Source organism: Diceros bicornis, chromosome 34 (genome assembly GCF_020826845.1).
Source record: "Diceros bicornis minor isolate mBicDic1 chromosome 34, mDicBic1.mat.cur, whole genome shotgun sequence".
NCBI classification, from domain to species: Eukaryota; Metazoa; Chordata; class Mammalia; order Perissodactyla; family Rhinocerotidae; genus Diceros; species Diceros bicornis.
In genome coordinates, this window is record NC_080773.1 from 6,135,893 (window position 1) to 6,196,840 (window position 60,948).

A 60,948-nucleotide genomic window follows, 5' to 3' on the forward strand; every position below is an offset into this window, starting at 1 on the left:
AGGGATGATGGAGTGGAGCTGAGACATTAAGTGTCCTTTCCTTGAGATTTGATCCAGGCCTTCTGACTCAAGAATCTGCTCCTGACCACTGCATGGCTCCACTTCTTAGTGCTAGGAGTAATTCCAAGGGGAGATGTCCGTAAGATTCCTTTCCACTTTGAGTCAGCAAATAATCAGAGGGCCATGCTAGAATGGACCTAACAGATGACCCAGTCCCTGAATAAGGTCAAAGTCACTTCTCTTCACTGTTCTCTGTGCTTTGGTTTCCTTCTGTCTAAGATGTTTGCCCCTTCTGTAGGAGTGTTGTACAAGAGACGGAGCAGCAGTCCATCACACTCTTCAGACAAAGGGCATTTTCTGAATGAGAATAAGAGGGAAGGAAAGGAACAAGTGCATGTGGTACGGCATGTGGATGAAGAGTGCCCGTGTAAAAATCTCAGCCCAGGGGGCCAGCCCTGTGACTGAGTGGTTAAAGTTCCGCACGCTCTGCCTTGGTGGCCCGGGTTCGTGGGTTCAGATCCCAGGTGTGGACCTACTCCACTCATCAACCATGCTGTGGAGGCATCTCACATATAAAAAATAGAGGAGGATTGGCACAGATGTTAGCTCAGGGCTAATCTTCCTCACTAAATAAATAAACAAATAAATAAATAAATATCCCAGCCCATCATCTATTAACTATGTGTTCCTGATAAGAGTCAATTCTCTATACCTCAGTTTTTTCATCATGGGGATGGTCGTAATTCCTCTGTAACATGGAGTTAGGGAGAGGGTCATAAGAAACGATCAATGTAAAGCACACACTAAAGCGCCTGGTACAGAGTAAGTGCTCAGTTCTATCATATGAGCTGTGATCACCTGCTGGGACCCTCACCACCACACCCTGCATGACTCCTGCTATGAGGCTTCATTTATACACCTTCCTTCTCCACTGTACTGCGGGTGCCTCACGGTTGTGTCTCATTCATCTCAGGATCCCAGCCCCCAACAGAGTTCCCAACCCATAGCTGGCACTCAGGAATGTCTGTTGAGTAAGTGAATGATTGCATATATGCGCTTACTCCAACACCAGCTCACTGTACAGATGAAGTAACCAAAGCTCAGAGGCCAAGCCACTACCTGAGGCCACGGAACGGGATGGTGGCAGAGCTAGAAGGGGGTCCAACCCTCTTGACTTCCACTCCAATGTCTGCACACCACAGCAGAGTGCCTCAACTTTGCATTTTGTTAAAAAGGTTATTCTAAGACCAAAGACCAAAGTGATACCCAGAACATTATTAATATTATTAAACTAGGGGAACATTCAGAATCTTTTTCCAACTTCTTATAACTTACGTCAGCAATCCATCACATAAAATGAAAAACAAAAGTTGCAAAAATACAGGCCTAAACATTTTTAGTGTCTTGCATCTTAAATAATTACAAAGTAATACTATGATAATCTAATAGCAATTGACAAGACAAAAATGCATAGTAATCATGTATTGTACCTGATATAAGCAGTATTATATCACATAATATCTTGCCTTTTATACAAGTATTTCGTTTCTTGGAAGCTCCTGGTAATGAATATGCTATTAAGCAGGTTTTTTTAATTTGCTTGTTTCTCTTACAGTGATTCTTCAATAAATTTTTCTGACTTCCTTCATAAATAAGTTTCATTATTCCTCATTATTAAAAAAAACAACCACATTCTCCTTTCCTGAAAGGATATCATATATTAGATGACCTTTCTATATAAAATCATAAATGAAAAAGAGCCAGACAACCTGCAGGAAAATAAGTAATCAGACAATAGGGCACTAAATACAGTCGGGTATACACAAGACATTATGGTATAGTTAAGTCTGAAAAAAGAATATTTTACAATGTGAAGAATGAAAAGAGAATTTAGTTTTACTACAGTATGAGACAAATTCCAGCTTTTGCACAATTTATCACCGATTTCTTCATTTTGTTGTTTTAAACATGCTTTTAAGACATACTGGATAACCAGTAAAAATTGTATACAATGCAAATGACATTTCAGATAAGTTTTATTGACTTAATGCTCTGATAATAAAATTATAACAATCAGTATTATTCTGATTTATTGCAATTTTTACTTTCACTTTGTAACGGACTTGGTGCATCACAGAGTTGAACGTAATGTTGCTGCCACCTCAAGGTCACTGACTGGAAATGAGATGCTCACTTCAGTCTAATGCACTAAAGCAAGCAAGCAACTGAGGGCTTTATGGATGAAAATATCACTGCGTGGTCATGTCACAGTAAATCTAAACTTTTATTTGAAATGAAACAATGGGTTTTATATGCAATTTGCAATGAAAACATACTCCAGTAATGCTAGAATGGCACTGTGAGTTCCAGGTCTGCAAGAGGAAAGGCTTTTCTATCACAGTCCAGGGGAGGAAATGTCAATTCATCAAAGTGAAGAGCCATCTGTGCATAACTGGCATATTGACAGGGCACAATCCAGATACAGTGGTTTCTTTAGAAAAAGAAATCGTTCTTGAGTTTATTTTTCTTTCATAAAACTCACTTGGCTCTTTTCCTCTCCTTCTTAAAATCTTTCCCAGTTGGTGACCTCTGTGAACCTGACTCTCTTCCAAATGGATTTATCAAAACTACCCTTAACACGAACAAACAGTTTACAGAGAAGGAAATGCCAATGAGCCGACTCACTCAGAGAGATACATGTTTTGCCTAACAGATTGTCAAAGATCAACTTTTGATCATGCTGGTTTGGCAAAGTGGTACTGTAAATTAGAAAAGAGGGAAATGTGGTGATATTTTTCAAATTTTAAAATGCATATACCCTCTGACCAGCAATCCGATTTCTAAAAATTTATTTTTCAGATATATACATACATGTGCACAAAGATGTCTGTACAAGGAAATTTATTACAGCAAAAGATTGGAAACAAACTAAATGTCCATCAACAGAAGCCTTGGAAAGAAAATGATAGTAAATCCGTGAAGTGGAATACTGTGCAGTCTTTGAAATCAACAAGGCAGCTCTATACGTACCAATATGGCACAGTTTCCAAGATCATATGGTTAAGTGGGAAAAAAAGTAATGTGCAAAACAGTGTGTATAGCATGCTTTGTGTGTATGTATTTGCATAGAATCTCTTTATAAAAAATATAATAAATCATTTGCAATGGTTCTTTCGTAGAAGAACTGGAGGACCGAGAACAGGGCAGGGAAGACTTAATTTTCACTGTACGCTCATTTTTGTCTTGAATTTTGTACTATATGTATGTATTAACTTCTTGAAATGTGTAAATGAAAATAAAATATTTTTGAAACTGCTTTAGATTGTAATTCAAAGGGAAAGTGAAAATTATGAAGAAAGGACAAAGGAGGTCCCGAGGGGAGGAGGGAGGCTGGCAGGGAGGAGGGATGGTGGTCAGGTGAAAGCCGTGCTTCGGGCCAGGGGCCTGCTGGAGGCACTGCCTCCCCCTTGATGGCTGCTCTGCTCTGATCTGGCCCAACCTGCACTTCTTCCCTGGTCTCCTCATTCCATTCATTCTCCTCTGACTCCTTCTAGTCTAGTCGACAATTCTCATTTCAGGAATTCTGCAATTCCTTGTCTTCTTCCTCTTTCTAGGGATCCTCTCTCCCAATAGGCCCCTCTATGAGGAGGACGAGAGCCAGCCAGCTTCTTCCTGCTGCCAGTATGTGGCCGGGCTCATCAGGTACACGCTGTGTGCACTCTGGACGCACAGAGCGTGAAGAAGTGGCATTAACAGCCCCATCAGCCATCTGCCCTCTACTGGAACTCAAAGTACTCAGCAGAGAGATGTGTGCATTTAGCTTCTTCTCTAAACCCAGATACCACAACGATGAACACTATATCTGCCCATTGAACGGCACTGGCCAGGATGCAGAAGAAACACATTTGGGAGGCAATCTAGAACCCTGGAGATATTCTGCAGATAGGGAGAAGGCAAGTAGGGTGGGGAGTCCACTCACCATCTCTCGGCTATGGACCAGGGTCACCCAGCACTAATTGGCTGCCTGTGTTGAATACCTCAGTAGAGGTAGAGAGGAGCCCCCAGTATAGAGAGAATAGAGATGTGAGGAAGGGGAGTGGGTGCCTCCCGCTGTTCAGCTTCATGCATTTACTGGATTTAATTTGCCTTTCCCTTTTTCCTCTTTTATTAAAACAAATCTCTTGCTATTTTTACAACTCCTTTCAATGACACATCATTAACGGTGAAGCCAAAATTCTATTTGACATTGCTTAATAATTCAAATTCCATCAAACACCCATCAAATACTTTTATAAGCCATTGATAGGTAGTATTTTAAAAGCAAGTGAAGGGCCGGCCCCGTGGCTTAGCGGTTAAGTGCGCGTGCTCCACTGCTGGCGGCCCGGGTTCGGATCCCAGGCGCGCACTGACGCACCGCTTCTCTGGCCATGCTGAGGCCGCATCCTGCATACAGCAGCTAGAAGGATGTGCAGCTATGACATACAACTATCTACTGGGGCTTTGGGGGGAAAAAATAAATAAATAAAATCTAAAAAAAATAAAAACAAAAAATAAATAAATAAAAGCAAGTGAATTTCCCATCTGAATTTCTACACAGGGACTAGCCAGTTTTCTTTTGTTATTATTTGAAATGTTACAGTTCAGAAGATTAGGACTATTCCCACAATGACCCAGAAAGTTTTACAAACTTTACCCATTTTGAAAACAGACACTGTCATTCTTATTATATTTGGAGGTTATTGAAAAAGTTAGAGGCAAAACAATAAATGGAGGTTATTTCATCTTAAAAGGATGCCTTTGTAGATTTCTGGCATATGGAAATTCCTCTCTTTTTTTCTCACAGACACGTGCTGAAGGAAGCTAAATGTGCTAAGCCCTGCCATATCGAGTGAGAGGGACCCTCAGAAAGGAAGGTGGTGCAGAAACGGAGCTCACGGCAGAGCCGCTGCGTGCTGGTCTTTACTCTGGGGGCCCCACAGTCCCACCACCTCCCCGCTCTTCCCATCCCTGAGGCCCTTCCACCCCTAAAATTCTATAACATTCATTCTGGGATAAACAGTGAAAGAAGAGAAGGAACGCAAAAATCGAGAGGAATGAAAATAAGAGTTTGGAAGCTGAAACCAAGCCTTGGGCCGAGCCAGAGTCAGGAAATGAGCCTCCATTGTCTTTCCTTTTTTTTTTTTTTTCTTTTTTTTAGAGGTTTTACACAGATATGAATTAAGAGAGACTATTTCACTGAGTATTTTTTGCCTCCAGATCTCTTCTTCCGCCTTCTGTGTAATTACATGCAATCGTCTCAAACATATAAATAGACACATTTACATATACCCCCACCACATTAGGTGTTCCAAACTTGGTTTTGAGGTGGCATTCTAGAAATCCAAGATCTCCTGAGGATACATGTGTGCCATGAGTTGAGGAGGCAAAGGGGCAGATCTGGTCTCTTAAGTAAAGGCTGCAGCCTCAGGAATCTGAGCCCTTACCGGAACAAGCCAGCATGGCAGCTGCAGAATAATGGCCCACAGGAGAGGAGAAAGGTTCCCGAAGACAGGGCTTGCGGCTGGGGGAAGGAACTCTCTAGAAGGGAGGAATTGAAGACAATGACTCCATGGCAAGGCACCGACCTCGTCAGCCGGGGACTCTGAGGGGAGGCCTGCTGTGAATAACACTGGGGATCGCCAGTCTGATGTGGGGTCTCTCTGCTGACTACACCCCAGCATTGTGCAAAAGTGGATGGGACAGGATTAATTACTACAACTGTGGACGTTACAAGGTTTCGAAGATTTTTCTTTAGCATTTAAGAGATTTACAGGAAATCTCCAGGCAGTTAAGGCAAGGGGCTGAGCTGGTCTTTCAGCTGGCTCAGGGCCAATCATTGGGAGGGTAACTTTAATTCCTGGGATATGGAGTCATACAGTCAGGAAGCAGGCCTGACCCCAGTAAGGTCAGTGTCATGGCCAACTACCCTGGGCTCAATTTAGAGACATAACTATGGCAACGACTGTGCCCAATCGGTTATTAGAGGAGATTTATTGACGGATATGCTTGAATAGCAGAGCCATTAATTGCAATTACCAGACAAGACACTTTGTTCATCTCGGGGAACTGGATGCCAAAATGCCCTAACAACTTTAAAATCCCATTTGCTCTGGGGCTCTCAGCTGGCGTCACTGCACCTGCTTCAGTTTCCCAATACTGAGAGGGAGAGGAGAGGGGTTTAGCTTGACATGGCACCAGCTGCAGACAATGGCCAGTGCCGGGTGCTGGGGATGAGCTGCAGGAACCTCACGCAGCACCCACAATGCCCTTCGCAAAAGTGAGGGAGGAATGAGCAGTCCCAGCCCTCCTGATGGCCCTTTTCTGGGGCCCACGAACAGAGTGGTGGAATGCCTCCCTCCTTCACTCTGCCAATCTTCTCCGGTCATTTTCTTCAAGACTCCCTGCGTCACTTCTTGGCCTTCCCGTGCTTGGTGTGGCTCAGCCCAGGCTGCTCACCTTGTGGTTCCCAAGTCCGCAACACTCAATTCCCGGATTTCCTCCTTCTGGTCTTCCTCAGGGCAGGCTCCCCTAAAGACCCCATTTCTCTAACACAATCCTGACTCCCATCTCCCCCTGTACCTTCTACGCTCTCACTCTGCTCCCATTTCTTCCTGGCACTGCCATCGCGAGATTTATCAGTCTGCCTGTTTATCTGTTCATTTCTCTCTCCTTCACTAGATTCTAAGGCCTGCAAGGGCAGAGACTTGTTCTGCCCTTTCCACCACCGTATTCCTCATGCCTAGCACAGCCCCCGGCACACAGCAGGTCCTCAGGAAATCTTTGTTGAATGAATGAATGATTCAGTGCATTCTGCACTTGTGCTTAGAGGGTCCCTCTCTCTCCAACTAGATCACAACTCCCCTGAAGCAAGGATGCTCCCCAAGGCACCTTATTCAGCCCCGCGCACACCTTAGGTGCTTTAAAACTTAAACAAGGGGATGAGAGAGGTTGCAAACCGCAAATCCTATCCGTGCATCAGAACAGGCAAAAACACATCTCCCACCACTTTTCAAGAAATAATACATTCACATGTCACTTAACGACAGGGATACGATCTGAGAAATGTATTGTTAGGCGATTTTGTCATTGCCCGAACATCATAGAGTGTACTTACACAAACCTAGATGGTATAGCCTATATATATGGTAACTATAGGTACTAATCATATATATATGATTAGTATACATAGCCTCTATGGTACTAATCTTATGGGACCACCATCATATACGCGGTCCAATGTTGACCGAAACCTCGCTATGTGATGCATGACTGCAACAGCTAACACTAAAATAGTGTTTTCTATAGGAGCACTGTTCGAAGCACTCTCCAGGGTGTTCATTCATAAACCCACATTATAGGATCTGAAATGTTAGGTCTGGAATGTTATTCTCTACGTGTTAAAGGTGAGGAATTGGGGCATAGAGAGGTAAACTAACGTGCCCAAGTTTACACAGCTAGTAAGTGATGGAGCCAGGAAACAGATCCAGGCAGTCCGGCTTAGAATCTGTGCTCTCAAGCTCTATGCTACGCTATTTCTCTTGACTTTGAAATCTAGGGTAAATATAAAAACAACTCAAAAAATACCTTGAGAGAGGTCTTTGGGCACTAACACTATATCCCTTGAGTTTACTCCTATTTTTTTCTTTCAAAGTAGACTACAAATTACAAATCTGTGCTCCAAATTGAGATGTCACTTGATAACCTTTCCCTTATCAATCAAACATCAAGGCTATACTTAACCTGAAGATAGTGAGGCAAATGATTTGTAAGAAATTCTTTCCATGAGAGAATGCAATGCAGTTCTCCCTAGAGCTGTGAGAATGTGACCCTGATTCTTGGACTCGGCCTGGGTTTGATTCCAAGAATTCTCAGCTAACATAGATGAACTTCTCCACTGACGCAAAATTGGCCATACCAGGCCAATTTATCCTACATCATTTCAGTGTTATTATGCAGGAGGACCTTTGTTTAATGAGACTACTCAAGTAACTGACATTTCTATACTCAACACTGAGACCCAATAATGTTAAATATAAATTTAAATCCAGATTTCCTCAGTGGGTCCTAAAACCCACATTGTCTATCATCTACGTCTCTATTTTATACAATGGAGTGCAACAGACTGAATGTTGTATCTCCCCAAAATTCATATGTTGAAACCTATCCCCATTATGATGGTATTTTTGGAGGTGGGATCCTTAGGAGGTGATTAGGGCATGAAGGTGGAACCCTCATAAGTGGGATTGGTGTCTTTATAAAAGAGATGCCAGAGACCTCCCTCACCCCTTCTGCCACGTGAGGATACAGCAAGAAGACAGCCATCTAGGAACCAGGAAACAGGCCCTCACCAGACATCAAATCTGCCAGAGCCTTGACCTTGGACCTCCCAGACTCCAGAACTGTGAGAGAGAAATTTCTGTCGTTTATAAGCCTCCCAGTCTATGGTTTTCTGTTATAGCAGCCAGAACAGAGTAAGGCACAGAGTGATTTGACATTGGGTTGGTGAACGTGAAGCACTGTAAGAATCTCAGTTACCTAAGACAAACCCCACTATACTCATCATTCATTCAGTCAGTCATTGTTTGTTTCTTCATTAGCATCTGCTAGTGCCGGGCACCATGCTGGCACATGTTGCCTGACCTCACTCACTATGCCATTTATGGAGGGGGGTTCACATTGATGCAATAACCACATAGATAAACTATAGCTATGGTAAGATCTGTGACCAAAGGGCGCCTTGTGACCAAAGGGCACAAGGATTTAAGTTGATCATAGAGGTCAGGGAAGGCTTCCCTGAGAAAATGGCTCTTTGCTGAGACCTGCGGAAGAGTAAGAGATAACCATGTGAAGGAAGTGGGAAGAGGTGGGGAGGACAAGAGGCTTGGCCCAGCTGGGAAACCAAAAAGCACACCTGAAGACCGGCAGGTATGATGGGGCTGAGGCTGGAGCAGCGGCCAGGGACATCAGGCTGGACCTTGAAGCCTGGATAGAGGTCTGGATCTTTATTAGAGGCCGTGGGAGACTTTTAGGCACTATCAGAAAGGGAAAAATTCAAGGACTACTCAGAAGGTGAAACTGATAGTCTGGTGATGCAATAGTTCTGTACACTCTACTTGCTGAGGCAGGAAACTGGAGGAGCACTCTAAAGAGAGAATCTAAAGAGAGAAAAGGAAAAGTCAATAGCAAGGGTTGAAACTAAAAGGATTTCCTGGTCGATCTTAATCAGAAAGTTAAATGATCAGGGCGTGCATCCCCAGAGTGGAACGGTTAGGCCAGGTCTCACCACCCTCAGTTCACTCTGCACAGTTCTGCAAACCAGAAACGACCCTCAGCCTGAAAACGCCGAGGGTCAACACATACCCACCCACGGAGAGGGGTTCTATTTTGCACTGCTCTCACTAGAACATAAAAAAAATCTATAATTCTTGTGCTGACACCAACATTATTATGCATCAGTATAACAGGGTACTAATTTTAATCTGCACAAAAATCATGGAATATTCACGCTGAGAGGAACCTTAAACATCATCTGAATATTTGTGAATTTTTCCAGTATGTTCATAGATGTTTTCATGTATAATTTATTTCCTATTAACATGTATGTTTGGTGTCCTCTAAATAAAGTATGTATTTCATGCGCTTAACCCACGTGTATTGTCTTTTGGGTCCCTCTCATTCCCACCCGAAACCCAGTGGGACACACACACACACAGACTCTTCCCAGAAGGTGCTCAATCAACACTGTTAGTTGACTGACTGACTGACAACAGACCAAAGTCTGCCTCTGAGTCTGACAGTCAAAGCCATCAAGTCAAGAGACTGATCCATTTAAAAGAATCTGGTAAAAATATAGGGTAGACATGAGGTGAACTGTCAGACTCCCTCCACTGGATCATCAAAGAATGGAAAAAGCTGGAAAGAGCTAGAAACTGCGGTGCCAGCCCCCCTCCACGCAGGGAAGGCAGTTCTGTCATCCACAGGAAGTGTGGTCGACGATCAAACAGAATTGCTGAGAAGGATGGCACATCTCCGGTTAAAAGGTCAGGGGAAAACGAATATTTTCAGCACACTGAGAGGTGTTGCAATTTTAGAAGGAAATTAGCTTTCTTAGCTGACGGCAGAAGCCACTTCCAGGTTTTTCTTCCTTTGATCCATCCCAGTTGCCCTGGCCACCAACCAAGTTCACAGGGTCCAGACATTTTGGATTGAATCAACGTGTTAACATCCCTGTTTTTCAAAATGTAGAGGATACATATCTAAGATTAAACCTGTAAAAACCAACCCCTAGATGTCATTGTTGCTGCTGAAATATCAAATCTTGAGTCTTTGAAATTTTAAATCTGAAGAGATAGCAGTGTTAATCTGAATAAGCCACTTAAATAATGCAAATTCAATTCACTTTCCATTTTTCAAAGCCAAGTCCAAAGTCTTCTGGACTTCTTAACCAAATGTAACGAAATCTTAGGGTGTTAGCACGCATTCAGTTGCCAACAAAATCCACATTTAGGAAAGATAGACTGAAAACCCATGTCGTCGTCTGAGACACGACTAACCGGCTCATCAAATTCCACGATGGAGGGGCTGAGCTGAGAGTGGCTGGATGATTCTGGCCTCTTCTTTTCCACGTGTCCTCTGACTTCTGCACTTGCCTCTGTCATTGCAGCCCAGAGCTTCCCACCAAGGGCACACTGAACGAACAGAGAGGCTCACTGGCCCTCCACGTCACACCCTATTTCCAATGAGCCTCAGTGTCTGTCATCTCCATCTCTTCTTTCCATTTCATATCATTCCAGTCTGAACCCTTGCGATAACAGTACTTATTGTTTATTGATCATTTACTATGAGTCATGCACATCAGCACTTCATGTATCTTATGTCCTTTAAACTTTTCAGCAGCCCTATAAGATAGGCATCACTACCCCCATTTTACAGAGTAGTAACAGAGGCACAGAGAGGTTAGGTAACATGCCTTAGATGACACAGGTAGTGCGTGCTAATAGGTTTTGAAGCTTAGGGTGAAACCCAGTCCAGGTCCCTAACTGGACACCATCTTTATCTCTCCTAAGGCCCCAGCTCTCAATGTGATGCATGATCTTCCCAAGAGACTACTTTCAAGTAGCTTCGCAAATAAAGTCCATGCCTGGGAGTGTGTCTGCTGAACGAAATCACTTTTTCATTCGATCAATGAGTGCTTACTTAGTGTAGCTACATTCCGGGCCCTATTCTAAGCCAGGGGGAATATCAATGAACAAGACTGACAAGCTCCCTGGGCTCTTGGAGCTCGTTCCCCACCAGTATAGACAGATGTTGAGGCAGGGATTACACATGTAATTAATGATCACAGAGCTAAGTCCACAAAGACACGTGAAATAAGACGAGCAGAGCCCCTACACAGTGCCCTACACCAGGAAGGCTCTCAACAGATGCTTGCTGCCTATCTCTGTCTGGGCCAGTCCCAGCCCCAACGTGCCTTTCTGGCCAAAGCTCTCCCTGCTCCCCAACCCAAGCCCTTTGTGCCAGACAGATGCCCTGGGTCCCCTCTCACCTCACACCTTCATTCATGTTGGTCCATTTTCTTCCACACCCCAAGCTGATCCATTCATTAACCTAGCTCAGGCTTTCCTGTCCCATCGGCTAGTCACAGAGGTGTGAGCTGAGGGAGAGATGCTGGTGCTAGAGGGGTGGATGACATGGGAGCCTGGCCACCCACTCATGAGGCTCACGTGTGCCCTACAGCCCTGCTCATGCCTGATTCTGGATGCGCTACTTCTGCCTCACAATAGATTTCTGCTGGGCCTCTCAACCTTACAGCTTGCTGGAGCTTGCAATGAGCAGTTCTGGCTTCACGGCCAGAAAGGGCACAAAAATTGCAGTGTGGACTATCTCCGGGTGCCATATGCAATTCCTCTTCCCTTTTCACTCATGTCTTTTTCTCAATGAAAGAAACATCCCACAAGATCAAATACGAAACATTGTTCCTGGCTTGGTCTTCCACTGTACATGAGGAGCTCAGAGCTGGAAGACCCTAGAGGGTAGACTACTTGATGTCTATGGTTATCCATTTACTGATGTCTCAAGGAAGCAAGAAGTGGAACTCCCAGAGAGATGATGATGATGCTTTAGTGGCTTCTCCTAGTCTACCAACGCAAGAGGAGCTGTCAAAGTAACAAACGATACATTTTTAGGTCACAGAATTACCCCTTAGCCAGGTCCTCTTGGTTTGATTAGCAGTTCCTTTTCCTTGGTGTCTTTATTCTTCTTCTTTTCCTTCTTCTTTTCATTTTCTTCCTCTGCCCCTCTCATCAATAAAGGTCACTGCGTAAAGGAAACTGCCTCTCCGAGAAGAATTTAACGGTACCCTATTATAATCACAGTCTTGTTCAGAGCAGGTGGTATTACCTGTCAACAGGGTTTGGACATAGCAAATAGCAGCCACCCAACTCAGCTGAGGCTCCTGGGCAGATAAAGTGGCAAGAGGAGACAGCCCCTTGGAGGCCTCGAAATCTCATTTTCATTCCCTTTGTGGAGAAGAGACTGACTTTATTGACAAAGATGACTGAAAATTGCTTGAGCGTTCCAATAACCAGTCTGCGTTGAAGCAGAGAGACAGTCTGGCGGAGGCGCGCTCCCTGCTCCACCACGCAGCTCCGCCGAGCCACGCTTTGCCGCAGCACAAGTCTGTGGCATATGCAGACCAGACTGCGAGGAGCCTCCCGCCATCCTCAAAAGCAGCCCCTCTCCACCTCCACTCCCAGCCTGCTGTTGCCTTTCCTGGATCCCAACCATAAATCAACGTGAACTCAGGGAATCTCTGCCAGAAACCAAACTCTCAGACTGGTTCAGGGGCCCAGGGGTCAGGCCTGGGTGAGCTGGACAAGGCAATGTCTTGCTTCCCACTGGAGGGCTCTGTGGCTTGACTGCACATTCCAGGTAAGCCACTAGATGTCACCACTATTGATTCTTGTCCTTACTCACAGGTCCTGGGGATAAGAGAGAGTCCCAGGGGGTAAGGGAATTCTATACAGAATTCCACCACAACCTGGACTGCCCGGCTGCTTTAGATGCTATGACAGTCTGAGCTCCTCAGTGGGCCTCTTCTCAACCAGTTAGCAGCTCAGAACCCAAAGCAGTGAGCTGCTTTTTTCAGCAGTGAGCTGAAAGTGAAGCAAGACCGAAATTCGCTAGAGCAAACCCCAACTCTCACCATAGGTGCCCCTGCTCTGTCTCTAATTCTTCCTAGTCATCATCAGTTGTTGTGTATCCTTCTAGTTTATTCAGGTCCTTGATAAGAAATAAATTAATATGTGTGCCTCATAGCACCAGAGATTTTAGATGTTGATCTGCTGCTGAAATAATGTAGGTCTGTGGCTTTTAGCAGTGAATGAATGACAGATGGATAATTTATGATGATTCTTAAGACCTGAACTATAATTATGAAGTATTTCTAGGTGTATATTCAAGATGCAAAGTGTAAGGAACCCAGAGCTAATGTTAATTTATTACTGACAGCTGTATATATAATAATATGTCCTTTAATCTTACATTCCTTCTGACTTACATCAAGCAATCTTTTCATTCATTAGTAAAATCAAGCCTTGCCATTATTCTTAATGATGAAGTCCCATTTTGAACCCAGAGGACTCCTATAATCAAACTCTGTACTTCCACATACCAGACATCTGAAGCTCAAAATAAAAGGAAAAATTGACTGCTCATTTTACAGGCAGGATGAAAACTTCAGAAAGATGGAGCCCACCGGCTCACAGTCCCACCAGAGCTAAACAGATAGTCAGGGAAAATGTTTCTCTCTCAGCTCACACCACCACATCCTTTTTTTTCCCCTTTTAGCCATCCTGCCTCTCACTCCTCCACAATCTTTCCTTTTTGGAGGCTGTATATCCAAAGTATATTTTTTAAAGGTCATAATTAAAATTACAACTAAAAGAAATAAAGGCTAACATGTCTCCTCCAATTTTCTGTGCTGTGCCAAAGACTTACATGATTAATCCCTTCGAAAGAAATCTAACCTAATCTTATTACACCAGAGACAAGGTGTCCTTCCTAAGTATCACGACTGGGAACAAGTTGGTCTTCTCCTCAAGTTTCATCTTGTTCCGAGTCTCATTCAGTTTACAACCAGTCATCACCTTGGCAACGTACTCACTGCACTGCCCTGAGTGGTTCCAAAATTTAAACAGTGCTCTGGTTTAAATTGTCCAGCACACACCTTGTATTATCAGACTCCCTAGTCACTTCAGAAGATACAGACCCCTGATAACTTGTAGAAGAAGCAAAACTTTTCACCTCATCAACTAATTAATGATCCCAAAGTGGAATAATGAGATGTGTGGAGATAGGGATTCAGTGATCTGGGTCATCTCTCATCTGCAGACAGAGTCAGACTCCACTGAGTAGGTGCTAGATAACCAAGTAAGCAAGTTTCCTATCTATAACACTAAATCTCACTATGATTGGTTAATTAAATCATGATGAATAACATTCTGCAGCAAGTGGAGGGTGCTTAGAAGAGTTTCAGTGAGATGTCCACAAGTTCAATGGCACTACATCTGAATGTCTTTGCATTCCTCTGACTTAAAAATGTTCACTGTAATCTGGAGAGCTCTTGTATAGGAAAGAGAAATACTGAGGTTTTGCTCTACTGGCTTTTTGAAGTTACCTCGGTTTTTCTTCGGGATTCTGCAACTTATACCTTCTCTGTATTCAGCAATGAAGGTCCTAGTTCTTTCAGTAACATTCCTATCTGCCTGTAATGGTTTCTTCCTACCGGTTCTGCCTCTTCCAGTAACTTCAGCGTACGGAGGAGGGGTATCAGTCAGTCACCGGTAGCTATGTCATGCTGTGGTAACAAACAGCTCCAAAACCTCAGTGACTTCCTCACTTTACGTATCCATCGTGGGTCAGCTAGGGGCTCAGCTCCTCACTGTCACTCTAAAATGTAGGCTGATAGGGTGGCTACCATTTCAAACATTGCCGGTCATCAAGCCAGCAAGGAAAGATGACTCTGGAGGGAACCGCACTGGCAACTAAATGCTCCAGGATGGGGGGGACAGCCCTCACACCCACACACAATCCATTAGCCAACACCAGTCACAGGCCACACCTCTGAGCCAGGAAGAGGGCCAGGAAGTTCCATCTAACCTTGTGCTGGAAGAGAGACGTTGGGTAGTAACTGATGAATACCAGAAAAGACGACCACAGGAACTTCAGACAAAGATAACACTTACCTTCTTTCACTTGTTTTAGAACTCCCTTATCTTCCCTAGATTATACTTCCCCACTTTCAGATTCATGGACATTACCGTTGACATTACTAAAGAAAAGCTTCTCTTCAGATGGTTATAAATGAGGATTGCTTGTGTTGGTAGTTCAAGGAAAGGAAAGAAATTTGTGCATTGTTTGTTCTCACTTTATGTATTTCTGGGTTTCCTTGATTTTTTTCCTTTCACCCTTCCATGCTAGTCTCCTGCTCAATCTCTTTTATTGAAAAAAATTACTCAACACTTTATTTTTCCTTCTTCTTAGTTATTTGGTCCAATTGGCAAAGGATTCTGTGGAATAGCAGAATTCTAATTTTACTGGTTTCCCAACCCCCAAATTCAAGTCAATTTGTATCTTGAGATACAGTAAGGGGAATTACTGACCTGTCTGAACAGTGACTTTAAGTTTTGCTGGAACTTTCTCCCACTTGATAATTGAGAGCCCAGCCTGCTACCAAGGCCTCTATATCTGGAAGTCCCCAAGAGGTATCTCAGTGAACAAGTTCAGGCCATTACCATGACTGGAATCTTCAGTTTTACTCCCTTCCTACTGTTGGTGGCCTATCTACTGGGTCCAGACCCAAGAACCCTGCTGTGTAGTTCCTAACTGCCAACCATCCAGCATTCTTGGTGAAGTTCGGTGGAATGCTTCACTCTCTTTGTATTTTAGTCTGTTAGCAGGGGAACCAAAACAGGGCTGCTTATAATCCTGGTGTGTATGTCATGAAACAGAACCAAATGGAAACATCATGGTGCCCTCAGACGACTGAGGTTGTGTTACCCACACACGTAGTTACAAGCTACCAAGTCAGGCCCCACAATTTCTAGGCTGAGTTCTTTCCCTGAAAACTCGCAATCTCTCAAGCTAATAGATTTCCCAGGCCAGTTCTGCCCTTCACCAGACCCACCTGAAGTCCGGCGATGAACCCAGCAAGGACCTGTACATTTCAGCCAAGAACACCACAAAAAGTCTAGCCCAACGAAAAGCAGTAACAAATTCTGAAGCACAGGGCTGAAAAGAAGGCCAATGCCCATTGTTGAACGGCAGTTCGGAAGGGGATGGAGCGATGAAGCTAACCCACAGCACATTTGGGCGACGTGGGGAGACCCCAAGGTGAATACACGGTGCCTTCTCGTCCCAGACGACCACTGCGAGGCCAACGCGGGGTCCTGAGAGCCCGCCAACCCCGCCCGAACGCCGCCCAGGAGCGGGGGACGGCAGCGAGCCTGCGGGGTACCTCCTGGGGCCGCCCGGCCCCAAGCCCCGGGATGCCCGTGGGCGGGGCCCGCCCCTCGCCCCGCCCCCGCCGCCAGCCACTCGGGTCACCTGACCTGCCCGCGGCTCACGTGATCCGGCCCCAGCGCCGCCATTTTGGAGCTCCGGATGAGGAGGGGAAAAGCGGGGGAAAAGAGGGAAAAGAGCCGGCAGAGAGGTGGGTGAGGGCGAGGGCGAGGGCACGGCCAGGCTCCCGGCCGGCCCCAGCAGGCTCGCGGAAGCAGCAGCCGCCGCCCGACCGCAGGTACCGCGCCCCGGGGCCGCCCCCCCGCACGCCGGTAGCGCCGCCGCCGGCCATGTGCGCCCTCCCCTCGGGCCTCTGCCGGCGCCCGCCCGGTGCTCGCCACATGCCCCAAGTTCCATGTCCCCTTTCAGTGCTCGGTGCCGCCACAGCAAGGCCTGCGGAGACCCAGGGCTTGCCGCAGCCAGGGGTGGGGGGACCCTCCGCTCCCCGCAGCCTGTCACCACCCCGGTCCGCAGGCAGGCCCGCCTGGGCGTTGCTTCCTGCCCCTCTGCAGAGGGGAACCCACTCAGGCCAGTCGGGATGGAGCCAGGAACGGTGTCCTCACCGCCTCTCTCGATTTTCTCAACCCCCATCGCCCCAGCCTTTAGCCACACTCCTTGGTGTAGAGAAAGCTAGTACAGAAAAGCAATCCTCGCCCTCTGTGCCTCTTACGAACTCGGCGATGAAATGGGCTCCCTTGAGATCACTGAGCTCATTGGGAAAAGCTCCTACCTCCTAAGACCTGGGGCTATCCGGAGTGAATGGTTTTGTGGAAGGCCTGGATGATTAATTAGGCTGAGGCCACCATCCCAACCCGTAGGCAATCTTTTTAGTTACTGCAGTGGGCTGTAATTTGCTGTCAGTCTGTATCTCTCTTATCAGGCAATTACTGGATTTATCACCTTCTTGAGTTTGTACTTTCTCCGGTACTCCGCTCTGACTCGGTGTATGTTGTGCGTTATTGATTAAAAGAGAAAGCTTGGCCCTTCGTTCCTTTAGCTCACTAACTCGTTTAAAATTAACTTAAGAGGAGGGCCAAAGACGTGCTCTCTGCCCTGGCAGTGAACTATTTACTTAACCATAATCGATAAGATAGTTGCATTCTAGGTGAAATGAATAAACATTCTTTGATCTTTTAGATTCATTCTGAAACAGTAGCAAAGAAATATAGGACCAGGGCAGGAAACTGCGTTAAAAGATACATATAGGTCAATCCACTGTGTCCTACCTTTTCGTGCTGCCGTTTAGTCTCCTGTGCTTGTAGAACTGTTTGAAGTTTGCCGAATCATCCTTTAGATTGTATTTTTGGTTAAGATTAAAATAACAATATACAATTTATTGTTTCTTATTCATTAGAAAGTGATATCAATAAAACCAGTAGTATTTTGAGTCAGATAAATTCTGAGCTAAAACATAAAATACACAATTATTGGGAGAAGTTTCCAGAGCTGTACTTTCTAACTTGTGCAGAATCCTAAAGTCTACTTGTTAGATAAATTATATAAATTTGCATCACATAATTGGGTTACATGAACATTCCTCTGAATTTCTTTTTGACATAGAATATTGGGAAGTTTTTCACTGCCAAAAAAAAAAAATCATTACTTTGTTTCATTAAGAAAGAGAAATGTTTGATACTGTATACTTTCATTCTTGGCCACAGCTGGATTTTGAAGATTGATCCAAGGAACTGTAGTAATTTCAGGAATTGATTTGAAAGACACTGGCTCTGCCACTTAACAGCCATGTAACTTTGGGTAAGTCACTTAAACTGCACTGAGTGTTTCCTTCTTTGTAAACTTGTCTAACACCCACCTGGCCTGTCCCAAAGAGTTATGAGGGTCAAACACGCTAAGATGTTTGATACAGCCTACCTGTAAGGGGCTCTTATTCTTTTCAGTATTGATACTGTATACATTTTTGTTCTCACTGAGAAATAAGAGGAAAATTGGTGTATTGAGAAAGGATGGATTTAGAATCAGGCCTAGATTCCAAAGCTTCAACCAGTTATTACTTTACGTCTGTGATCCTCAGAGTCTCATCTGCAAAAAAGAGCTTAGTATCACCATGGGATTCCATGAGGCAAACACAAAATCTGTGCAGGCACTTCTTGCTGGACCATGAGCACCTCAAGGGCAAGGATTCCCTCTTACTCGTTTTCACGGTCTCCGGCACTGTGTTGGGCACATTGTCGGTGCTCAGTAAATGTTAAATCTGAATATTGGTTAGCATTAGTTAGATCTTATTTCTTAATTGTAGCTGCCAAATTAGAATATTCTCTCAGGCTAGATGCCAGCTAAGAAATTTTAGACTATGAAATTCATGTACTTGTGATATTTATATTTTTTTCTTAGTGGCAATTAAGAATACATTAAGCTAAGTAGATTTTAATTCAAATAAATTATGGCTGATATTAGTAAGATAAATCTATAAATAATGTGTACACAGTGTCCAGGTAATTTTTTATATACAGTTTATAATTCAGGGACATGAAAGTTCATCCAGCACCACTCTCTTGTTTTACGTCTGAGGAATCTAAAACCCTCAGAAACAGTGACTTGCCTAAGGTCACACAGCTAACTGAAGGCATTCTAGGAGAGGAACCCATGAGCTTATATCCCCTGCCTTCTTTTGGCTAGAGTGAAATAAATGTTTTGTATTTTAGAATTACGATAATCTAGAAGAATGGGAAATTGGCCATTACTTCTATAGCACAATTTTTTTCTAGTTGGGAAAGAACAAATTCTTAGTCTTAAAGAAAAGGTTCTTTATAACATATTGAACTGTCTTCATATATACACAGAAAATTACAGCCTTTCTCCAGGCCCACATGAATTGTTCAACTTGATTTTACTTAAGATAATCATACTGCTATAACTGAAAGGAACTAATTAGATATACAAATAAAACAAATAGCAAATTCTAAGGAAATAAAGACAACTGAAATAATTTGGCTCTTTTCTTGGCAAAGACATTAATTGTAAGCTTTTGCTCGTGGAATACTGTTGTTTTGGAAAGATTTGAGACTCAGTGGAAAAGGTTGTAGAACTTTTCTGTTTGGGATACAACTTTTATTTATTTGTAACAATTTGATATATTTGGTCTAATGTTATGTCTGAAGATTCCAAACAAGAAGCCCTGTGTTTTGCTGATGCCGCTTATCTTTTCTCTTCCTAGTAAACCTTCCTATTCAGCCATATTGATCTTTTCACTGACTCCTAAATAGCATGCTTATTCTCACTTCTGAAAATATAATGATGTTAGGGCTACTTTCCTTGTTAGTCTTACTCTTGTGTCAACAGAATTCCAAGAAGGCGGATGGCACACCCTAATTAAGATAGTTCAAGGAGCATGTATTTACAAAGACACTCGTAATAAAGGTGTACCACTTGTATATGCAGCTAGCGGCATCGGGAGGAGGGAGAGGTGCCAGAACCGGGGGAGTCTTGTAGAGCGGCCTGCCCGGAGAGAATGGCCTTCTATTGAGGAACATGGCCAATTTGAGGTGACCCAGAGGACGGAACTAGGAAAATGAATATCCTGATTGCACTCTGCTGCCTCCCTCTGGTCTCCTGTCCTGGCTCTCCATTGGCATAACTCAACCAGAAGCCAGAGGGCGTAGGAGCCTAATGATGTAGTCCCTCCTGGGACAGAGAGCAGAGTGGAGAACAGGAGACAGCCTAGAGGCACGAATGGATGACATCTGGCATGTCCTTCTTGTGGGATACAGTTACATCTTGCTTCTTCAGGAAGCCTTTGCTTACCTTCCTAGACCAAAACGAGCTCTTAGTCTCTCTAGTTAGGATTTGGTTGTTGACTGGTACCTTCTGACTGTTTTACCTTGTGTACTGTTGCATTGTTTAAAAGCTATTCATTCTTTTTAACTTCTAAATATGTTTGTCTTATCCACTCAATTCAGTTTTAAACCATGAGTACTGTGAATTTAAAATATTTTCCGTTCTTCCTGGTACTTTGCTTGGCGCCATGCACATAATTTTTTCTGTAACTTTTTGTTAAGAAAAATTTTAAACAATTACACAAGGAGAAAGAATAGTATAATGAACTCCTAGGTACTCATCATTCAACTTCAGTTACAAAACTTGCCATTCTCACTTTATCCCCACCCTCTCCACTCATCCACACAATGGTAATATTTTTAAAGTTGCATTTGCATTGATCTCTTGGAGGCCATGCAGATTATCATAATCCATGTTGTCATCATTATTGAGCCACTGGGATTTTATTTGTACTCCTTTTTCTTTTGGTGAAGAAGATCAGCCCTGAGCTAACATCCTTTGCCAGTCCTCCTCTTTTTGCTGAGGACGATTGGCTCTGGGCTCAAATCCATGGCCATCTTCCTCTACTTTATACGTGGGATGCCTGCCCCAGCATGGCTTGATAAGTGGTGTGTAGGTCCGCACCCGGGATCCGAACCTGCAAACCCTGGGCCACTGGAGCGGAGCACGCAAACTCAACCACTTCGCCACTGGGCTGGCCCTGAGTATGCCTTATTTTTATCCCTTTTATTATTCAAATAAATTTTACTTCAGTTGACATGCAATCCCATGTATGTGCACATTCGTGATCTAAGTGAAATTTTTATGAAAGTTTGAAGAGTTGGCCCTAAGGTCAACTTAACTTCCTCTCTGTGTATACTTTATTATGAACTGTTTCTCTAACCTTTTGTAACAGAGACTTCTGTTTTAGTGAGACTTAACTTGTGCATCGATTTTGCCATGTGGACCCAAACTGGTTTTTCAGGTGTTTCTTGATGTATTTTATGTTGTCATATCTGTTTTATGGCTACCATTTCTGTACTTATCCCCAAATGTATGCAGCCTCTAAAATGAGATACTTACGTAAATGTTCAGGGAAAATTGGAGCATCTGCTGCAGATTTCCATTAGCTCTTAATGCCCGAGCAGGCACAGCTTTAAAAAGCGGAATGTTTTGTCAGATTCTTTGTATTAGTCTTTTTCTTGAGATGAAATGAACTCCTCGTCGTCTTCATTTCACTTTCTCTTTAAGGTACACACTGAAGTATCCACAGGGAGCCATTTGCACTGCTCTGTCTCCCTCCTAGTATATCATTAAGTAGAAGAGGGCTAACATGAGTCACCTTTGTAGCCCTGTGGGTGTGCAGAGTCTGTTGAGCAAATATTCACTTGTTAACCTCCAGATTATCAATCAGCCTACATCTGTGTCACATTTCATGGGGAAGGAGACCATAGATCTATAGTGGAGCACCAAATCTTGTGCAAGAAATGGAATGTTCAAGGATTCCTATTATTAACTATTATTTAACTAATTTGCATTTAACAATTGAGCTGAAAGAAAGCCTTAAGTGAATGACCCTAAAGGGAAATCAGTACTCACATGAAGAGCCACAGCTCCCTTGGCCTAAAGATGTGGAGTTCTCAGGCAATAAAGTGACTCTAAGTCACGAAGGGTTTTTCTAAGAAAACAAATTGTTCCCCCACTGGTCCCCTCTTTAGTGACTTAAGGTTGAATGTAGAGATCTAAAAACACTTTTGTTCTTCCTACTTGAGAAAGACGTAAAGGAACTAGTCTTTTGAGAGGTAATGCCCAACCACTGGCCATTGGGAACTGGGATAGCTGTCACTGTTGTAAGGCTGTGAAAGGCGTTCCCTGCCATGAGTGCAGTTAGAGGGGGAAAAGAGAAAAAAGCTGATCACATAGGGCAGAGTGTTAGGAAGGAGGGAAGAAGTAGTACTGAAGAAGCCGAGAGTAGAACGTTTGCGTTTTTGCCTGATGTGGACCCAGATATAGAAAGCTAGTGTGCCAGAAAGAGTAGAAAATGAGAGGAAAAGCCATAACTGCTGCCAAGAGTTAGTATGGGAGAACTGGCACTGAAGCAGGTCAGAGCACTGGTCGGGTCTGGCAGGAGTTTAGGTATGATCTTGGCAGGGGCTAAAGGGCCCTGTTATGTTGATTCAGCCACCTGGGCGAAGAGGAGCCATAATTCACCTCCTAAAGTAAGAATTCAGGGCCTCTGACTGGGGTTTAAGAATAGTATGGTCTTTGGTCTATAGCTAGTGCCACTAAAAATTTCCCTGGCATTTACTGAATGTTGTGAGTAAGATCCCAGAATGCACCTAAAATGTGGAAAAACAAAACTTGTTGCTGGAAAAAAGCCTACACTTAAAAATGTGATCCAAGTCAACAAATTAATCTCACTTTAAGCCAAAGGAAATGTTTGAAATGAAAGTACTGCCAGGAATAGAGTATTCAAGATTTAGGCTGAAAGATATTATGAGTATTTTATGTTTAGTGACTTCCTTGGCCATAACGCATTACTAGAACCTACAGATAACCCCTTCTAAGAACTCTGTTCGTATTTAGACTTCAAACACAACTAGGATATCAGTTTTTTCCTTCTCTGATGCCCCTTTCCCTTTCAGGAAAAAAAATACTTACGTGTGTGAGAGTAATAATTGACCGCTAATATGACCTCCAGAAAAAAACCACAGCATGGTTTGTGGTTTATCTTCAGGAAGATAAATTAAAGGAAGTAAAAGAAGGAACTGGATCATTGCTTTTATTTAGTTTCATTTGCATAGTACTTCTCAAAGTTTACTATGCCCTTTACAATAGGTTACATGACTATATTTTCACAATTCCAAAGCTTTGGGGAGGAAAAACCTGAAATTTATGATTTTAGTAATAAAACTACAATTATATTTGATGTAAGAAATTGTCTCCCAAGAATTGTATCAGTCATGTATTGGCTTTACAGAATGGTATTTCATAGTAACTTGAGGTGGTTCCACATGCCCTGGGCATGGCTGTGTTCCTTCAATCAAGGAATAGGAGTCATTTGTTTTGGCACTGTGCAAAAAACGGGAACTATTGATTGGGTCTAGCTAGATGTCTAGAGGAAAGAAAGTGAAGAAAAAAGGAGATGCACATTGTTAAAGTCATTTCCAAAGAAAGAAATGAAGGATGGAAAGATCTCCGTCATCAATTTTGACAGGAGATGGCATTCCAGAGAGAAATTCTGAACAATTTAGCTCTCTATGGGGAATGCAAGGTATGTTGATATGGAGCTCCCAGGTTAGAAAATACTTAGAGTAGCTTAGATTTCCTGAATTACAAACCTGTAATTATCCTGTAACCTGGCATTTCTTTCTGTTGTATATTATCCTTTTTAGATATGGAAGAAAGCAGCAGTGTTACCATGTTGGTGCCAGATCTTGGAGAACAGGAAGCTATATTGACTGCTGAAACTGTCATCAGTTCATCACTGGAAATTGATGAACAAAGAAAAGCTAAAACAGATCCATTAATCCATGTTATCCAGAAGTTAAGCAAGATAGTGGAACATGAAAAGTCGCAAAAATGTCTTTTAATTGGGAAAAAACGCTCACGTTCAAGTGCTGCAACGCGCTCTCTTGAAAGCCAAGAACTTTGCGAGATTCCAGCTAAAGTAACCCAGTCCCCTGCTGCTGATATTAGAAGGGCTGAGATGTCGCAAATACATCTTACCCCTGACTCTCTTGCCCAGAATGATGGGAAGGCTATGTCTTACCAGTGTAGCCTTTGTAAGTTTCTGTCATCATCTTTTTCTGTGTTAAAAGATCATATCAAGCAGCATGGTCAGCAGAATGAAGTGATATTAATGTGCTCAGAGTGCCATATTACATCTAAAAGCCAAGAGGAACTTGAAGCGCACGTGGTAAATGACCATGAGAACAACGCCAACAGTCCCACTCAATCCAAAGCCCAAGAGTGCATAAGCCCCTCCAACTCTTTGTGTCAGAGAACCACAGAAAGAAATAATGACACCACTCCTGACATCCCAGTAAGTATGGACAATCCACAAGCTCATACTGCCCAAGCTGCGTCCATGGCAGAAATGGGTAGGAGGAAATGGTACGCGTATGAGCAGTATGGCATGTACCGATGCTTGTTTTGTAGTTATACTTGTGGCCAGCAGAGAATGTTGAAAACACATGCTTGGAAACATGCTGGGGAGGTTGACTGCTCCTATCCAATCTTTGAAAATGAAAATGAGCCGCTAGGCTTGCTGGATTCTTCGGTGGCTGCCACACCTGGTGGGGTTGATGCAGTAGTCATTGCTATTGGAGACAATGAACTGAGTATCCACAACGGGCCATCAGTACAAGTGCAGATTTGCAGCTCAGAACCGTTATCATCCTCATCTCCTTTAGGACAGAGTGTGGAAGGGGGAGTTCATCTCAGTCAGTCAGTTCCCCTTGACCCTAACGAGGAAGAGACGCTGGAGGTGGTTTCTGATGCGGAGGAGAATCTGGCTGCTGACAGCCTGCTTTCATCAGCACAGAAAATCATCAGCAGTAGCCCACATGAAAAAGGTCATGTCAACGTGATAGTGGAACGGTTGCCAGGTGCTGAAGAAACCCTTTCACAGAAACATTTCCTCATGAATGCTGAAATTGAAGAAGGGAAAAACCTGAGCCCCACAGAAGCCCAGACTGGGTGTGGAGGAAGAGATGAAGTTTATCGTGCTGATAAATGTACTGTTGATATTGGGGGGCTGATCATAGGCTGGAGCAATCCAGAGAAGAAAGACAGCGAGTTACTAAATAAAGGACTGGCTCCTGATGAGAATGCCCCACCAGGCCGAAGAAGGACAAATTCTGAGTCTCTGAGACTACACTCGTTAGCTGCAGAAGCCCTGGTCACCATGCCTATAAGAGCTGCAGAGCTAACAAGAGCCAACCTTGGGCACTATGGGAATATAAACCTTTTAGATCCCGATACCGGACAAAGGCAAGTAGATAGTACATTGGCAGCATATTCTAAAATGATGTCACCACTTAAAAACTCTTCGGATGGATTAACTAGTTTTAACCAAAGCAACTCTACCTTGGTTGCACTCCCAGAGGGAAGGCAGGAATTGTCAGATGGTCAAGTAAAAACCGGCATCAGCATGTCCTTACTCACTGTAATTGAAAAATTGAGGGAAAGGACAGACCAGAATGCTTCAGATGATGACATTTTGAAAGAGTTGCAGGATAATGCCCAATGCCAACCCAACAGCGATCCAGGTTTGTCAGGAAGCAGTGTAGTGGAATACATCCCTAATGCTGATCGACCCTACCGCTGCCGCTTGTGTCACTACGCAAGTGGTAACAAGGGCTACATCAAGCAGCACTTGCGAGTCCATCGACAGAGACAGCCGTATCAGTGTCCTATCTGTGAGCATATAGCTGACAACAGCAAAGATTTGGAGAACCACATGATCAACCACTGTAAAACGAGAATATACCAGTGCAAGCAGTGTGAAGAATCTTTCCATTATAAGGTAAGCATTGGTTCATGAAGTCATTCAGAGAACCGTAGAATCTTAGAGCAAAGAGTGAACTTTGTAGATAATAGTCCAGCTGCTTCATTTCATAGATAAGGAAACTGAGGCCCAGAAGAGTTTGATAATTTGCCCAGGGGATCCCGAATAATTCATATGAAAGTTGGGATGGAAGTCTAGGTCGTCAGAATTTCTGGTGTAGGATTCTTTTCCCTGCCTGCCACTGCCTGAACAGCCTCTGTGTTTATTGCTTTAGTGTTTTAGTGTGTATATCTTTTTTAAAAAGTATTGGTTTTAAGTTGTAAGGGAATTACAAGAGAATGTATGGTGGAGGGACATCATATACACATTTGACTTACACAAATTTAATTCTACATTATCCATGCAAAAAATATCTGTTTTTCATCTTACATGGCCCCAAAATGCAAGTCATTCACTTCAGCTGCTACACAACCAACCAACCAGTGATTTGTATCATTGCAGAAGGAAAAATGGGCTGTATGGTACTTAATGAAAGACTACAGTGGAAGTAGAGCCATGTATGTTATGTTTTATGGGCAGTTTAAAGGACTCTGACTGTGATTTTCATCTTGTGCGCTACCTTAAAACCAACAACCAGCATGAAATGCTGTTTTTGTAAAAGAAACTTGGATTCACTGAATCATTGATTTTGAACTTTTATTCTTCAGTGTGCCAGTTAACTGTTTGAAAAATTTAAAAAATGTATCCTTAAGGTCTAACTGGGATGTAGACTTTTTCTCTCAGATTACCCAGAGTTGGGGCCTAGCTGGTGGTAAAAAGGTAACAGGAATAAAAAAGCCTTTGAGTCTGAGATTCACCACCTGCTTGGATTGCCCTCCTGGAATTCAGAAATGGCCTCAGGCCACTGCATAAGTAGTGCTTCCAAATGGCCTGCAAAAGCAAGTTCCAGAAGTTTCCAGGATTTTCTTGTTTTTTGTTTTTTTGTGAGGAAGATCAGCCCTGAGCTAACATCCATGCTAATCCTCCTCTTTTTGCTGAGGAAGACCGGCTCTGAGCTAACATCTATTGCCAACCTTCCTCCTTTTTTCCCCCAAAGCCCCAGTAGGTAGCTGTATGTGACAGTTGCACAGCCTTCTAGTTGCTGCATGTGGGATGCAGCCTCAGCATGGCCAGAGAAGCAGTGCGTCGGTGCGCGCCCGGGATCCGAACCCGGGCCGCCAGTAGCGGAGCGCGTGCACTTAACTGCTAAGCCACGGGGCCGGCCCTCCAGGATTTTCTTTTGCTATTGTACTCTTGACTGATGGGGGTGGACGTGGAGGAGGAAGATGTACTTGGAGGAGCTGTTCCAGTTAGGTCTCTCTTACACATTTAGTTGATATTCGCAAGCAAAAGTTAGCAGGAGTCCAGCAGTTAACTATGATTGGATTTATTTTTCTGAAAGTGTTGAGTTATTCTGAATACTCTGCTCTTTCATCCTATGGGCCTGCCAGCGGTTCAGTATGCATGCACATGCCATGCATAAACACCTCCTGAGACAGCGGTGGCTTCCTTCTGGAGAATGTGAAAAGGGGAACTGCCTTTTTGATGAGATTGTGATTTCCCTAGTATATTTCTTTCCATAAACTGTCAAATGTGTCAAATTATCTTTTAGCACTTTTGATTTTAGAATACTGGTAGTGTGTTCTAGATACAGGGCCATGAAAGCAATTAACTCCTTCTATAGCCTCCTAATAACTGTGCAAGTGTATTTATTGAAAATTACATGTTAATTTCTCTCAATTTTTTAGAGTCAACTGAGGAACCATGAGAGAGAGCAACACAGTCTTCCAGATACCTTATCAATAGCCACTTCTAATGAGTCAAGAATTTCCAGTGAGTCAGCTGATGGAAAATGTGTTCCAGAAGGTATCCATGCATTTTTTTATATAGGCTTCACTGGCTAGCATATGAAGTAAAAAATACCCTTAGTTGTCATGTGGGTAATTTGTAGGACTAATGCTGCTTATATTTTTTTCTGTTTTTTTACTATGTATGTGAGTGAATCTTATCTCTGTTCCTGAGGAAATTCCGAGTTCTAAATGAAGTACTGTGTTAGTAACTACTCAGCTTCAACTGTGTAGGTAGATATTACCTTGAAATTTATGCTGTCCTGTAAGAGCCAAGTACAACATAAACCTTTAGGTGACATACGAGCAAGGCAGGGAAGCTGCAGCATGGAAAGCAAGCCTCCTCTCCCTCTCTCAGTATGGTTGACCCAGTGAGAACATAGCTTTTGCAGATGGTAGGCCCCCACCTCAAACTTTAACTGAGGCTTCCTGCTGTGGTCTTATTCCTATCCAAGTATGACTGCCAGATTTCATCTGCATTATTTAAAAAAAAAAACACCACCACAAGATCTTTTTATGTACTAGTTAGGTACCAGTTGGCCGAGTTTCTGCTAATAGGAATATTAGAATCAAAAGATTTAATTAGAGTTCCATGAAAAGGCGGATGCCACATCCGGAGAATTAGGGAAAAGTGTAATAAGCTGTGCTTCCTTGCATCAGCTCACTTCAATTGATATACTTTAAATGTCTCAAGTGTGGTACATAGTGTTTATGGGAAATAAAACATATTGGGGTGACTTTCCTTTTTAGATTTCCTAAGAATTAAAGTTAGAAACAACTGCAGAGTAAAATGTTTTACCATAATGTTTCATTAAATTATACCCCAGAAAGCATAACTGATTCTAGAATGTTTCTGAAAGAACTGATTTTGACACCACTGTAGCACCAAAATTCCCTTGTCAAACAGATGTCATCTGTGTAAAACTATTCAAAACAAAAGGAGTTTATGACATAGCATCTGTTTCTGCGATAGATGGCTGAGCTAAAACAGTTTTGTTTCCTTTTTACAAAATAGCCCTAAATGCCTCCTTTTATTTTAATTCATTATGTTTCCATATCCCCTTTAAAGGAGACATTAAAACATTGGATATCATTGGATCATAAATCCCTAATGAAGGAATAAAGTAAGTACTACTCAGTGGCACCACCTGCGGTTAATACCATTGGTGGAGTATGTCTCTTCTAGGGCCATCTTCAAAAGCAATAATTTAAAACTGTGCAAATGGGTTAACAAATTAGAACTCCTGCTTTTAATAGAAAAGATTAAAATGTCAGCTCAAAATTAAAATAACCAGCTTGAGCTTTCCGTTAGCATCTGTCCACCATATTCCATTTTGCAGCCTCTTTTCTTTGTGGGTCATACTCTGTTTCTTAGGGTTAAGTGTATGGGTTTTAAATTGCTTGCCATTCCTTTTTTCCTCCCCTTTGGCTCCATTTGCGTTTCTCTGTTATAGTAGTATAACAGTTCAATGACTGCTAATCTCCTGTATACTGACACCTATACTGATATTTTATTAATTCAGTAGGAGATCTTTTGAAGTCTGGTTGTCGGGCCAAAGTACAAGTTTTTAGCTCACAAAGAAGGTAAAAATAGTATCTGTTTTATTAAAATGTCTTTAACCATTTAGTAAACTTATTAAACAAGTAGAGATGGAGGGGCTTCTGTGGTCCCCAGTGTCTGTCCATTTTGATAGCACAGAGAACTTAGGACATGTTCTCCACTCAGAGATCCGGTGTAATGTACCTCAGACATTTGTCCTGCCAGAAGGCGTGGAGTCCCCGTCAAATGAGCTGGACGGTGCGCTAGGTGCTGGGAGTACAGTGAAGGCCTCACCGTCTTTGAGGAGCCTAGCCCAGTGAGGGAGACAGCTGTGCTGACGGGCGTGTCAGCAGACACCACGGGGCCTCTAGTAGAGCCACAGGCAAAGCACCTTCATATGGTGTTTCTTCATGAAATTTATTGAATTATTCTTTATTGCAAACCTGCCATTTGCCAAGCCCTGGGGATTCAGTGTAAACAAAACAGGTACATCGCTAGCTGCAGGGAGTCTATAGCAAGTGACAGGTCAGACTTGATGCCAACATGCAGGAAACGTAGAGACTGGTGAAGGAAAAATACACAGTGCCCCTGGGCTTCCTAAACCATGCTGGGAGGTTCCACTACTCCGTTTTGTAGATGAGAAAACTGAGTCCTCAAGAGGTAAAATAATTTGCCTGTGATCACACTGGTACTAAATGGCAGAGCAAGGACTCAGCCCAAGTTTGTGAACTTTAAATCCAATATTCTTTCCATTGGAAACAGTTGCTTGAAGTAGCACAGGCTCTCATTCTGTGCTATATTAAGTTTTTCCATCTGTCATTTTTATTAGTTGTCATTGATCTGTAATATTTCTCACACAAAACCATTATCCAATATTTCACATTTCATTTTTGCAGTGTTTTTTTTAAAACTGTATTTGGAACAGTGCCACTTATAATCAAGTCCAAGTTTTTAACCTACCAATTAAGAGCAATGCTTAGATTATAATTATGATTAGTATGTATGTTAATGTTACAGATTTATACCAGGAAATTAGGACATTTTGTTCTACTTGGCAAAAGTAGTTATTAGCAAAAGAAAATTTCAATTTTAGAAAGCTTAAATTTAACTTACGGATTTTCTCTGTTTTGTTAAAATTTCAGTGTGGGTTTGCTTTTGTACGACCAGTTGTACTTAGCTGCGCTGTGCACTGGTGTTCCACCCAAGCTTGCTCCCCGCTCTGCCTCATGCTGCAGCTTCCATGCTTGCTTTGTTCCTGAGTGCAAAGCAGCCAGGCTGTGAATGGCCTGTGGACTTTATGCTGACACGGGTGTAAATCACTGAATATCTTCAGGAATAGTTTCATATGATCAAGTCATTCGGCTTGTACTGTCTCAAGCTTACCCTGATTTGAATTACTCAGCTCTCTTGTTGCAGAGTGAGTTTAGTAACGTGGCCTATTTCCATTGGATCCATGTTTCCTGGATTTCAGAGAGCTGCATATTCATGTTAGTCAAGACCTTTGTCCTTGTGACCTGTCAGTTTACTAGATAGAATAGACTGCATTGTATGGAACTGAATAATTTGCACTTGCTTTTCCTTCCATCGTCGCATTGATAGCTGACAGTTATAAATAAAGGAAACCCACAGAGTGAAAAAGCTTTAGGCTTTTTATATTGAGTTTGTTATATATGCTTTGTAGCCATACTTTATAATATTGGATTATAGTATTAAATTACAGCTTATTGGCAAATCAGTGTTTCCTTAAGACAATTTATCCAATATTGATTAAACTAACACGTTTCAAATTAACAGTGTATCTCTGGTTCATTCAGCTACTACAGTCAGCAGGGCTGCTGGCATCAAGTTCATTATATTTTAGAATTTTGTATAAGGTTGTGTAGAAACCAACTGAATGTGTCTATGTTTACAAGTCAAGTGATATTCAGTTTGTATCCCCTGATAGTCCAGATGCAGGAGAACCTGTAAAGCCGTGTTCATACTTGTTAACTTCATTAAACAGTGAGAAACCCTTGATTGAAATGTTATACTGTGTGGTGTAAATATTCACTTACAATGGAATGTAAATGCTGCCATTTGAATCTAATCAAAGCATATTGCTAAAACTCTGAAACACTTTGTCTAGGGAATAAGTCTTCAGTCCAGAAACAGTATAGATGTGATGTGTGTGAGTATACAAGTACAACATACGTTGGTGTCAGAAACCACAGACGAATCCATAACTCTGATAAGCCGTACAGGTAAGTGTGATGATCCTAGAGTTGTAATGCTTGTATTAAAATATTTTATAGTAAAGCAAAATATGGAAGTAAGTAATTCATAACACTTGTTTAAACACAGGTTAAACACTAAGAAACTTTCACCTACTGGTTTCATGAGTGTTGTTTAGTTTGTTAAAGAATGTGAACTTCAAGCTTGAGTGTTAGGACAATTAGGCATTTTGTCTAGTTGAAATTCAGGAAGATGTCTATATCAATTTTATTTGGGTATAAATTATCTTAGCAATTTTCAGTGCTTAGACTATATTTCAGTAATTTGGCGGTTAAGTACTCAATATTGCAGCAAAAGATCCTTAAAACTTAAAAGCAATAAAATTCCCTATGAAAGATTCTGTTTTTGAAAATTAATCTATCACGTGTAGAATAAAATAATGTAATTTAATTTTGTTACTTGATTTTTTACAAAAGCCAATTCTAATATCTGTTGTCAGAAAACAGGCATTCTCAGTCGATCAAGATAGGCTGATAAATAGAAATCATTATTTCTTAAACTTTGCTTCTTGAGAGTAAACTACTTGTTTCTGTAAAGATGCATTTTTGCGAAGTTTGGCTGTCACAGAGCTAGACAGCTTGTTCTACTTGTAGACGTGATGGGACATCAGATTCCCACTCAGAGTGAGCCAGTCACCATGGCCAATAGTGCTAGGCCATGGGTGTGAGCTCTCTTAACCTCTTGTCAAAGCTTGTTTCATGTTTTAACTCTCTCCCTTGGTTTTATAGGTACGACACAGGTGAGTGTCGGGAAGTTACTATATTAATATCCAAGTGAACATCTGACAGGCTATGCCTTAAAATGCCATTATTTGATCCCATAGTATGGCACTCTCTCTATATATATGGTTTTAAATATTTAATGTGTGCTTAATTTGCTAACCAGCAGACTTATTTATAATCAACCTTCATTGCAAAGTCTTGTAGCTCTATGGAATGTGTTTGACTTTGCCTCAGTGTCTCTATTTTTATTGAAAGATTTTGCCCCCAAGTATAACGAAAGCTGTTAACCATTGTTAATGATAACTCAGTGCCATAAATTGTAGACAAGTGATAGGTGGTATTTAACATGTATCATTTATGATTTACACTAGGAAGATGTGGGAGAACATGAAGGAAACCGGGGATGCGGGTTCATCTGGTCTGTGGAGAAAGCTTTGCCTTTATATTTTGAGTGTCTTTATTCTTAAATTTAATGACATACTGTGCCAAATTCATATGATCCAGGCAAGAATAACATAACATTCTCTGGATCTAGAATTAGACTGTTTGTTCAAATTCACCGAGAAATATTTATTGAGCAAATACTATGTTCTGGGAACTGTGCTAGGCTCTTACACTACAGTCATCGTAAAAAAGATACCATCCCTGCCATCATGAAGCTTATAGACAAACAGTAAACAAGTAAACTCTGAAATACACAATTATGGTAAATTTATGAGAGAGGTTAATGATTGATTCTGGTTCTGTAGAGGAGAGTTAGATCTACCTGAATAGTCTTACAGCTTAAAGACTCATTTTGATAGCTTTTGGTGTCTTAGGGATTATGTTTTCTTCTGTTCTTAAAATATTCACAGACTCATAGGATTGGTTGTAGTTGTCCTAGGGTCTTCCTCAACATCCTGTGAGAATCCTCTTCCTGTTACAACAGAGAGGTCTCAGTATGTTATTTTCCAAATTTATTCACACTGCACAAAAATGTTGTCATACCACCCCCTCATGTAATTACTACCAACTTTTTCTCGTAACTCTTATTTTCCATCTTTCAAATCTTGTGACTCTTCTCTTAGCTTTCTTTAAATACACATCCCCCTTTGTCTTCATGGGATTCAGAGTCTGCAGAGCATTATGGATTAACATCTTCTGTTCCAATATGTTTCTAGGACTTTCTCTTCATTTTCGTATACTGTTTGCCTTAAGCTGAGCTGGCAAGCATAGTTCTTGATAGCTAATTTAATCTAAATTATCACAGTAATTTTTCTGACTTATATCATATATGCTTCGTTCAGTTTTGCTGCGTGGTACACTTACGGTTAGAGTTTGGGCTTGTTTTCTCAGTCCCTCCGCCATGCATTTCTGATTCCCTGCTTTTTGTTAAGCAACATACTCACAAGTGGTAGTGACTCCCTTTCTTGTAGAGTAAGAGTGCCTTGCTGCACAACTTCTCGTCTTTGCACAAGGGCAGAACAGGTTCATCGTGTTTCTCATGTGCCTGTTATATAATAGATGTTCTGCAGTGTCAATAACTATTCTCTTCTCTTGCCTTTGTTTTTATGTTGCCCTTCCCGTGCTTCGCTGAACCCGTTTGTGTGATCTGGGCAGTGCAGCTTCGTGTCTAAAAGCCCTGGCTCTGGGAGCAAATAGTCCTGGGATTGAATCTGAGCTCTCTGACTTACGGCATTTGTCACCTTTGGGAAAACTGTTTGCCCTCTCTAGGCTTGGTCTTGTCAGTTCTAAAGTGAGGATAATTAAGATACCTGCTTTACAGGACTGTTGTGAGGACTGAAATACCATTCGTAAGGTACTGGCATATAATCTAATAGTTATTGGGCCCAGTTTCTGTCCTCATCCCGTCTCACTGATTTCATTGTCTAATAAAAAAAAAAAAACCCTCTTATCATTTGGGAAACAAAGAGTAATTTTGTTTCTAGCTAGGCAGGCATAGTTTATTAGTTCGTTTTACAAGAGAGATGCTGTGCCCAGGTAGAAATACTGTCACAACTGAGGTCCCCATGCTGCCTTGGGGGCAACCCAGTGTATTGGGAGCACTCATGCTTTAGAGTCTCGGGCCTGGGCCACATACCTCTTGTGCTAACGAGGTGACCTCGGGGGTGTTATTCCAGACTAAGCCTCCTTTCCCATATGAAACTGGGGAGAATACTCCCTGGCTCGTAAAGCTTTGTGAAGGTTGAATGAGATTATATGTATTAAGCACCCGACATGTTACCTGGTGTATTGAAGGGGCTGGTTCCCTTCTTCTGCTCATGAAGTCATGAGGTCATCTCAGAAACCCTGTCTTCAGTACAGAAGGAACAGAGCTGTTTCCATTCCTGTATGAGGACAGGGAAAGATGAGAAAAGCGTCATCCCATCCACATCCTACCAAATGCAGCAAACTTTGTTTTTCAGGGCTTTAATAAGGAGCATTCCATGCAAACCACACACCAATTGTAGTTATACCTGATATTTGTGACATCGACCCCAAAGTTTCTAAAAGGTTCTATTCAGAATTTTCAAATGTTAGATTGTCCTCAGTTTAGTTTAATATTGCAGTATTAGAATTCCCCTAGTTCACATCCCCCAATACCACTTTTGTGAATGACTTGCTAGAGATGGAGAATGGGGCAACAACACATTTTCCTCAGGTTACCAAGTTTCCTTCTGAGTATATGGCATTGAACCCATTTTCCCTTAGAAACACAACCGTATTGGTACTTAGGTTCCAAAACTACACCATGGTGGGGTGGGGGTTGGGAGGGACAATGTGACAAAGTGGGAAGTACACAGCCTTTGGACTAAAGTGCTCAGCACACTGCCTGGCACATAGCAGGTGCTCGGTAAATGTTAACTCATGGTTATCTGTGTACCTCAGTATTCTGCAACTAGAAAATGGGTCTGGTTCTGTAAGTTTATTGTATTTTGAAACTAAATGTATAGTGGTATTACTGTGCCTTTTCTTCCTAAGTAGAAGAGCTGCCCAGATATGTATGTTGAATTTTTTAATAGCCAGTCCAATTTTAATACCCAGTCCAAAAGTACCCAATATTTCCCTAAATGTTTCAAAAATATACTTTTAGACTTAGTTTATTCATATCGGGAGCTAAACAAGGTCCAAACATTGCATCTGATTGATAAGTCTCTTAAGTCTCTCTCTGTCTTTAAAATTTTTAAATAGACTATAATTTAAGGTAGTATATATTCTGAAAATTGTATAAATCATATGTGTACAGCTTGATGAATGGTCACAAATTAAACTTATCCTTATAACTACTCAGACCAAGAAATAAACCGTTGCCAGTTCCTCAGCAGCACCCTCTTCTTGGGTCTTCCACTCACTAGCTACCCACCTCCTCCTTCCCCGGGTAACCACCATCTTGACTTCTACCATCATAAATTAGTTTTGCCTGTTTTTGAACTTAGTAGAAATGAAATAATACAGTACATATTCTTGTATGTCTGGCTTTTTTCACTCAGCATCATTGTATGTAATTCAATGTAGAACTAATGCATTCCTTTTCATTGCTATATAGTAGTCCATTGTAAGACTACCACAATCCATTTATTCATTTTACTATTGATAGATATTTGGATTATTGCCAGATTTCCCCCCGTTATGAATAATGCCATTTTGAACATTCTTTTACATGTTTTTTGGTGTGTATATGAAATGAGTCCATTCTCATTGGGTTTATACCTAGGAGTGAAATATCTGGGTAACAGGGCATGCCTGTATGGTCAGTTTTGGTATGTATTATCAACATTTATCTAAAATGGTTATGCCAATTGATAGTGGTTGTGCCAGTTCATTTCCTTAGCAACACTTTGTATTGTCAGTCTTTAATTTTGATCACTCTGGTAGGTGTCTGGTGGTATGTTGTTGTGGTTCTAATTTGCATTTCCCTGATAATTTGTGAGGCTGGGCATCTTTTCATTTGTTTATAGGCTATTTGTAGCCCATTTCTTTATTGGGTCGTCTGCCTGTTTCTTACTCATCTGCAGCAGTTCTCTATATAGTCTAAGTGCAAGTCCTTTGTCTGTTATATATATTGCACATATCTTCTCCTAAGCTGTAGCTTACCTTTCTACTCTCAGCAGTGTTTTTTGATAAACAGAAATTTCTAGTTTTAATGTAGTCAGATTTATTAATCTTTTTCTTTGTGGTTAGGGCTTCTGATGTTGATTTTTGAAATAACCTGGTGAGTCAGGAAGATGATGAGGTAAAGTGTGTGCTTATAAAACAATGAGCTTGATTTTCAGGGATGCACATCGGGTGGGCCAAAAGCTTACGTGTTAATGAGCCTGATTTTCTAATATGGCACCAAAACTGAAAAAAAATCTCAAAACAAAAAACCCAGAAAGGTTTTAAGCAGTGGAAATGACATTTTGGAATGACATGGTTGCCTCTCAGTGTGGTCAGTCCTTGTATAAAGTCTGGTCTTTACATAAATATAAATATATTAGAAATGATAATCATAGTTAACATGTTTTAGAACATTTTTCGTGGGCCAGGCAATGCGCTAAGCACTCGATATGTGTCAGCTCACTTAATCTGGACAACAGCCCAGTCCTTAGGAACATTACTATTCCATTTTCATAGATATGGAAACCGAGGCTGGATAGATAAAACAACTTTCCCCAGGTCTCACAGGTGGCAGAGCTAGGGCTTGAACCCTTGCTCCTGTCAGCTGTGCCACTCTGCCTGTCTCTGCTATGCCAGAGAGAACTCGTCATGAGGCGTACTGCTGCTCATTACCAACCTCCCCGCCCCCAACTTAGTGGTGTAAAACAGCAGCTGTTTTATCATGCTGAGGGATTCTGTGGTCCAGGAATTCAGAAGGGGACTGTCGGGATGGCTTGTCACTGTTCCATAAGGTCTGGGGCCTCAGCAGGGAAGACTCGAAGGCTGGAGGTGACTCAGACAGCTAGGGGTTGCAGTCATCTGAAGGCTCCCTCACCAGGCTGCTGGCTGATGCTGGCTGTGGCTGGGGCCTCAGCTGGAACACATAACACATCTCTCCACGTGGACTTTTCGAGTGTGCTGGTTCCAAAACTGAATGCTTAGATAAGAAGTAGGCCAAAGCTGTATTACCTTGTATGACCTACCCTTAGAAGTCCTAGACCATCACTTCCACCATGGTTATAGACTTCTTAAGTCTCTTTTAATCTGAAGTGTGTTGAATCTTTAGTGAATTGTGTTGGCTTCGGGAAAAATTCTTCGGGTCTTTGAAAAACTTGAATTTGTTTTAATGAAAACAGTTTAGCAGATAGCATAATTTGGAGGGAAAAATATATTTTATTTTGAAGGGATGAACTGAAGGAGTTTGTTTTTCACAGTAGCATAAAGACTTCTTGGGTTCCTCACAAAATTTGAAGTGGCCACTTCTCTGGGCCTTAGTTATTTATTCCTTTAAAAGCATAGGGAGCGAATTGAACGTGATAAGACGAACGCTACTGCAAAATTTCTAGTGAAATCTTTTTGTGTATGTTCAAATTGTCGGTGAGGGGAAAAATCTCTACCCTTCTTGTGTTCATATGGCTGGTTTAATACTAAAATTGACCCAAGACCAGATTAACAGAAGAAAAACCCAATTTAATTACTTATGCACAGCAAAATCATTAAAATGGTGCTTCAAGAGTGAACACAGCAGGCAGTATATATATATATATCTTTTACACAAGGAAATAATAAATTTGTGAGGAATGACAGGAAAAAGAAACTTAGATTTGGGGTATGTCATAAGAGAGGAATTTAAGCAGAGTTTAGGCTTGGGGAAGTAAATTAGCAAGGTTTGTTTATATCTGCTTCTTGGCCCAGAATTCCCTAGCTCTGGTGATAAGGATGCAGGGAGAGCACCTTTCACGTGGGAAACTCATCTCCTGCTTCAGGGGGACTGAGCAGGAGGGTCAGCCTGCCCTTTGTGCTTCTCAAGCAACTTGAATTCGAGACAGTCGGAATGCCATTGTGGAAGATTTGGGGGCAGCCTGCTCTGGGTCACAACAGATTACACTCAGGTCACCTCAAATCTTGCAGGACATCAGGTTATGCTTTCTTTCGCCTAACCCGTCAAGCCACTTGTTCCTAATTGAATCAGACCTGGAATAAGGTCCAAGTAAGGTCCTAGCTCAGGGAAACAGGGTGTTTTAACCACATCCTTATCTCCCTGGGATTCTGGGTCTAAAGTAACTAACCCATTGGCAATAGGAGAAAGCCTTTAGAAAAACTGAGTCCAGGTTTTTTAGCCAGATATTGAGAAGCCTTTGGTTTTCCGATGTAAAATGTTTTCTGCAGCATCAAGCAATTAACTCAGTTCTCAGTGGACACTGACCAGGTGTTCTACAAATTTAACTCAGTTCTCACACTATGTGCCTGGAGATGGCATCAGATCCCACCGTTAAGGGCTCAGTCCCACAAGACTGCCCCCACTTCAGATGCCACTCGCAAGTCCAGGTTGTCACCTGTGCTTCTGACCAACTAGCTGTAAATCGGAGGTTCCTATGACCCCCTCCTCAGGTTTGATTAATTTGCTAGAGTGGCTCACAGAACTCAGGAAACCAGTTTACTTATATTTACCAGTTTATTATAAAGAACACTGATGAGGGGCTGGCCCTCTGGCTTGGTGGTTAAGTACGTGCATCTACTGGGGCTTTGGGGGAAAAAATAAATAAATAAAATTCTAGAACACTGATGAAAAGCGGATGAAGAGGTACACAGGGCCAGGCCCATGAGGGGCGGAGCTTCCATGCCCTCTCTGGGCTTGCCACTCTTCCAGCACTTCACGTGGTCACCAGCCTGGGAGCTCTTTGAACCGTCCTTTTGGGTTTTATGTAACTGTTGTTACGCAGGCATGACTGATGAGATCATTGGCCATTGCTGATTGAACCCTATCTCCAGCCCTCTCTCCTCCCCAGGGGGTGGGACTGAAAGGACCAACCCTCAGTCACATGGTTGGCTCCTCTGGCAACCAGCCCCCGTTCTTAGGTGCTTTCCAGAAGTCACTCATTAACGTAACACAAGACACCTTTAGGTTCTCAACATTTAGGAAATTCCAAGGGTTTTAGGAGCTCTGTGCCAGAAACTAGGACAAAGACCAAATATATATTTCTTGTTATAAATCACAATATCACAGGTTTCTACATGGGCTTTCTTTTGATTGCCAAAATAGCTTTCTTGCATCGGGAAGAAATAATTTTTCATACATGTGGGTTGCATTTTATTGGTTGCCATAGAAATTGTGTTCATTCTGGCATTCCAAAGCTTTGGTCCAGCCTTATTTACAGGCTACACTAGGAGACCAGCAACCCAGCTGTTAGATTGTTCCCTTTTGTCCTCAGGTCACATGTATAACTTGATGACTTGAATAATTGAAGTACCAAATGGCTCTATCATCAGGAGCATCAGGCAGTTCCACTAAAGGAGCAAACAAACTTGTGATAGGTGGCGCCATATAAATGTGCTGCCGCTATTGTGTCAATAGAGTTTTCTTTTGGTTTGCTTTGGTTTGATGTTTTTGCCCAGTGTATGGGGTCATTGGAAATATGGATGTTGCTGGTCTGTTGGTGACATGATTAGAAACCCTCTGTTTCAAAACATGTGTTCTCTGCTTTCTCTAGGTACTACATGTATAGTACAGGTTGGTATAGAGTCAACTGTTCATTTTCTGACTCAGCAAAACATATGGTCATGTAGTTTACATATTCAGGAAAGAAGATAGACAATAAATAAGAAAACAAGATAATTTCAGAAAATAAGTTCAGGGAAGTGAATAAAACAGGATGATGGTATAATAATGGTTGGCTCTAGTTTTTTTAACTAAGAGAATTTTGTTTTGTTGGGGAACTTGTACAGGGAATTGCTCCATGGAATTGTATAGGGAAAAGTGGAAAGGGAATGGAAAATGAAAAAATAATACTTTAGCTAAAGGAAACATATTCTAAAAAAGGGAGTAAAAATAGATTTAAGCCACTGGTACATAACTTTGAAGTTGAGGTTCTTTGTAGTATCCCTCCTCCTCTGATCATTTAGTAAGTACTTAACCTTCCGTATCAGTTTGTTCCCATGTTTTTTTCATACTTAGATCTTTTAATGAATATTCATCATTTTAAGTGTCCCTTCAGAATGGTCTTTGTAGCAGGCTGAGGAGGGTGCTAATAGAATAGGGCTGAGTTGTTCAGTACACTGCTTTTGTTTTTTTTCTCCCTCTCTTTAAAAAAGATTTTAAGGATTTCTTCATATTAAAGGATATTGATTAACTGAGTCAGCAAGTTTACAGAAATAAGTCTTTGTCCAATAGAGTGGGAGAGAAAAATTTGAAAAGACTACTGCAAGACAGTAAAAGGCTTTATCTTTATCTATATACATTGTTTACATAGGCAAGCTAATTGAATTATTAGCAAAGAGCATTTCAGACAGTGAATAATATTTCACTGTAAATTTTTTAGCTAGTCTCAAACTCTTAGACCTTAAGGTGTGCTTGTCCTCCACAAACTATTCTAAAAATAATTGGAGCATTTACTTCTGGAATATATGATTCGCTACTCAGATATCCATTATTAATTTAAATTTACTTATTTCATTAGACCTGGTTTTTGCCTGTGGTAATAAATATTGACAGATCAAAAGCCTTAAAAATGGCTATGTCCTACAGTTCAGGAATGGTCTTACCTCTGGGAAAGGAAGAGGAGGCAGTCAAGCTGGGCACATAGGGAGTTTCAAAGGTGTATTGGTAATATTCCATATCTTAACTATGGGTGTCCATTTTTTCTTTATTATTCTTAAAGATCCTGGGAGTGGGGGAGATGGACTTTATCCTATATAGTAATCAGTGATGCATTTAGATGTAGAAGATATTTGTTACAGGATTGTTTATAATGTTAAAAAGATTGAAGACATTCTAATTCTAATAGTAGAATGGTTAAATTATGATATTATGTTATATTAGGATGGAACATTATACTCCATTGAAAATGTGTAACTTTTAACTTGAGAAAATGCTTATAAAACATTGTCAAAAATAGGATTAAAAATCTATAGTATCATTCCACTTTTGCTTCAGATCTACATATGTACATTTAAAAAGACTGATGGAAAGTTATGCAAGGAAGTTTTTAAAATCTGTATTTGTACTTGCCTGTATATTCCATTTTTGTGTAAGGACTATAGATTATATAATCAGAAAAAAATTTTTAATAAAGGCAGCGTTTGCTGACCAGTTGAGCAGGACAGAAATTGGCTTAGCAATTTAAACTAAACTGGAGGGGCTCGCATTTTAGACAGCATAGCAAACTAGATCACTTGAACAACGCTCTCAATAAAGATAACTAAAATGTTGGGTAAATACGAAAAACAACATTTAAATGTATAGCAATCTTTCAGGGAATTCGAGAAACTGCAGAGGTAAGAATCAAAGTAAAGCAGGTATCCTGTAAGGTGAATGAGCTATACCCATCAACATGGATAAATCTCAGAAGGACTGAGCTAAGATAAAGGAGCAAGTCACACAGGAATGCATGAAGTATGATTCTATTTAAATGCTCAAAAACATGCAAAACAACAATTGTTTAGGGATACATATAGGTAGAACTAAGAAAAAGTTAGCAAATCATACAATACAAATTCAGGAAAGTGATTCCTCTTTTAGGGAGGAAGAGATATGAAATCTTGGAGGAACCCAGAGAGCTCTTAAGGTAGGGGTAATGTTCTCCTTAAGCAGGTATTATGTACACCGTGTTTATTATCATTATTTTTTTTTTTCCTGAGGAATATTCGCCCTGAGCTAACATCCATTGCAAATCTTCCTCTTTTTGCTTGAGGAAGATTCACCCTGGACTAACATCTGTGCCAGTCTTCCTCTGTTTTGTATGTGGGTCGCTGCCACAGCATGGCCACCGATGAGGGGTGTAGGTCTGCGCCTGGGAACTGAACCCAGGCTGCTGAAGCAGAGCGTGCCGAACTTAACCACTAGGCCACAGGGTCGGCCCCGATTATTATTTTTTAAATTGCATATACACCTTATACCACTCTTATATATAATGAATTTCACACAAAAGAACATTTTTTCAATTGTATATGCAAATTAAACCGAATTCTATGGGAGAAGTGGTGGTAAGGAAATGAAATTAAGTATGTGGATTTCGTAGTTTAATTTCTTACTTGTTGTTTTGAATGGGTAATACATACATGCACATATGAACTTTAGAATCAACTCGTCTGATTTCATCTTAAAATAATTCTGTTGTTATTTGTATTGGAATCATGTTAAGCCTCTAGATTAGTTTAGAAAGAATTGACAACTTTATATATACAAGGTATGGGCTTTTCCATTTGTTAAAGCCTCGGTAGCATTTAAAGTTGTCTTCATATATATTATTGTGTACATTTCTTGTTTCATACGTGTGTATGTCCACACACACATATGTGTGTGTATATATGTATCAGGTAGTCCTTGGTTTGTACAATAGCATGGGACTGTAAATATGACCATGCAAGCTGAAACCATACAAAGCAATCTTAATAATCAATGGTGAAAATTACAATTGTTCCAAGACCTTTAAATTTTAATTAATTTTTATTGAAGTAACATTGTTTTATAACATTATATAAATTTCAGGTGTACATCATTATATTTCAACTTCTGTGTGGACTACATCATGTTCACCACCAAAAGCCTAGTTCCATAGGTCACTGTATATATATACCCTTTTATTCCTTTTGCCCTCATGCCCTTCCCTCTGGTAACCACCAGTCTATACTGTGTCTATGTGTTTGTTTATTGTTGTTTTATCTTCCACACATGAGTGAAATCACGCAATGTTTGGCTCTCTCCATCTGACTGGTTTCACTTAGCATAATACCCTCAAGGTCTATCCATGTTGTCGCAAATGGCAAGATTTCATCTTTTTTTATGGCTGAGTAGTATTCCATTTTGTATATGTACCACATCTTCTTTATCTGTTCATCCATCGATGGGCACTTAGGTTATTTCCAAGTCTTGGCTATTGTAAATAATGCTCCAATGAACATAGGGTTGCATATATCTTTTCGAATTAGTGTTTTCATGTTCTTTGGATAAAAACTCAGAAGTGGGATAGCTGGATCATATGGTAGTTCTATTTTTAATTTTTTGAGGAATCTCCGTACTGTTTTCCCATAGTGGCTGCACCAGTTTGCATTCCCACCAGCAGTGTATGAGGGTTCCTTTTTCTCAGCATCCTCTTCAGTACCTGTTATTTCTGGGCCGGCCCCGTGGCTTAGCAGTTAAGTGTGCATGCTCCCCTGCTGGCGGCCCGGGTTTGGATCCCAGGAGTGCACCGACGCACCACTACTCCAGCCATGCTGAGGCCGCGTCCCACATACAGCAACTAGAAGGATGTGCAGCTATGACATACAACTATCTACTGGGGCTTTGGGGGAAAAAAAATAAATAAATAAATAAAAAAATACTTGTCTTTTTTTTTTTTTTTTTTGGTGAGGAAGATTGGTCCTGACCTAACATCTGTTGCCAGTGCTCCTTTTTGCTTGAGGAAGATTGGCCCTGAGCCAACATTTGTGCCAGTCCTCCTCCCTTTTTTTGTATGTGGGTCACCGCCACAGCATGGTTTGACGATTGGTGTATGGCCGCGCCCACGATCTGAACCTGCAAACCCCAGGCCACTGAAGCAGAGCACACTGAACTCAACCACTATGCCACTGGGCCAGCTCTTTCTTGTCTCTTTAATAATAGCCATTCTGATGGATGTGAGGTGATATCTTATTGTGGTTTTGATTTGCATTTCCCTAATGAGTAGTGATGTTGAACATCTTTCTTGTGCCTGTTCGCCATCTGTATGTCTTTCTTGGAAAACTGTCTATTCAGATCCTCTACCCATTTATTAATCAGGTTTTTTGTTTTTTTTGTTGTTGAGTTGTATGAGTTCTTTTTATATTTTGGATATTAGCCCCTTATTGCATATATGATTTGCAAATATCTTCTCCCAATTGTTAAGTTGCCTTTTCATTTTGTTGATGGTTTTCTTTGCTGTACAGAAGCTTTTTAGTTTGATGTAGTCTCATTTATTTTTTCTTTTGTTTCCCTTACCTGAGGAGACATGATATTCAAAAAGATACTGCTAAGACCGAGGTCAAAGAACATACTGCCTATGTCTTCTAGGAGTTCTGTGGTTTCAGGTCTTCATTCAAGTCTTTAATCCATTTTGAGTTAATTTTTGTGTATGGTGTAAGATAATAGTCTACTTTGATTCTTTTGCATGTGGCTGTCCAGTTTTCTCAACACCATTTATTGAAGAGACTTTCCTTTCTCTGCTTTATGTTCTTGGCTCCTCTGTCAAAAATTAGCTGTCCATAGATGTGTGGGTTTATTTCTGGGCTCTCAATTCTGTTCCATTGATCTGTGTGTCTTTTTCCACCAATACTGTGCTGTTTTGATTACTATAGCTTTGTAGTGTATTTTGAAATCAGGGAGTGTGATACCTCCAGCTTTGTTCTTTTTTCTCAGGATTCCTTTGGCTATTTGGGGTCTTTTGTTGTTCCATATAAATTTTAGGATTCTTTGTTCTGTTTCCATAAAAAAGGTCATTGGAACTTTGATAGGGATTGCAGTGAATCTGTAGATTGCTTTAGGAAGTATGGACATTGTAACTACGTTAATCTTCCAATCCATGAGCATGAAATATCTTGCCATTTCTTTGTGTCTTCTTCAATTTCTTTCAACAGTGTTTTATAGTTTTCATTGTATAGGTCTTTCACCTCCGTGGTTAAATTTGTTCCTAGGTATTTTATTCTTTTTGTTGTGATTGTAAATCACATTGTATTCTTGATTTCTCTTTCTGCTATTTCGTTGTTCGTGTATAGACATGCAACTGATTTTTGTATGTTGATATTGTACCCTGCAACTTTACTGTATTCATTTATTATTTCTAATAGTTTTTTGGTGGATTTTCTGGGTTTTCTATATATAAAATCGTGTCATCTGCAAATATTGACAGTTTTACTTCTTCCTTTCCAATTTGGATCCCTTTTATTTCTTTTTCTTGCCTAATTGCTCTGCCTAGGACTTCCAATACTATGTTGAATAAGAGTTGAAAAAGTGGGCATCCTTGTCTTGTTCCCGTTCCTAAAGGGATAGCTTTCAGTTTTTCACTGTCAAATATGATGTTGGCTATGGGTTTGTCATATATGGCCTTTATTATGTTGAGGTACTGTCCTTCTCTACCCATTTTATTCAGAGTTTTTATCGTAAATAGATGCTGTATCTTGTCAAATGCTTTCTCTCCATCTATTGAGATGATCATGTGATTTTTAGTCTTCATTTTATTAATGTGGTGTATCATGTTGATTGATTTGTGGATGTTGAACCATCCATGCATCCCTGGAATAAATCCCATTTGATCATGTTATATGATCCTTTTAATGTATTATTGCATTTGATTTGCTAATATTTTGTTGAGGATTTTTGTATCTGTGTTCATCCACGATATTGGCTTATAATTTTCTTTTTTTGTTTTCTCCTTGTCTGGTTTCGATATCAGGGTAATGTTAGCATCCCCTTCTCTTCAGTTTTTTGGAAGAGTTTCATAAGGATAGATATTAAATCTTCTTTAAATGTTTGGTAGGATTTACTGGGGAGGCCGTCTGGTCCTGGACTTTTGTTTTTTGGGAGGTTTTTGATTAATGTTTCAATCTCCTTACTAGTGATTGATCTATTCAGATTCTCTATTTCTTCTTGATTCAGTTTGGAAGGTTGTAGAATTCTAAGAATTTATCCATTTCTTCTAGATTATCCAATTTATTGGCATATAGCTTTTCATAGTATTCTCTTATGATCCTTCGTGTTTCTGTGGTATCCGTTGTAGTTTCTCCTCTTTCATTTCAGGGATGTTAAAACATTTGAGCCTTCTTTCTTTTTTTCTTAGTGAATCTAGCTAAAGGGTTGTCGATTTTGTTTGTGTTTTCAAAGAACCAGCTCTTGGTTTCATTGAACTTTTCTATTGTCTTTTTAGTCTCTATTTTATTTATTTATGCTCTGATTTTTATTATTTGCTTTCTTCTGATTTTGGGCTTCATTTGTTCTTCTTTTTCTAGTTCCTTTAGGTGTAATGTTAGATATTTATTTGAGATTTTTCTTATTTCTTGAGGTAGGCCTGTATTGCTATGAACTTCCCTTTTAGTACCACTTTTGCTGTGTCCCATAGATTTTGGTATGTCATATTTTCATTTGTCTCCAACTATTTTTTTATTTCTCCTTTGATTTCTTCATTGGCCCAATATTTGTTCAGTAGCATTTTGTTTAATCTCCACATATTTGTGACTTTTCCAGTTTTCTTCTTGTAGTTGATGTCTAGTTTCATATTGTTGTGGTCAGAAAAGATGCTTGATACTATTTCAGTCTTCTTAAATTTATTGAGACTTGTTTTGCGGCCTAATATGTGATCTATCCTGGAGAATGTTCTGTGTGCATTTGAAAAGAATGTATATTCTGCAGTTTGGGGATGGAAGGTTCTGTATATATTTATTAAGTCCATCTGGTCTGATGTGTCATTTAAAGTCACTGTTTCCTTATTGATCTTCTGTTTGGATGATCTTAAATTTTCTTCTTAAAATATTAAAAACTCTCTTACCATTAGTTATAAATGTATAGGGAAATGAAAAATAAAGTAATATTAATTTAGTACACTGTAATTTAAAATTTAGAAACATTGAGAATTAAAGTATTTTATTTCTTTGTAAGAAATTTATCAAGAGTAGTTTGCATATTGGTTGCTTCTCATTGTATACCTTACAGTATGGAGGCAGCATCTTTTCTATGCCTTGGCCAATCGTCATACTCCTGAGTATGGATCAGCTTTCAATATTTTATGCTTTGCTCCTTCAGTATTATGAAATACCTCCAAGAGTTTCTATAATATGAAATTTTTTACCAGCATAACTTCCTGTGGGAACTACTTTCTTCATTTATGTCATTAAGTTCACCTTCATGTAGATCCTCTGGCTGCATATACAGTTTCTTCAGTGGCGGCACTGTCAGCATTCCTGTGGTCAGCTCTTTGTTCTGTAACTCCCTTTACATTTGAGTCTCATTTCACTTCCATTACTATTACTTTTTGGTTTTTTGCTGCACTTCCATTTTGTTGGCCACTTCCCTCTTTTGGATTATCCATTTTTGTAAAATGTCATGTGGGTTTCTCACTGGGAGAGAAAGAGGCAACATAAGTACATACTTTTGCTGTCTGTGAGTGAACTGATTAGAAGTTGAGGAACCAATCACTGACAGACTTTGAAAGAAGTAACGTGATTGGTTGCTGATCATGAAGCACCTGTGTTAACACAGTGGACTGAAGAACTACCAGTGATGTTTGTACTCTGCAATTACACACAGTTAACATGGCTTGGTAACTGAAATTTGAACAGTGTTGTTGGGGGACTGGTGACATTTAACTAAGACATAGTAACAAAAATCCGTGCACATCAGAACCATGCAAAGCCACGACTGCCTCTACAGACACGCACACACACTTGTTAAGCTTATTCCTATGTATTTTATTTTTACGTTTGCTTTTATAACTTAGGTTTTTTCCTTCCTCTCCCAGCTTTCAATATTGTTGTTTTTATATAGGAAAGCTGTTGATCTACACAGAATGTTAGCTTTACGCCCTTACTGAATTATCTTATTGCTTGTAACAATTTTTAATTTCTGTTGGATTGTCCAGGTATATAATTATATGATCTGCAAATAATTTTCTCAACCTTTCCTTTACAATATTTACACCTTGTATTTCTTTCTCTTATCTAATTGTACTGGCTAGTACCTCCAGAACACTAAAATAGTGGGGATGGTGAGCATCCTTATTTTCTTCTTGGGCTTAACGGAAATGTTTCTGGTCCTTCCTCATGAAGCTTTATACTAGTTTTGGGGTTGAGATAGATATATTTCATCATGTTGAAGAATTATCCACTTACCCTAGTTTGTTGAGAAATTTTATTAAGAATGTATATTGGGTTTAAGTGTTGTCAGCCTGATCTAAGTGCCTCCTAAAATGTGGTGGTAGGAAATACACAGCTGTACCCATGCAGTATATTTGCAAAAAAAAAAAAAAAAAATAGAAATGGAAAAAAATTGACCTCAAATCTAATGAAACCTCTGCATTAGTAGTTCTCACCCGGGATCAATTTTGCTCCCTAAAGGATATTTGGCAGTATCTGGAGACATTATTGGTTGCCACAATGGGGAGAGAGGATGCTAGCAGGACCTAGTGGGTAGGGGCCGATGATGCCACTAAACATCCTACAATGACCGGAACAGCCCCCACAATAAAGAATTATCTAACGCAAAATGTCAAGAGTGCTGAGGCTGAAAAACCCTTCTCTAGATCTCACTACCGCTTTACAAGAAATATGAGGCATACAGGAACATGATACTATATCAACAGAAAGTCATGAGTGCAGTCCATAATGTGAGAACTTCCCCAAGGCAGATGACTTGGTTTCTTCAACATATACATGGCATGAGGGGGTCGGGGAAAGAAAGAAGAACTGTTACAGGTTAAGAGACTTAAGATAGATGCCAACCAAGTGAAATACTCTGTAGATCTTGTTTGGATCCTGATTGGAGTAAGACAGTTCTGCAAAAATCAGGGAAATTTAAGTTGGGCAATACATGAAACAAGACTGGCAAAATATCAATAATTATTGAAGCTGGGTGATGGAGATTCCTTATTCCTACTTTTATCTCTGTTTAAAGATTTCCATAATTTCAGCAACAATGAAAATATGAGCTTTTCTCTTCTGAATAATAACAATATTTTCTAATACTGAACTCTCAGTATTCCTAGAATAAGCCTCCCTTCGTCATGGTATATTATTCTTTTAATATACTGTGGGATTCCGTTTGCCAGCATTTTATCCAAGTGATATTCAAAGTGAGATTGGTCTGTAGTTTTTTCTGTTGCCCTTGCCAAATTTCAATATCAGTGTTATTCTAGCTTCATAAAAATACTTTGAAAGCCTTTTTTTAACTCTTGAACTTTTGAAGATAAAGCTAATTTAAATATGAAGAAGCTGGCTATTCTCTATTGATTTTAGATAATTGGAATGGTAGGCTTTTAGAAAAGAGTATTGATATCTCATTTCTTCCTCTACTTTCTAGTTAGTATTTTCCAAAAGAATGAACATATACTGGTGCAAACATTAGAGCTAATGGGCTGTGTTCTTAATGACTTTATCAGAAGCGTTAAGTGCCTAAAATTCTTATACAAAGGTGACCGTCAACTTTTTTAATAGACATTAATTTTTAAAACAGTTTTGGTTCACTGCAGTATTGAGCAGAAGTAGAAAAAATCCCCATATAGTCCCTGCCCCACACATTCATTGCCTCCTCCATTATCAACATTCCCCACCAGAGTGATAACATTTGTTAAAGTTACTCAGCCAAATTGACATATTATCATCCAAAGTCCATAGTTTACACTAGGGTTCACTCTTGGTGTTATACATTCTGTGGGTTTGGACAAATTTATAATGACATGTATCCACCATAATAGTATTATAGTATCATACAGAGTAGTTTCACTGCCCTAAAAATCCCCTGTGCCCCACCTATTCCTTCCCCTTCCCCCCAACTCTAAACCACTGGTGACCACTGATCTTTTTCCTGATTCCATAGCTATGTAGTGTAACCCCTTCAACTTTGTTCTTCTTCGGTATTGTATTGGCTATTCTGGATCTTTTGCCTATGCATTTAAACTTTAGAATCTGTTTGTCAGTATCCACAAAAAGATTTTGATTGGGATCACATTGAATCTATAGATCAAGTTGAGAACTGACATCTTGGCAGTATTGAGCCTTCCTGTCCAAGAATATAGAATATCTATTTATTTAGTTCTTTTTTGATGGTCTCTTATCAGAGTTTTGGTGCTTTCTTCATATGAATTGTGTGCATATTTTGTTAGATTTATACCTAAGTATTTTATTTTGGGGAGTGCTAATGTAAATGATATTGTGTTTTTAATTTCAAATACCACTTGTTCATTGCTGGAATATAGGAAAGCGACTGACTTTTGTATATCCACCTTGTACCTTGCTATACAACCTTGGAAGCAACCAGATGTCCTTCAGTAGATAAATGGATAAACAAACTGTGGTACATCCATACAGTGGAATATTATTCAGTGATAAGAGCTATCAAGCCATGAAAAGACATGCAGGAACCTTAAATGCATATGGCTAAGTGAAAGAAACCAGTCTGAAAAGCCCACATACTGTATGATTCCAACTATATGACATTCTGGAAACGGCAAAACTATGGAGACAGTAAAAGAATCAGCAGTTGCCAGGGATTCAGGGAGTGGGAGGGATGAATAGGTGGAGCACAGAGGATTTTTAGGGCAGGGAAATTATTCAGTATGATATTGTAATGGTAGATACCTGACATTATGCATTTGTTAAAATACCTAGACATGTACAACACAAACAGTGAACCCTAATGTAAACCATAGGCTTTAGTTAATAATGATGTATCAATATTGGTTCATCAGTTATAACAAATATTCCACACTGAGGCAGGATGTTAATAATAGAAGGAACTAGATGCAGGGGAGAGACAGGATAAACCTAAAAGTGCTCTAAAAAATAGTCTTAATTTTCTTTAAAAGTACTTCATGCAGTTCAGATTTTACCAGAGGTACCCAATTATGTGAAACAATTGGTATTTTGAATAGAAACTTTAAGATTATTATCTGTCTTATATATGAAAGCTAAATTGTTGAAGCTTTTCAGGACTACTGCTTCCATTTTCTGTGGATCTGTAAATAAGCACGGAGTTTATGTTGAAAATTATTTAATTCTTTTTTGCTTTCTTAAGAAATGGAGTGGTATAGAATATTGATTTTGTATATTTTTCTTTGTGGTTAAATAATTAAAGCAAAGATTTTTTATATTACTATATTAGAAATCTTTCCAAATATTGTAATAGCTAAAGTAATATGGAATGTTTGTCTTGATTCTTATAAATTCTTTATAATGTAAAATACTTTATTTCATTGATTCTAGGATATACATTCTAGGACATTTTAGCTTCTTAAAATTGATATGTCTCTTATAATCAGTGACATCTTAGAGTCAATGAAATACAATGTTTAATAAGACTTCAGGAGAAGGAATTTAATACTTGTTATAGAATCATTATAATTATTAAAAATGATATTATGGGATCATTCTGATTTCCCTGATACCTATCTTTCAGATGCTCTCTGTGTGGGTATGTATGCAGCCATCCTCCATCTTTGAAGTCTCATATGTGGAAGCATGCGAGTGACCAAAATTACAACTACGAACAAGTAAACAAGGCTATTAATGATGCAATTTCACAAAGTGGCAGGTATTTGATCCTACCCCTTCCTTTATTGTTACATATAAAATTAAAGTTAGGGTTAAACCTACTAGTCATACCTTACAACCAACTCAAGGTTTGGTGTGTTGTGTTTTGTTTTTAAGAGTTCTGGGGAAATCCCCTGGAAAGACTGTGTTAAACAACAGTGAAGAAAGAGCCCATCCTCTCACTGGAAGTTCAGAAAATTTGATGTCGTCCTCAGAGCTGATTTCCCAAGCTCCCAGTGAAGTCGTAGGTCCTAACGAGAATGAGAAACTGAGCCCTGCAAGTAATACCTCATATAGTTTAGAAAAACACTCCAGTCTGGTCCCGCCCGGTATGGAGTATTGCGTGTTACTCTTCTGTTGTTGTATTTGTGGTTTCGAATCTACCAGCAAAGAAAATCTCTTGGATCATATGAAAGAGCATGAGGGTGAAATCGTAAACATCATCCTAAATAAGGACCACAGCACAGCTCTAAATACAAATTAGATGGAATAATTACTTGAAGAGGAAAATGGCAGAAGAGGAATCCTTTAAACCACAGTCCTTTGTGCTGTCAGAAACTTACTAGACACAGAAGAAATAGTTGATGTGATTTTTGAGGAAATGACAGTTGTGACTTTGGAACCAAATTTGTAATGTAATAAAAGGAATTCCAAATGGACAAGCGGTAATAATATTTAAATATTTTGAGTGAGGGGAAGTGGGTTGAGGAGGAAGCAAAGATGTAATTCTGTTTTAAGCCTCTGTTACCTCTTCTTAGTGTTGAGTATATTTATTATTAAAACCTTATTATAGCGTAGAAATGCAAGCAGAAGAGTGAAGAAAGGGCTTTTCAGGAACTATTCTAAAACTCGTTATGAAAGTGTCACAGTCTTAAGCAGAGCTTACTTTTCTTTGTTTTCAGTTTTGACATGCTAACTCTAGAATGATAAGCCTCTTGTGAGAAATGGGAGGCAGCCCTCTGAGGGTTTGTCTGTTACCAGCAGTCAACAAGGAAAAGATCACTAGAGGGCTTTAAAATGATCTACCTAAATCTTTCCCCAAGTTGATAGGAATTAATCATATACTTAATCTCAGATATATTACTTTAATCCTTAAAATAGAAAGAAAGAAAAGAGACCTCTAAATCCAAATCAAGATTGTAAATAGGCATTTAAGAAGTAAATTACTGTCTTAAATTTACAGTGAATTTCTTGTGGGCGAAGGAGGAAGTAGGTGAATTCCCACCAGACTCAAACCAAATCTCAAGTCTCATGAAGCTGGTAACTTGCTGAGCACAGTGCACATCTCAGAGGTTCTTTTCAGGGGTGTGTGATGGAACACCACAATTTTCTTGCTAGTGACATAGGCCTTCTAATCCTTGCTTCTACACTAGACCAAGGTCATTATCTGAAAGAGGCTGTTAAAGCAACAAAGTGTAAAAATCTGCATTTGATCATCCTGGGGAATAGTTTGAACTCTCGATTCATTTGAGGGAAGAAGGGTGAAATTCAGAAGCCCCTTAAAATGAGTACTGCTATTGAGATTTTACTTCCTGGAGTTTAATTTAGTTATACTTAGTATAAGAGGTATAACCAAGTGTGGCTAAAATATAGTAAAAATTCAGGTTGTTTATAAAACTTTTAATAACAAACAACATTCGGTAAGTCTACAGAGTTCCTCCTATCTAGGAAATTTCATTTTATTAGTGTGCAAAAGGGCATATGGAAAACCAGCTAAAAGTAAAATTTGCCATCAAATAGGTGTAATCTGCTCATTAATTACACATTTTGTATTATAATGTATTTCAAAGAGTGAAGAGAATAGGGTTTTTGTTTGTGCTTTTGTAGTTCTGATCATTTATTTATGAATTGTTTTGTTAAATTCTGCCTACAAGTCAAAAGGCCAGTGCATGCAGTGCACCATCTTCACGGTGCTCTCTCTGAACTTGATTTTTGACATCTTCTAGAGCTGAGGCTGTGAATGATGAATTTAGAAAACATCAAAAACAAAATTTTTTGAATGGGATACTCTGTAGACACATTTTAGGAAAGAGTTCTCTTCCCGAAGTCCAGGTATGAATTAACATTTTTAAAATAGCATTAGGAACTATTTAAGTGGGGCCACGTATCTTAAAACATTGATTTGTTTTTTAAATCTCATTTTGATGATGATATTTAAACAAACAATTATAACTTTGTAACTCTTTAATTTAGGTAGCTTTAATTTATTTATGAAAGTTAATCCATTTCTGATGTCCTTTTTAAAAAGATAAAATGAATTTACATATACTAAATTATATTCCCCCAATCCACTGCATATGGATTTTTATTCATTTTTTCCTTTCCTTTTCAGAATTAAATACAATTATATTTCATTCAAATTCAAATAAAATATTTTAAATTGTTCCATTATTATCACTCATATTGTTGCCACTCAGCCAATTCTTTCATTGCTGGTAGCTGCGACTCAGTGTTTTTTATTATTCTGAAAATTAAAAACCTTAGAAGAATTTTGTTTTATAAATTTTCCTTGGCTTTAATTTTATGTAATCATTTGGAAAATACTAATAACCAAAAAAATCCCAAAAATTTCAACAGTGAATTTTTAAATTATCTTTTTTCATTTCCTTAAATGGCTTCCGTTGATTGTTACTAAATTTTCCATTTGGAATCATGGATTTAAACTTTCCCTAGTTCATGGGAAAAAATTAACGCAGAAGTTCAAAGCCTTCAAACATTCATCTGATTCTGGCCTACAGTATCCTCAAAAGCTTTCTCCTGGCCCACAGGAGGAGCCACATACCAAGGATGTTATGTTTCTTCCCATTATCATTTTGTGGCAAGCCTTGAGTTAACAGTATCTGTCCTGAGAGCAATTGAGTATTTCTAAAAGTAATAATGAAGATTAAATAAGCAATTTTAATTGTAGAGCGACGTGTATTAAAATAATCAGCAGGAATTCCCTTTATAGGAATAACATTTTATTTACTGGTACTAGATCTTTTGCCATACAAAGCTCATAGTATTTATTTTCCACTCGGAACACTTAAAATTCTAAGATTAGATAGTGAAAATAGTTTTTAAAAAAAACTTACTGGGAAAGCAAAGGTGGGGAGGGGGAAGATGATGCATTCTGATCATTATAAATAATACTTTTCAGGGCTCTATCATTTTCTCTCTTTCTCTAATAATCCAGAATATGGTTGGTGTCCCCAGAGTTCTAACAGTACCATGCCTATATTCCGGTTGATCTGTAGACTTTAATTTCTGTGTCCAGCCAGTGCAGTGTAGTGACACTGACTGACGCCTTTGGTCTAGATCTGTCATCCTATTCAAGGTGGCTGTCAGTGGCTTTGTTATTATTTCCTCTGTCTCTTCTCAGAAGGCAAATGGTGGGCACCCAGCGTTTGCATTGTACCCTCCTGCGATGTACTTGGCTTCACAAAGACAAGCAGGCTTCTCTGTTGAGACTTAGCATATGTTTAGTTTCCATAGACACTTATTTAATCTTTTTTTATTGTACAGCAAGGTGCTCTAAGTAATATTCTATAAAATATATTTAATAGAAATTTAAGTTTGATATTCATGGACATGAATACATGTATTTTTTTAAGAAATAAGTATTGTGTAACACTATGGCATTGCTTCTATAGCCAAAGTCTAAAAATTTCTGGAACACTGACATGTAAAGACTACAGTTAATTCTGACACTGTATCTTATTAAAATAGGATGATTTGCATTTTGTAAAATTATCCTGCACATCAAGCTGCATGCCTTAAAGCCTGAAACTCTAGGATTGTGTTCATGGTAGAACAGTTTCTCTGTTCCACAAACAGTGAAGCAAGGTCTATAGCGCTTCTCTAACTACCTTTGCAAATACTGTACAATGTTAGAATAATTTATTTTGCTTTACAGGAGTTTGTCATGTATTGACTTTAATACTGTATTTTGGTAATAAATTTTTTGTTAAAAACACTTGCCTCTAAGTTTTATTAACAAAAGGTTATATCCAGTCTTATCTTGGAAATGTTGATTTGATCACTTAGCAAGCTGGGTTTAAATTATGAAAAAGTTCCCAAGGGCTAAACAAAGGCTTATGATTACCCTTTGGTAAAGTGTTTAACGGTTGCTGACTAGCACTAAACTGTGGTACACAAAGATCCTTGAAAAAGCATTTACGTTGTTTTAACGGTTTTAAAAATTCAGTCTAATTTTAAAGCTTTTTTCCTTGCTAGACAGTTCTTCATTTTATCTTCCAAATCACATCTTTATATGCTTTAAATTCTGGTATAGTCCAAGTGCTAAAGACTAGCTCTGTTAATGACTGTCTTTATTGAAGGCCAAAGATTACAATAATGTGTTCACACCTTGATCATTTTGGGGTCTATATCAAATATTTTTTGCACTAGATTGTTGCACTGGGAAGTGAAGCTAACATCATCTGACTTAATCGTTTGCCTGGGTGCCCATTTGTGCCCCAGAATCCTGGGCCACCTCAGCTTAGTGTTTGAGGGCAAACATTTCTTGCCAGTAGCTGTAATTCCTTGTCCTGTCTCCCCAGGGGCAACATAATTCTATCCCCATTTCAAGAACCAAATCCCAACAGTGTGTCACCAAAGTCCAGATTAGTTGTAGAAATCCCAGCATGGAAGATCCAGAACATAGCATGCAGTTTGGTAGCCACTAGCCACACGTGGCTACTGAGCACTTGAAATATGACTAGTATGCAATAAGTTGGACAAGACGCAGTTTCAAAGACTTAATACAAAAAAAAATGTAAATAGTTTTTTATATTGATTACATCATGAAATGATATTTTGGATAGTTGGAGTTAAATAAAATATATTAAAATTAATTTCACTTGTTTTTATGTTGCTACTAGAACATTTTAAATTACATATGTGGCTGACACATACGTGTCCAACACATATGTTTCTGTTGGACAGTGCTGGGATAGAAGAGGGGTTAGTAAACCATGGCCTTTGCTTCAATTGTCGCCACCATTTGTTTTTGTGAATAAAGTTTCAGTTGGAACACAGCCATGCCCATTCGTTTACATACTGTGTGTGGCTATTTTCAAGGTACAACAGGAGCACTGAGTAGTTGTGACGAGACTGACCCACAGAGCCCAAATCTGTTTGATAATAAATAGTGTGATAGAAAAAGTTTGCTGACCTCTGAACTAGAACAGTGGTATGACCTGTGCTTTGAAGCTACCAGAAAGAGAAGAACCTTTTTATAAAGAAAGCTTTTTTATAGCACTGTTTTATAATTAAAGTATTTCTGCCTCTATAATAAGTCTTCCTCTTCTTCTACAGCCCGTATCCATAATTTATGACTTTAACCTAACTCACCATTTCATCATCTCTGCTATTTTAAAGCCAGACACAATTTGTTTAAAATAACAATGCACTATTAAATAACAAATAATGCTTCTCTAGAGTGTTGTCTTGTTTTCCTTCTGACACCCTCACATGTTGATGGAACCCTCCCTGCTTCACCCCTTCAGTGCTGTGGGCACTGCAACTGACGATATGGTCACACCACCTGAGTATCTGCCTGTGGTGCAAGGTAACCACGGTAGTTAATCCACTCACTGGGGTGACAACTGACTTGAATAATCCAGGATATAAAGAAAAGAGTCTTCGATGCACCTCTTTATAATCAATGAATAGCTTGTCTGAGTCTAAAGCCAAATTCACGGGTCAGGTGGAGGTTGTAGTTGGCTTTGGTGTAGAACTGTTCTGTTGTAGAACTGTTGGTGTAGAACTTAGCTCTAAACTGGCAGAGCTAGGAAAGTCACAGTACGGTCCTATATAGAGTCCTTCCAAATCAATCAGCAAAGATGTAAAATGAACGTTTTTGGCCCTATAAATTCTTAGAGAAGTTTTCTGTTTTTAATTGTTGCCATATAATAGGCTTCCTTGGGTAAGTATATCTATCAGAATCCAAATGACTGTAAGATGCTCAATTGAACCATTTCCAGAGTCCTAGATGTGCAGCAAAATCCAGTCTGTATACTGTGTTGGGAGACTGTAGACTTCATTTTTCTGGTGGTACATTAATATACCATATCTAGTTTTCTCATTTGAACCATAAAGTGTAAGATTATGACATATTTGGTTTTATCTACTGACTTTTTGTGTTTGTGTGAGAAAGATTAGCCCTGAGCTAACATCTGATGCCAGTCCTCCTTTTTTTACCCCCCCTCAGGAAGATTGGCCCTGGGCTAACATCCGTGCCCATCTTCCTCTACTTTACATGGGATGCTGCCACAGCATGGCTTGACAAGCAGTGCATCAGTGCACGCCCAGGATCCGAACCTGCGAACCCTGGGCCGCCAAAGCGGAGGGCGTGCACTTAACCGCTATGCCACTGGGCCGGCCTCCATGACTTTTGTTCCCAATAATGGGTAATCACTGTTTAAATTGTTTGCCTTACAAAAGTAGATTATAGATCTTCCTTTGAATTAAGAAGTTGAGGGGCTGGCCCAGTGGCATAGTGGTTAAGTTTAAAGCTCTCCACTTTGGTGGCCCAGGGTTCGTGGGTTCAGATCCCAGGTTCTGACCTACACCACTCATCAAGCCATGCTGTGGTGGTGTCCTACATACAAAATAGAGGAAGACTTGCACAGATGTTAACTCACGGCCACTCTTCCTCAAGCAAAAAGAGGAAGATTGGCAACAGATATTAGGGCCAATCTTCCTCAACAAAAAAATAAGTTTAATTTTGGGCATCGTTAGATAAATTCTTACCATTATATAACGAAATCCTCAAATGTTGGTGTCACTTTGCTTCCTAACTCAGCCACATTTACACCAGTTGTGTCATTTAATCCAGATAGGAAAGGCACCATTCAGTAACAATTTGCAAAACTGAATGCAATACCGGTACTTCCATATGGTAATACTGAGGCACAAGGGGACTTCGTGTGAGGACATTACATGGTAGGTAGGTAGAGTTTTATTTACATGCATCTGAAAATAACGAATCTTTAACCATGAGCTCAGTCAAACCCAACTATTTCATCTGATTTTATCCTTTGTTAAAAGGAAAAATAGGGGCCAGCCCAGTGGTGCAAGCAGTTAAGCGCACGCACCCTCTGCGGCGGCCCAGGTTCGCCAGGTGGGATCCCGGGCGCGCACTGACACACTGCTTGTCAAGCCATGCTGTGGCGGCATCCCATATAAAGTGGAGGAAGATAGGCATGGATGTTAGCCCAGGGCCAGTCTTCCTCAGCAAAAAGAGGAGGATTGGCAGATGTTAGCTCAGGGCCAATCTTCCTCACAAAAAAAAAAAAAGGAAAAATAAGAAGAATACTTATAACTATCCATGTCATTGCCACTGATATCAGTAATAATAAAATGTTTTTTTAATTATTAATAAAGTGTGTCATCTTAAATGTGTATGCAATGGAAAACTGTGACCTGAAGGGACCCTCAGCAAAATAAAACAGGTGATTCATTTTTCAGGTCTTTTATTAGTATCTAATAGCGGCATTTAAGGGCTTACTGTCACTATAGTGCACATCTCCAGATTTCTGCTTTCTCTACTTGTCATTTTATTAATTTTAGTCTCCATATTTCAGAAATAATGTGGCTACATTTTACTGAAATAGGCACGTCAATCCACATCTTGCTCTTTTTGTTTATATCTGCAGTCCTACTTAAATTCAGTATTTCCAACCACAAAAGGTGTTAGAAAATTCTATTTCAGGCTTAGGAGAAAAAGTACGGTAGGAGTGGTTCAAATCTTAAGCTGCATTTATTTCTGATCTTCTACCGCTAACATTCTACAAAAAAGTGTTATGCTGAAATAATTAAATAATCGTAGGGAACCGGTGGTTTCAAGGTTGTCTTCATATTCTAAGCCCTTCTCCATATGGAGCCTGAGAACACAGTTGGTGAGGTCCTGCCTTTCTATAATGATACTGGAGTCCATGCAAAGTATCACCCTGTAGGTTAAAACTCTAAAATAAGACTCTTCAGAATCTGCCCAGCTGGAGCAACCCTGTGCTCAGTGTGCACGTGCTGATCAAGAGGCTCCAGTGTACCGTGTTACAGTGTTTAAAACTTTCTAATAGCAGAGGAAAAAAAGGGTGTGAATCTTCCTAATGGGAAGCACTCACCATGTCCCATGGGAAGCAAAGTGAGGCCGAGCCTGGTGCACAGCCACCAGAGCCGCACACGGACTGGGTATTGCCCCCTCAGCTGGTTTGGAACATAGTTTGGCTAAAGTTTTTTAACCTAAGTTCAGTTATTTCTTCTATTTTCTGAAATGCAAAACAGACAGTGTAACACCGACCTCATAGGGTTACGTGGATTAAACGAGATCGTCTATGAAATACCTAGTCAAGTCTGACATGGTTCTGGATGGTGCCTGGTCCCAAGCCCTGTGACTTGGAGTAAGGCATTCAGCCTTTCTTGAGCCTTGGTTTCTTCATCAGTAAAACAGATGGTAATACTTCAACCTTGTAGGGCTGCTGTGAAGATGAGCAACCATGTATATGAAGGGCCTGGCCAACTAGGAGCTGAAACTGTGGTTGCTGTCACAGTTTGATCTTAATTGTGAGGGGGGTAAAATTAAACTGCCTTTATAAATCATGTATCAGAGCTTCTTGTTACCACCTTGGAAAGGAACCTAAAAACCATGCTGGTTTGTATTCCGAGGAAGGATACTCAAAACAAAATATCCTATCCCTTAAAATATACAAAAAAAAGACACACCTGGTTTATCAGTACCTAGAATATTGTATACAATTCATTGTCACATCTAAAAAGATAACAGTCCAGGAGAAAGTGTTAGAACATTACCCTGTTACTATCATATTAAGTTCATATAATCATTCTCTTATACCTATAAACTGCCATTAAGGACTATGTGCGAATGGCCTGTTCCCTAAATAAGCTGATGGGCCGGCTGCATTGGCAAAACTTAGGCCCCAGGAGAGAGAACCGTATTTAGGATTGTATGCACTCAGTGTAATCAGCCGCTGACTATAATGGGAACGAGTGCAATGCACCAGACTATCTGGGAAAGGTGGAAGTTCTTGGAGACAGTAAGAAATGGCCTGTCTCACACTGCAAGGCTCGCACATGTTAAGTCAGTGTTCTAAACATCTCACAAGGACGGTTTCATCTGCAGGACTCTGGTGCAGAGCGATCCTAATTCTGAACTGTACCTGCAGGCCGGTCCCAATGCCAGCCTCTCCATGTGGGTATTGTCCTATGGGCCTGGGGTGTAGCTTTCCTAGTTCCACCACGAGGCTTTTGATCAGGTAGGAAAATGGCAGAAGTGGCCAA

At 40.2% G+C, this 60,948-nt stretch overlaps 1 protein-coding gene across 2 annotated transcripts; it reads left to right on the forward strand.

The window, feature by feature from the left end:
- Nucleotides 1-16,756: 16,756 nt before the first annotated feature.
- ZNF507 (zinc finger protein 507) lies at nucleotides 16,757-55,624 on the forward strand. 2 transcript variants are annotated; one of them, XM_058529063.1, is made up of 7 exons: nucleotides 16,757-16,837; nucleotides 18,261-18,354; nucleotides 23,769-25,903; nucleotides 27,673-27,790; nucleotides 31,437-31,551; nucleotides 51,533-51,667; nucleotides 51,784-55,624. In XM_058529063.1, exons 3-7 carry the CDS (start codon nucleotides 23,771-23,773, stop codon nucleotides 52,148-52,150), a joined length of 2,868 nt encoding a protein of 955 aa, XP_058385046.1. In that variant the 5' UTR covers nucleotides 16,757-16,837; nucleotides 18,261-18,354; nucleotides 23,769-23,770; the 3' UTR covers nucleotides 52,151-55,624. The 2 variants fall into 2 exon arrangements, with proteins under 2 accessions (XP_058385046.1, XP_058385045.1); XM_058529062.1 differs by lacking the exon at nucleotides 18,261-18,354.
- Nucleotides 55,625-60,948: the final 5,324 nt, after the last annotated feature.

Bases quoted from the DNA above. Each gene is read 5' to 3' on its own strand.
- ZNF507 (XM_058529063.1), top strand. From the start codon at position 23,771: ATGGAAGAAAGCAGCAGTGTTACCATGTTGGTGCCAGATCTTGGAGAA. The intron at 25,904-27,672 runs GTAAGCATTGGT...TCAATTTTTTAG, and splicing joins AAGAATCTTTCCATTATAAG to AGTCAACTGAGGAACCATGA. The intron at 31,552-51,532 runs GTAAGTGTGATG...CCTATCTTTCAG, and splicing joins AACTCTGATAAGCCGTACAG to ATGCTCTCTGTGTGGGTATG.